Below are 72,089 nucleotides of genomic sequence, written 5' to 3' on the forward strand. Positions count from 1 at the left end.
ACGGAAGGCTGGAAGAAAATAAAATGGGATGGTGCTGGCCCATTTAGGCACACACAGAGGGCAATTTTAAAGGAAAAGACTGGAGAATTCAGTACTCACTGGAACTCACACCTTCTGTTACCCTTGCCTAATATCTGGGGAGGAGATTCAGTGGTGTGAATAAGCACACCCTGACCCTGTTGGTTTTCTGCCTGCCCTGCTGTCCAAAGCCCTGGAATCATGCGGGGAAGGGGGGTGGGTGGGCACCAAGACAGGATCACTTCACATCTGCATCGCGTGACATCTTCTCAGCAGTCGGCCCCACCTAGCCGCATGCGAATAGACCCCGCAGCGCCTGCAATACACCTCGTGGAATCCAGAAACGCGAACGCGTGAACCAGGCGCGGAGACGGAACGGCGCTCTGAGTTGCCAGGAGCGCAGTGCCGTCGGTGCGCGTGTCCCAGAGTGCAACGTCGGTGACACGCGAGATCTATTCAGGGGTGGGGGGCAGGCAGGCAGCCCTGCCTTCGACGGAGCCCTGCCCCTGGGGCCAGAGCGCGCGTCACGACCACGCCTCCGACGGTGCTCTCCGTCGAGGGACGCGGCTGCTTGCGCAGAGGGCTGTAGTAGCGCCGTCGCTGCCTCGAAACTTCCCGGCCGGACCTCGAGCGGATCGTGTGGGGCTGTCGCGTCCCGCCTGCGGCTGAGCCAATGGGCTGGGCTGTGTCGGGGCTCACACTGCCCCCTGCGGAGGCGGACCTCGGCGTCGAGCGGGAGCCGAGCGGACTATGCTAGAGCCCTCGGCGCCGGGGCAGCGGCGGGACCTGCGCGGGGATCGTGCTGGTGGTGGTGGCGGCGGCGGGATCCCAGCCCGGGAGGGGGCGCGCGGCGGGGGTGGCTGGCGCCGAGGCAGAGGGAGAGCTCCCTGCCCGGGCAGGCGGAGCCCCTCGCCGCCGCCGCCAGAGCGCTGGGAGTCGCCGCGGCGGCGCGGAGAGGCGGCCATGCGGGGGGCTGGCTGCTGCTGGCTTGGTGGGCAGCCCTCCTCAATATGGTCCTCGACGTCCACGGCGCCGGCAGCTGCCCGCTCGTCTCCAGCCCGCGGCGCTGCTTCGCGCCCCACGCTCCCCGCCAGCTGGGCTCCGGCGGCGCGGCGGCGGCGGCGATGATTTCGGGCTCGCTGCATCCGCCCCGCTTAGGGATAGGCGGCAAGCTCTTGCAAGGGGTCACGGCCAGCCCCGGGGGAAGCGGCCATGCGGGCAGCGGCAGCGGCGTCGGTAGCGGCGCCGGCAGCGGCAGCAGCAGCCCCAGCCCGGGCTTCGGGGACGTGGGCAACGACACGCAGTGCGGGGAGCAGATCCTGAGCTACGGCAACGTGGAGAAAGTGGTCATCGGGGCCGCGCTGTCGCTCATCACCCTGCTGACCATCGCCGGCAACTGCCTGGTGGTCATCTCCGTCTGCTTCGTCAAGAAGCTCCGGCAGCCCTCCAACTATCTCATCGTGTCGCTGGCGCTGGCCGACCTGTCGGTGGCCGTGGCCGTCATGCCCTTCGTCAGCGTCACCGACCTCATCGGCGGCGAGTGGATCTTCGGCAGCTTCTTCTGCAATGTCTTCATCGCCATGGACGTGATGTGCTGCACCGCCTCCATCATGACCCTCTGCGTGATCAGCATCGACAGGTGAGCGGGCAGCGGGCGGCGCGCCGTCGAGGGAACCGGGGAGGGGGCTTCGCGTCGAAGCAGCTCTGGCTCGGGACGCTGGCTGGGTGGGTGTGTTTGTAAAACTTGCTCGCGGGACGGCCGCGGGTGCGTTCACACGTGCGAGCGCCTCAGAAGGCTGCTGCAGTTTGGGAAGCAGCAGATCAGGTCACCGCTTCAGACGCCGCGTTTTTTTTCTCGCGTGGATCGGCGTGCAGATGGGAAGATGTCCTGAAATTCCGATTCGGAGTAGAGGAGGAATATCATGAGAGGGTTAGAGAGGAGTTTGTTCCTTAATCCACTCGGGAATGTGGATTAAGTTCGGATAATGGCAGGCTTCATCTTTAGGATGAGAGTTCTTTTCTGAAGAACTCAGAAAATTGATCACTATTTTGTGGTACGTTGGTTGGCCTAATTAAAAAAACACGTGTTGCCATACTGAGGATTTTGGGATTTGAAGTAGATTCTTTACTCTGCTTGCTGACCTTCATTCTGATATACATTTCACCAATGTGGTTTTAAGAATGATGAGAGAGAGTGGATTTCTCCCCCGTCTCCCCATGCTTTTATGTCGACTGGTGGCTGGTCTGTTTTAGCAATAGCTGTTCTAAAGATCACTTGACCTTTGTTTTCTGCGTAAGTTGTGAAGAAAATTGCTCAGAAACATTTGAGGTGAGCAACCAAACCCGTAACACATTTGCATTTATCCGTGTGTCTTACGTGGAGAGGTGATTCCAAGCTTTGTTAGGGAGAAACTGAATTGAGAGTAATCATTCTGGAGGAATTTAATCTAGAAGAAAACAAGGCTTGGAACTAGGCTGCTGTGGTACAGTATTTGTTCTGTTTCCAGAAGCAGGAAACCTTCGGTCTAAGGCATCTGTGTGCCTAGTCGCTTTTCTACCTTTTAAATAAAGCCCACCCTTCACATTATGGCTAGAGATTCAGCTTGTGTGCATTTTACGTTTCCCATTTTTAAAAAAGTTGCCCCTATTGAGGCATGAGGACTAATCACAGCTTTGTGATACTGCGTTGCCAAGACTGATGGAGGGACCTTGAGTGAAGTTAACCAGTGCATTACGGCAAGGCTCTAAAAACTGAATGAAGTAGTAAATTGTCTGACTGGAGCAGGTTCTACAACCATTCCAGCAGGGGTCACTTTTGCTTTGTTTATCCTCATACCTGAGAAGTAAAAGAACAGATACACTGTGTAAAAAGTCAGGCCAAACAAATAAACTGCTGTTTAATGTGACTAGCAAGCTTCCCATACCTCCATTAGTTTGCTGTCGCCCATATGATGTTCTCCTGCAAATCTCTGCCCTTTTACACTTTCCCCTCCCTCAATCTGGATTTCCACTTCTTTCTGGAGTATCCCTGGTATGAGAAAATCCAGAATGAGGAAAGGGGGAATTGTGGGCAAAGGCAGTGCTTTGCAGGAGGACCTCATGCAGACAAGGGAGAATTAAGGGAGGTCCTGGAAGCTTAGTAGTCACTTTAGACCGCAGTATGGGTGAGCCTTTAGTTGATTCTACTTGTCTCTGTCTCCTATTGGCCCCCCCAACTTTGCATAATGCTGTAGTAAACAGGGTCTTTCTGTCAGCCCCGTCATGCAATTAGGTGTTCCCAAGCCCGTTAAATCAGTGGGCTTAAGCCTGCCTAATTCTGCACGGGGCTGCAGTCTGTTAGAACTATTTCTCCATTTATACGAAGGCAACATGTGGCACTTCCTAAAGAGCTACTAAATCTTTTGACACCTGCACTTGTTTACAAATCATCCTGGGTGCATTGGGTTACCTTTTAGTACTAGGATGCTGTGTAGGAATGTTTCAAAGCAAAAGTCTCTAGATTATTCCCCTTACACTGATAGTAAATGGCTAATTATTGCAGTTGACTCATGAACTGCTTCCTTTCCAGTGTAAGGATTTGCTTGGTTTTACTCTTGCAACCTTTTGGTGATAGAAAAAGCCCTCACAATAGCTTACAAAAATAAAATATCAGCATCAATTAAAAAGAGCATTTACAGCCCATTTTAAATGAGATAAAGGAGACCATAAGCAAATAATCATTGCAAGTCTGGTGGAAGAAAAATAAAAGTCTTGATCCACTGCCTGAAGGACAACAGAGAAGGGGCCAATTAAACCTCCCCTGAGAAAGAGCTTCATAGTTAGGGTGCCACAACCAAAAAGGCACTGCACTGTGCCCCTGCCAATCACACTTGCCTTGATAGTGGAATGCAATTGATGAGCCAGTTCATGGAGGAAGAAGCGGTCCTTGAAATATCTGGTTCTGGATCCAATGCTATTTTGTACTGTTAAAAATAATAATCCAGATTTATTATTTAGCCTTATACTTACTCCTGGGCCCAATCTAGTACTATTCTGTGCATGCACATGGATTGGAGGGTGGGTATCCATTTGTGCTTGTGCATTAGTCATATTTATTTATTTATTAGAATCAATGTGTATGTTTTTATTTCCTAAGTGAAAGAGATGGATCCTTGCTCCCAAAAGGAGCTGGGTTTAATGTTGGCCATGAGGAAGAAGGCAAAGTCAGGGAGAACAACAGATTAGAAAAACCAGGACAGGTGAAACCCTGGAAGAATTCTATATGCTTGTTCTCTCTGGTATGTGAATGCTCATCTGGACTGAATTCAGTGGAACTGACATCAACATGAATGAGATAAACTTTAAACTCATTCAATATTAGGTTAGCTGTACGCAGATCCTTCTCAGTCCCACGGAGAAGCTTTGAGCACATAAATCTCTACATGAATATTCCCTCTTTCATGCTGAAGCCAAGCTGCTGAGGGTATAGCCACTGGTCAGTGGACACACTGGAAGGTGCTGCTTACGGGTGCAATCCTGCAGCCCCTATCAATTGTCAGAAGAGCTTTTTTGTTTACCTTTTAATCTAACAAAATATATCGGTTGTGCCGAAGCCATGGAGAGCGGTAGTGGGGAAAGTGGCTTTTTAATTTTATTGTGCTGAACTAGAGCTTGGGCTTCAGCTGCGAACCTACAGAACATCTCCTAATTAAGTAGAAAGGAATGAACATGTCATATTGCTGACAGTGCAATTACTTTTCGTCTTGCGTAAATAAAAATTGCTTCCACGAAAGAAGAGTAATTCTGGAGAAACGAATCCCCTGTGGCTTGTTTACTCCAGCGCACAGGTGGTCAAATTTTCCTCCGCTACTTTCAGTGGGGCTTGGGCCTCAGAGCCCTGGGCTAGAGCCAATCTAGGGATTAAGAAAAACCTAAAGGAAATTCCACATGACCTCGAGGCCCCCAGCCTGTTTCAGGTTTTGGAAGATGATGTCCGAAGAATCACAGGCAAAGCAAACAAGCGCCAGAATTGCAGACAGCATGTTGTTGCTTACAGTTCTCTGGAAAATGAGAATGAACTAGAAAGCAGGTCAGTCAGAGTTTTGGGAATAGGGGGCTGTGGGGGGGGGGAGTGGCAGGATCCGGTGAGAATGGAGTATGAGACAGACAGAAAAGAGATTCTGCTGCCAAAGGAGCTTGAGTTTGCTGCATAGCAATAGTCTCCATGGCCAATCAAACTGCAGCTGCTTGACAAACAGCAGGTTGTGCCAATAGCAGCTGCTGTAGTAGGGCAGAGCCTTGGAGCCGCCCTCCCAACATGTGTGCTTCTGCAGCTTCCTTGGATGGGATGAAGTAGGCCAGTTGTGAGGTCAAGGCTGCCGCTGGTGTGTTCGCCCAGCCCTGATCTTACTCCTGTCTTGCTCCAGCCTCATCAAGCTAAGCTATAGCAAGGCTGGTGTTTAGAGGGCAGCTCCCTCCATACCAGCTGCTACTGGGAAGTGCTGCAGAGAGGAAGATTTCCCGCTGCCTAACTTTCCCGCAGAAAATTTCCCATTCCATAGGTTTGTAACAACAAATATATGCCAGTTTCAAATCCAGTCTGAGGCCAGCGTGGCAGTTTCAAAATGTTTACCTTTAAGCATGCTAAATTAGTTTACTCTAGGGCATCAGAATGTTATCCAATGCAAACTGAAAACTCGCCGATGGGAAATAATTCTATGCAAATTTCACTAATTTGCAATTCCAAATTTTCTGGAAACCTCACATTACTAATCAGGCAGAGGGCCTTCTTGGGAATGGCACCCGTCCTGTGGAAGGCCCTCCCATCAGATTTCAAGGAAGTAAACAACTATCTGACTTTTAGAAGACATCTGAAGGTAGCCCTATTTAGGGAGGTTTTTAATGTTTAATGTTTTATTGTGTTTTTAATATTTTGTTGGAAGCCACCCAGAGTGGCTGGGGAAACCCAGCCATATGGATGGGGTATAAATAAATTATTATTATTATTATTATTATTATTATTATTATTATTATTATTATTATGCTCCATAGTCTGATAGGTGAATTTTGTGACCTCCTGGGCCTGTTTCACCAACCCTTAGGTATGCCTCTGCTGACTGAGACACCTTAGTAATTATCAAAAATTGATTGATGGACTAAATGTTGCTTGCCTACTAATTAACTATTTTAATTACATTGATGGATTTAAAAGATTGATTAAAGCACACTTTATAGATGCATGATTTGAATCCAGTGAATGCAAAAGTTGGAAACATTTCACATAACCAGTGAAGGGTTGATGTGGCCCCATAGCACTGCCTGTGCCCTGGGGGTTTTCATAGGGCAGAGCCAAACCATGCTTCCCCTTTGGCACCCCACATTTTTCAGTCTTCAAAGGAAATCTGAATTTACGTACTGACTGGTGGGGGAAAAAATGGAACGTGAAGCTGTTCATTTCAAACCATAGTTATTCTGAAATATGACTCCTGTTCATGGGTATCCTGTTTTCTGTTTTTCTTTATAAAAGCGGCAACAAACGCATATACTTGGACCAAAGGCACCCATGGCCTCTTGTGGCTTATACATCTGCTGGAGTGCAAGAGGCAGCTGTTAGCGAGGCAGGAAGAAGAAAATATAAACAAAGGACATGTTTAATCTGGGGCTTCTCTTCCCTCGCCTGTCATGACCCACAGACGTACTTTGGCGGCTCCATTCACAACATCACTTTGGAGCGTTTTCCTCTGTTTGCTGCTAGGCCTGGCTGCCGCCCATTTCCTTGCACTTCCACTTGACCTGCACCTACCCCCACACCCCAGCAAAGAGATCGCATGTGCATCCACATGAAAAGATCACACTTCTGATTAATTGCGCTTGGAAGTCATAACAAAAAGGGCAGCTGGGAACAGGAGAGAAGAAACTTAACATTTATCCCTCTTACCTCCCCCACTGCCCCCGAAACAAATGGGACATTTGGGGAGGGGAGGTGTATGTGAAATTCAATAGTACATAGCAATTTATGTACATAGCAGATGGATGGTGCTGTATAAATAATCATAGCTTGCTTGCTTACAAAGCTTGTGTCTCACATAAGTGACAACTTTGTGCTAATGCACAGATCAGCCTTTGCCAACCCAGATGCTTTTACAAATTATTTATTAAGTATTAAGTTTGTATGCTGCCCTTCACAGGGTGGTTCACAACATAATACAAAATGTGAAGGCGAAATAAAACATAAAGCAAACCAATAACCCTCTTCCCACAAGCATATTTAAAAGGCCATAAAAGGTTTAATCAGCAAAAGGTCTGGTTATAGAGAAATGTTTTTGCCTGCCTCCTAAGAATGAAGGCGCCAGGTGAGCTTCTCTGGGGAGAGCATACTACAAATGGGGAACCACAGCAGAAAAGGCCCATTCTCGTGTTGCCACCCTCCAGACCTCTCATGAAGGGGCACATGAAAAAGGGCCTCAAATGATGATCGCAGGGTTTGAGTCAGTTCATATGTGGAGAGATGGTCTTTGAGGTATTGAAATTTGTGGATGGGTATAAATGAATCTGTCAGTTTTCATTTCTTTCTCAGGATCCCATTTCCCAGTCTGAAATTCAGTTCTCCACATTTTCACATCAAGTTGAGTTTTTCTTTTAACAAAAGAAGATTCATCAACAGTTTTGGTGTGAATTTCTCCTAATACGTACACATTTTTTTTGTATGCAGTTTGGACCAATATGTACCTTTTTTGCTCCATCAGTTCTCCTCAATTACCACATTTTTTGCTCTGTATGACTCACTTTTCCCCTCCTAAAAAGTAAGGGGAAATGTGTATGTGCCTTATGGAGCGAATGCAGGCTGCACACCTATCCCAGTAGCCAGAATAGCAAGAGGGATTGCTGCTTTCACTGCGCAGCGATCCCTCTTGCTGTTCTGGCTTCTGAGATTCAGAATATTTTTTTTCTTGTTTTCCTCCTCCAAAAACTAGGTGCGTCTTGTGGTCTGGTGCGTCTTATAGAGCGAAAAATACGTGTATTTTATTTTCCAGGAAAATATTTTTATGTACTCTTTCTTCCAACAGAGGCAATCTTTTTTGTACACAATGTTTGATTGGAGAACTGCAACATAAAATATGGAGAAGTGCAAATTTTGGAGGACAGTGGTGCGGTTGTTTTGTGCATTGGTTTGAGAAATGTGACAGCTTGTATTTTCTTATTAAAATGCAAACATAATTGATACCCTCCCATCCCTAGCTACAACTCCCATTAACCCCAGTTGGCACGGCCACCATGCCAGCTGGGGCTGATGGGAGGTATAGTCGAAAACATCTGGAGGGCACCAGGTTGGCAAACCCTGACTTAGAAGTTCAGCCGAATGTTGTGAATCTAGGTTCCCTAACCATGCTGTAGATGCCATTGATCTTGGTAGAGGCTGAGGGCTTACTTCTGAGTAAACATGCACATAGTTAGGTTTTGCAGATTTGGATCTTGACTTTGAGTCTTGCAAAGCTTTTCTTTTTGAAGGACCATAATGCTTCCCATAGGGGGACGCGGGTGGCGCTGTGGGTTAAAGCCTCAGCGCCTAGGACTTGCTGATCGAAAGGTCAGCGGTTCGAATCCCCGCGGCGGGGTGCGCTCCCGTTGCTCGGTCCCAGCGCCTGCCAACCTAGCAGTTCGAAAGCACCCCCGGGTGCAAATAGATAAATAGGGACCGCTTACTAGCGGGAAGGTAAACGGCGTTTCCGTGTGCTGCGCTGGCTCGCCAGATGTGGCTTTGTCACGCTGGCCACGTGACCCGGAAGTGTCTGTGGACAGCGCTGGCCCCCGGCCTCTAGAGTGAGATGAGCGCACAACCCTAGAGTCTGGCAAGACTGGCCCGTACGGGCAGGGGTACCTTTACCTTTACCTTTAATGCTTCCCAAGCAGGTGTGCTGCCTTGCCCCCCGCAACTGTGGCTGCCCGGTGTGTGCTGAGGTCACCGCGACATGCACTTGTGATGTCAGCAGGTCCTGTGGCATAGAACCTTTGGGGGGTTCAAAATTTCGTTCAAAATTTGTAGGTGCCTGGGCACCCAGGGCCCTGCATAGTTAGCACCTATGTTCCCAAGTGAAGCCATTTGCTGATACGTAAAAAGCAAAGGGGCCTTATTTACTAGAGAGGGAAGAATGGCGCCAAATATATTTGCGTAATATGTAGCTTATTGAGGAAGAACTTCAGTGCATAGCAAGTGAAAGAATCCTGAAGGGCTGGTTGGGGGGAAGGGGCAATAGTCTAATGTGGCCGTATATTTTATTAAAGCATCGCTAGGTAATTTGGCTGTCTTGCTAGAGGCATACAAGGCATATATCAGATGCAAGACAGCCTACAATTTGTCTTTTCCACCCCTGGGCTCCGATTTTTCACAATACAGGTCCCTGAATATATACCCACTTCTGGCTCTTTGGATCAGCATGTCAACATTTATGTGCCTGTTTTATCATTCAGATGTGGGATTTAAGATCCCTGTTATTAGAATTATCTTCCCTGGGGTGGCTGAGACGCTAAAAGGAAGTCCATGCTTTGCATATCGTAGCACCATTCCAGCGTTCAGTGAATAGTTTTAAAAGGCCTGTTAGAGATTGCCCTCTAGGTATCTGGAATGGATGCATCAATCATTCTAAGGCTGCACAGATTGCTTGCTTATAGGTTGGCAGGGATATTCTTCTTATTCCTTATCTGGTAGTAACCTCAGAGCCCAGCCCTCCCGGGGTGTGGAGAAGACCCTTGAACTCATATCCCCTTATATTTAGATGCTAGGTACCCAAGAAGCTTTCCACATGTGATTGAAAGGTTTCACATGATAGGTGGGCACACCATGTGAGCATGGTCAATTTAAATATACAGTGAACAAATGCAAAGCCTCTAGGACAGTGTTTCCCAACCTTTTTTGGGCAAAGGCACACTTCTTTCATGAAAAAAATCTCAAGGCACACCACCATTAGAAAATGTTAAAAAATTTAACTCTGTGCCTATATTGACTATATAAAAAGTACAGTGGTGCCTCGCAAGACGAAATTAATTCGTTCCGCAAGTCTCTTCGTCTTGCGAGTTTTTCGTCTTGCGATGCACGGTTTCCCATAGGAATGCATTGAAAATCAATTAATGCGTTCCTAGGGAAACCGCCTTCAGACCAGGTCCGGGGACAGTCTGTCCCCCGACCTCTTCTGAAGGCTGGGGGGGGCGGGACAAGGGCTTTTCTTCCCACTGCCAGCCTTCAGAAGGCTGTTCTGAAGGCTGGCGGTGGGAAGAAAAGCCCTTCTTCCCACCTCCCGCCCCGCAAGCTCCGGGGACAGGAGGGCTTTGCTGCCGACCGCCAGCATTTTAAAAGCCCCTGCTGTCCCGGGGCGATTTTAAAATGCTGGCGGGCGGGAGCGAAGTCTCCGCTGCCCCGAGGAGATTTTAAAATGCTGGGGGTCGGCAGCGAACGCTTCGCTCCCGCCCGCCAGCATTTTAAGATCGCCTGGGGCAGCGGAGAAGTCTCCGCTGTCCCGGGAAGGCAGGCGGGGGGAGCAAAGACTTTTGCCCCCGCCTGCCTTCAGAAGAGGCCCAGGACCTCGTTCCGATGCCCGGCGGCGGGGTGCGAGCTTCCCGCCCCACCGCCCGGCATCGGGGCATCGTTCCGATGCCGGGCGCCGGGGGGAGAGGTTCCCGCCCCACCGCCCGGCATCGGGGCATCGTTCCGATGCCCGGCGGCAGGGGGAGAGGTTCCCGCCCCACCGCCCGGCATCGGGGCATCGTTCCGATGCCCGGCGGCGGGGTGCGAGGTTCCCGCCCCACCGCCCCGCTTCGGAGCAGCGTTCCGAAGCGGGGCGGCTGGGGCAGGTGTTCCCGCCCCCCCGCCCCGCTTCGGAGCACCGGGAGAAGCGATCTCCCTGCAGCCCCTTGCTTCAAAAGAGGTCCGGGGGCAGCGGGGAAGAAGCGCTGCGCTTCCCGCTGCCCCCGGACCTCTTTTGAAGCAAGGGGCTGCGGGGAGATCGCTTCTCCCCGCAAAGCCTTGCTTCAAAAGAGGTCCGGGGGCAGCGCGAAGCGCTTCCCGCTGTCCCCGGACCTCTTTTGAAGCAAGGGGCGGTGGGGAGAAGCGATCTCGGGCGCCGCGGCGCACAGGCGCACTGCTCGCTCCTCTTTCCGCGCAGGCGCCTTCTCTCGCTCTTTCGCCTCCTTTTCTTTCTCTCTCGATGGTCCGCCTACAAAGGAGCGAGGGAGGCGCCCGCCATGTTTGGATTTGCATCCAGCAGGAGATGCCGCCGCCGCCCCGCCTCTCCCGCCTCCCTCCCACGGCACACCAGGCAAGGTCTCACGGCACACCAGTGTGCCGCGGAACACCGGTTGGGAAACACTGCTCTAGGACTTCCAACTCTTGCAGTAAATAAAATCTAATATATCTGTGAGTCCAGAAAAAAGAAAAGCAACAATAGCCTATTGCAGCCTTGTAAGTAAGCCCACAAAACTTACAATGCCTGGAAAAAACCAACAACCAGCAAACAAGCAAGGGAGCAAAAACCTACCACACTGATTTCCCTACCTTATTTTAGTGCTGGGGTTGCCAACGTTGTTCCCATCTAGAAGTTGTTGAACTGCAGCTCCCATCATCCCTGACCACTGGCCTTGCTGGCTAGGGATGATGGGAATTGTAGTCCAACAACATCTGGGGACCTGAGGTTGAGAAAGGCTGTCCTATTGCTTTGGCAAGCTTGATGAAGTCAATACCTAATTAGTTTATGATCTTTACTGGCATGGAAGAACGACATCTAGATTTTATTTTCTAAAGCTTCAGGTACAAAAATGTGTTAGTCCATTTCTGGACCCGGTTCAAAGTAAAGGCTGAACAACAGGTGAGACCAGTGGTTGGTTCTTTTGACCTTTTCCAAGGCTTTTAGCAGATAAGATGAACTATACTCAGAGTCCTGCAGTGATTTCATGCTCTTTATTGCAGCTTGTAAAACAGTGATTGAATTTTCCCCAAACCTCAGGCTTTTATATACAGTGGTACCTCTAGATACGAACGGGATCCGTTCCAGAGCCCTGTTCGCATCTAGAAGCAAACGTAACTAGCGACGGCACTTCTGCGTGCATGCGCGTGACATCATTTTGAGCATCTGTGCGTGTGCAAGCGGCTAAACCCGGAAGTAACATGCTCCGTTACTTCCGGGTTGCCACGGAGCGCAACTCAAACGCACTCAACCCGAAGCGCATTCAACCTGAGGTATGACTGTACATTATTTACACAATGAGTCCCGTCTGATTGGTCTTCTTCTGCAGGCCAATCAGTTGTTGCATTCTACGATCCTACCAGCCTAATAGGCTGATTAACTTCCTCCTGGAGCCTGATTGGTCTTCTCCTGCAAGCCAATCAGTTGTTGCATTCTGGGATCCTACCTGCCTGTTGTTCTAGGATCCAAGCTTAGTACATAACATAAGGGTCGGGTGGTTCTGTGTCCTTCACCCAGAGAATTGTCCTCTGTATTTGTCTGAAGGGTAACTTGGTCCAAATCCAGTTTAGAGATAAAGCACCCTAAGAGGCGAGAGGAGGGGCCTTGATGCTGACCATCACTAGTTTGCACCTGTACCAACAGATAGCAGTCTTCCTTATTATGATGAGGTGGATTATATTTCCATTTGCATTATAGTAGCTGTTTCTAAAATATTGTGTATATGCGTAAATTAGCAGAAGCAAATATCATCCTCTTTTTTCTTTTTTTTTGGCAATTCATAAATGGCCACCCTAAGTAAGACGTGTTTGCATTTGGCTGAGGCCAGGGTGCTGGGGGAGAAGACGTATTATGTTTCACTCTTTCTCACTGTGCCATTTCCTCAATCCAAAATAACTTTCCAGTCTCTGAAGCTGCTAGTTCTCCCTATGGGGAAAATTACAAATAGCAGCCAGGATTGCGGGGGGTGGGGGTGGGGGGTGCAGGGATGAAGCATGGTGGTGTGCGGGGGGGGGGGGGAGGAGAAGAAAAACTTGCCCTACAGCTGTTGCTTTAATCCAGTGGTTTCCAAACGGTGTTGTGCACCACACTGATGTGGCAGGAGAGGATGACAAGTGTGGCAGGAAGATTCAAGGACAATAAAAGAAATGTTTAAACATTTCAGGGTAGTATAGCATCAAAGTTTTTGTGTGTGTAGAATATGGATAAATTTTCAAAACGAGAGCAAGAGCACCAGAGGATATTACAAGCTCACACCTCTCACTGATTTTGCATACCTACTTGAGGTACATATGTAAGAGGTTCATTTGTATTTGGGGAATGATTCATGTTATTATGTAGCTGCATTGTTTTATGCTTTCTGGGTGTCCCTTGATCTTATTATAAAGTAGTTGTGTTCCGTGTTACAAATCAAACACTGCAAGGAGTTGTTTCCTTTTTGTTTTCCAGTGTATCAATTAAAAAATCGGTGAAGTGGGAGCAAATTTTTATTCTGAAAGTGTGGCCCAGAGGGGAAAAAAGCTTGAGAACCACCACTCTAATCAAATGTAGACCTTGACATGTGAAATATGTGCATGGAGGCAGCATCCTGAGAATTGCTTTCACACTCTTTTGTTGGGAAATGCAGACTGGGGCAGTGTGTGAATTGGCCCTTGAAGCAATGCCGTTGCATGCGTACCAGAGCCATAACCTGATTTATTTGTTTGTTGAAGGGACAGGGTGTTTGTCCACCCTCTTCCATCGTGCCCTTGCAGCAGCATGAAAGTGCTGTGCCTGAATAATGTTTCCCTTTCTCCTGAGTCCCTTCTCTTGGGAGTAATTCCGGTCCGGAATTTCCGAGTGTTGACCGAAAAGGCAGCAAGCGCTGAGCATTGTGGGGAGCCAAATCTGGTAAAGGAGCCCTGACAAGTCATAGGCCACTTTATGGGAACTCTTCAGAATGACAAACCATGCAAAATTACAAAACAAACACGGTATTCTCTAATGGCACATGAAAACAGGCCGTACAATACATCCCACTTTCACAGGGCATTAACTCCAGGGAAATGTAGGCCTTGGTCATTGTTTAGGAATCAAATTCCTCCCTCCATCCCTTCCTGTGGGTCGACCTGTTTTGGGTCACCTCTTGAGCTATTTCAGCCCTTCCCAGTTTGAACAGTTTCTGGTTGCTTGTTGGTGACTCCATTTTTGTATTTCTCTCCTGAAGAACGGGCGGTGCCCAGAAGAGGCATATTTCATGCTTAGCGAAGGGCGGCTGTTGATGTTACAACAGTAACTAGCAAAGAATTGCATCAGAGACAACTCAGAGAAAGATGACCCACAACCAAGAGCCCTGTTGGCCTTTTGGGAATGAACTGCCTCCGAAGGAAATGTAGAAATGGCCTCTGCACGAGGTTGCATCCATAATCAGCTTGACTAATTAGTGATTGCCACGGAAATGTCTTATGAGTTTGCATAATCCCTCTATTTTTTTGAAACCATGTACAGTATCTGTCTTTATGTATTAGTTGCTATACAAACAGATTATCAAAAGCTTACTTGATTTTTTTTTCTAATACCACAAAGGGCGTGTGCGCGAGAGAATGAAAATTGCTGCCCAGGTGTCTCTCTCTTTGGTGATCACTCGTAGCCGAGTAAGATTGTCTTTCATAAACACGGTTTGAACAATGAATCCGTAAGTGACTGTGGAGGCCAATTCTGGATCCACACGTCCTTCCACAGCGGGGACATAAGTTTCCGGGCGGGAGTTGATCATGGTGAGGGTTTGCCACAGTAAGCAAAGTACCATTACTTGAAAACAGGTACACACAGTGGTTTTTCAACTCCTGTGAACTGGACATTGTGTCTGAGTGAGACAGTGCACATATTTTTGTTCAGAGATGCTGTCTTCTCAGCAGTTAGAAAGCAAACCTTCCCCAAACCAGAGTCAATATTAGGATGGCAGGAGATGGATAGCTATGAGACCCCTATTCCCCTGCCAGAGCTACAATTCCCAGAGTTTCCTGTGAAGAGGGATTGATTTTTAAACCACTCTGGGAATTGTAGCTCTGGCAGGGGAATAGGAGAATCACATAACAGCTCTCAGCGCCTTTAACAAACTACAGTTCCAAGGATTCTTTGGAGGAAGCCAAAGACTGCTCATAGTGGTATGATACTACAGTGGTACCTCAGGTTAAGTACTTATTTCATTCCGGAGGTCCGTTCTAACCTGAAACTGTTCTTAGCCTGAAGCACCATTTAGCTAATGGGGCCTCCTGCTGCTGCCGCACCGCTGGAGCACGATTTCCGTTCTCATCCTGAAGCAAAGTTCTTAACCTGAGGCAATATTTCTGGGTTAGCAGAGTCTGTAACCCGAAGGAGCAGTTTACTGGTTATTCCAAAATGGGCCATTTATGGCCAGAAAGAAAGCCATTTGGAGGAGGGAGGCAGGAGCGTATCCTTATCGAGAAAGAGAGGCAGCCACAGCAAATATTGCTGTTTTCTGTTTCATGTTGTTCCAAACAGGGCTCCGTGTTATGCAGCTGCCTGAGGTAACTTTACGCAAGCCGTATCTCTTAGTCATGCTTCTCTTAAATCAGGCCACATTTCAGCTACTTTTCGCTGTTGGCCTCAGCAGCGAGAGTCCTAGATAATAAACAGGCCACAACGACTGGGTCAAGGTAACCTTGGGATACGCTTATGTGATACCTTGTTGTTGTAGATAGAAGGGGGACGTGCCATTCTGCTTGATCTCTGAGGGGTTGCAGCAGCAACAATAATTTGTCAGCATCCTACTTTAAATAACTGTGTAGGGGCTGTTCCCTTTCCCTTGGTAGCTTGAAAGTGAGAAAAGAAAACCACTCTTTCCAGATCCGGTGTGTCACATTAGTTTATTCTGCACATGTCCTCTGGTATTAAATTATACCTGTACAAATCTGTATCTCTTCCTCTCCCCTCTTTTTAAATAAATGAAGCCAAAAGAGAGACAACAGTGCTTAAATGTACAGATGTTTAAATGCACTTACTTGCAAGCATTCTAAGAACTAGCATTTCGAACAAGATTTCATTAGGAGGGAGGGAGCTGAAGCATAAAAACTGCAGTTAGCTCTTCAAGAAGAAGAAGAAGAAGAAGAAGAAGAGAGGAGAAGAAGAAGAAGAAGAAGAAGAAGCAGAAGAAGCAGAAGAAGCAGCATAAGCATACACTTCAATGATCATCTTCTGCAATGCCTGGATTCTCCATTCTGAAAGATTGCTGTGAAACTTGAAAGCACTGCAGATTCCTATCCAGCAGTTGGCTCATGAGACTATCACCTTGCTTAATCCTTCTTGCAAGCCACGCAGCGAGAGCACTCACGATAACAAATTGCTAAGTTTCTGCAGTGCTTAAAAATAGTCGCAAACACTTCATAAACCGAGGCCAAGGCATTTCGCTCGGCAGGAAATGCTGCAACCCACGGTTTCACTTATCTCTCCGAAAGGTCATGATATTTCCCAGCAATGATTACTTTATAACAAGTCTCTGCCCTTTGTGTACGTATTGATATGAAGATGTCCCAACTTGTTTGAAAGTTACGGGACCGCTAGGAAAGGGCTTCAGAATTCACACCATTGACAAAACTCCCCACACCCCTTAGATTAAGGTTTATGTTCTTCCAAGATACTCCCAAGAAAAGAGTAAGTTAAATACATCTCACAGGTCGCTGTGCTCGGAGAAGGCTCAGCACAGAGAATACTATATTATTTTATTGTCAAGTTTCAGTTGCTCTGATTAGTTGGTTGAGCTCGTTGCAGAATGTTCTGGAACAAGACCACAGTCCAGCACAATGAAGAGCGCTTTAGCCTAGTTTTCTTCAGCGGTCTTCTCTGTGTTTGTCTGGAGCCATAAACCTCTTGAAAATAAAACTAATTATTTTAGGATGCTGCATGTGGATGTAAGCTTCTGAAAAAGGACTGAGGGTTCATGCACTTAAATTGGCAAAGTTAATCATTCTGAGAATCTAGATCTTTTCTAGCTGTCCTTGGCCAAAATCTCCATCAAGGCTGCGCATAATAGACACTGTATCATCAATATTAAGTGCATTGAAATGTAATTCAATCCATAAATGTAGATGCAGTTGGGAAAAGTCTTTTCTCTCAGATCGGATTGGCTAGTAACCATGAAGTGGAATATGGTGGATGTTGTTGTTGTTGTTTTTTAGGAGGCCAAGGGAAGCTTTTATCCAGAGCTCATTTGAGTTTCCTGGGACTGTCTGTGCCATTTTAGTCCTGCATACTTTGTTCCAGTACATTCTTTGCTTAAATGGCAAACCATAGCATAGTTTGTGTGGAATGATCCTTGGAGGGTCTGGTTATCCTACTACGTACAAGAATTTTCTTTCTTTTTATCAATGGTAAAAGCATGTCAAAGTGCAAGTAGATAAATAGGTACCGCTCTGGCGGGAAGGTAAACAGTATTTCCGTGTGTTGCTCTGGTTTGCCAGAAGCGGCTTAGTCATGCTAGCCACATTGTCTGCAGACAAACGCCGGCTCCCTCGGCCTATGGAGCGAGATGAGCGCGCAACCCTAGAGTCAGTCACGACTGGACCTAATGGTCAGGGGTCCTTTTTAAAATGGAATTGCTGTGCTGCTTCATTTTTGTCTATTGGGTACAGTGAAGGGAGCCTTCAGGCTTGTGAGATCTGTTTTGATGTTTCCTAGAATCCCGAGGTCCACCAACCAGAGCCAAGTACAGAATAGTGGCTGGATAATGAGAGCACAGCTATCAGTGCTTGACTTCTGGTTGAGCCCGTCAGGCCTCTGTAGCACAAGGTTCAACCAACATTAAAAACACCTCACCACTAGATACTGCTGCAGCTTTTCTTCACAGAGTTCATAATACAGGCCTCCTTCCGATCCAAAGGTTGGGCTCACTCAAAAGGCCTGAGACTTGACAGCTTCCTCTCCATTACACTCTTATCCACACACGTTTTGGCCACATTCACAGAGGACATTAAAAGCACTACAATGCCATTTTAAACAGTCATGGCTTCCCCCAAAGAATCCTGGGAGCTGTAGTTTGCTAAGGGTGCTTAGAGTTGTTAGGAGGCTCCTGTTCCCCTCCCAGAGCTACAGTGGTTTAATCACCACAGGGAACTCTGGGAATTGTAGCTCTGGAAGAGGGAAAAGGGGTCTCCTAACTTCTCTCAGCAATGGCTTTATAACACACTACAGCTTCCACAATGGGGATGCTGTTACAGTTTTTAGAATGGCATTTTCAGCAAGACTTATAATGGCTCTTTGTAAACCTTTTGCAAGAGCTTTGACCCTGACTACACCACACCCTTTCACCACCGATGTGGGACTTGGGATACTTGCACCAGTTGAAAGGCACAGCTCAAGTCACCCGCGGTCACGGTGGTCCATGGGTATTTTAAAGCAGCCTAAAAGTTCCTCAGAACTTGCCATTTCACAAGGCCAAGCTTAACTAAGGGTGTTTCTTGGAATGGCCCCACACCTCCCTTGGGAGTCTGCCTAATTCCTGCCACTTTTGTTGTTCTCCTTTGTGGTCAGGCTACGAAACATTGGCCGCAATAAAAGCCCAGCAGCCTTGGGTGTGTCTCCCCCCCCCAAGGGCAGTCTTAGCTCTGCTGCCCATTCAAAATAAAGGAATTTTTTCCTTTCCAAAATCCCTCATAAGTTGCACAGGCAATCTGGCACCTAACTAGACCATAGACTACATTCACCTTTGCATTTGATGTGCATATTTATATATATATACACAGTGGCACCTTGGTTTACAACCATAATCCGTTCCAGAGATCTGGTTGTAAACCAAAACAGGTTGTAACCCAAGGCGCACTTTCACCAGTGGGGCCTCCCCCCCAAAATTGGTTATAATCAAAAAAATGGGTTGTAATCCAAAAAAAGGGGACATGCACTTCCGGGTTTGACGTGGTTGTAATCCAAAGCGGTTGCAAACCAAGGTATCGCTGTATTAAAAAAAAGTGAATTGCAATGACTGGTGTAGAAACGTAATTAATGATATTTCAGTAACTATCAGCCTTCTCCCAGTTTTGCAGTCTGCATTTTTAAAAGCCCGCATGATGCATTTTATGCCCTGTCTAATTTGACCCCCAGGCCATTAGCATTTCTCTTACTCTGATTTTATTTTGTTTCAAAAGACCTGGCTGCTATATTCCTTAGTGCTATGCTGAACGGAAAAACAACAGCACGCCCCTCTCCTGAGATACCCCTTAGCCGGCTTCTTTATGAAAGTATCCAAAAACTCAGTTTATCAACTCCAGGCTGTAACTGTGAAGATCGATTCTAGAAAATCTTTAGGTGATTTAACAGGGAATGATTTTCCCCAGCCCCATTTTCTTTCACTGTTCTTTACACTGAGAAGAAGGGTAACAAAACAGTTTTAACATTTGTGTAGGAGTACAGAAAGCCAAGTTATAGTACAGATGAGAGACTAGTTGTGCCTCTATTTCCAGTCAGCAATTAAATATTTTTAAATTAAACATGTCAGTGGGTTGTTTTAAAAGTAATAAATTATTTCTAGCATGGGAGAAACATCCTGTAAGATTATGGAGATGTATCATTCCACCGGTCTGGGGGATATTATTCATCAGGAAACAAAAACAAATAGATGTGTGTTGAAGTATTGTTGTTTAAAAGAGAAAAATGGTCAAGAGTTAAAGGTTCAACAATTTACTGGGTTGCCAGGCCCAACCCAAAGAAACTACCTGTGACTTTAATAGCTTTTTTTTTTTTTTAGTACTGATGGCTTTGATCTAAAGTTGGTAGCTTAATTTTTATTCCTTCTTTTTCTCTACCCACCTCAGTTCATTCAATTATGGCACTTAAGACATAAGGTTCCGAGGCAGTCTCCAAAGGCCCTGTGTTAGAAATTAGCCAGGCGCCAGGTGCGTTTTGCAACTAGTGCGGGTCCAGTTGCAACCACATGGAGATTTCTAGATGCTAGATTGGCGACTGGGAAAGGTAAAGGTAAAGACAACCAAAGGTAAAGGTAAAGGACCCCTGGACGGTTAAGTCCAGTCAAAGGCGACTATGGGATGTGGTACTCATCTCACTTTTCAGGCTGAGGGAGCCGGCGTTTGTCCACAGACAGCTTTCCGGGTCATGTGGCCAGCAGGACTAAACCGCTTCTGGCACAATGGGACACCATGACGAGTACCAGAGAGCAGGGAAACACCGTTTACCTTCCCGCCGCAGCGGTACCTATTTATCTACCTGCACTGGTGTGTTTTTGAACTACTAGGTTGGCAGGAGCTGGGAAAGAGCAACGGGAGCTCACCCTGTTGTGTGGATTCAAACTGCGGACCTTCTGATCGGCAAGCCTAAGCGGCTCAGTGGTTTAGGCCACAGCGCCACCTGTAACCCAGGTTTAAGGTGCCATTTAGCGATTAGATTATATACCTGAGTTTCTAACACTGTCCACTTCTTTGCTCCCTGCTTACAGTAGCATCTCCCTACATCCCTCCAAAAGTGGCCCCTGTAGTTTGGGCTCTGGGACGGCACCCTGTTAGACAAAGTGGGCCTCTAGATGTGGAAGACCTTTGGCCCTCCAGATGTTGCTGGACTTCATCTCCCATAATTCTCCTGCCATTGGCCATGCTTGTTGGGACTTTGATGGAAGTTGTAGCTCTAGGTAACACCTAGAGATTCAAAGATTCAAAGATTCTCCACACCTGTTTTATTTTTTAATTCCTGCATGTACACTAATGTGTTACTGTGATCCTGTATTTTGTTGCTTCAGCACAGTCTAACTCCAGTAGGGGAGTTTCTGCATAGTTTTGTCTCAAGTTCACTCATTCGTATTGTTTTCTGTGCTATGTATATTTGGAAAATGGCACCATTGTTCGATGCTGGGGTTATATTTCTGGGTTCCTTTCCCTTCCTCCCCATGGTGGAACGAAGCACTCCTGTATCATTAACTTAGTGCTTTCTTGTGTTTTTATTGCCTTTTAATGGGAACATACAGCAATAATTGGCACTTAGAAAAATATTATGCTTTTAAGCAGCATGTATAACAATGGGAAGACATTCCATCCCAAAATATTACCGTCTTTCTCTATTCCTCTTTTGCTAATGAACGTAAAAGCTCTTTCCAAATTTCAAATGGTGACTCTGACTGCATTCCAAATGAGTCTTTGACTTAATTTTAGCTTTTGATATGTTTTAGCACAATTAATATGTTCTGGCCTGGTTTCTAGCTGGGTTTTCAAATGTGGCTATTGGTTACTTTCAGCTGTAGTCACTGAGTAGTTTTGTTGGTGGCTAAGGTGTGCTTGGGGGCATCAGCAGGCACCACATTGGTGACCCCCGAGCTATGGCATATATCTGTGAGCCTCTCTTAAAATGTCCTCTGGTCTTGATTTGGCAGTGGAATGCCTCTGGCTGACATCTCTAGTAAAAGCAGAAAAATCTCAACTCTTAACAGCTGGGCTTTTCCACTTGGAGGATGATTGATGCCAACATATAATTTGTATATTATGCTGGCTGTGTGACTTTCATTGTGAGTTACGGGGATCAAAGTGGATTTGCAGCTGGGTTTCTCACATCTAAATACCAATACTCTATGGTATCATTGGCCCTTAAGTTATGGACTCTGAAGCACCCTTCATTTTCGCAGGACTCAGAAAGTCCCTGGCATCTCCAGGTAGGGCTGAGAGTCCATGCCTGAAACTGTCAGTCCGTGTAGACAGTACTGAGCTTGATGAATCAATGGTCTGACTTGATGAATCAATGGTAAGGCAGTTTCCTTGTATCTGAGCAGGTACAACTGTCCACTAAGGCCTAATTAGTATGTCTGCTTCCTGTGCCATTTTGGTAATATTTGGAAGGAATCAATACAGGGGCAGAATGACCGATCCTGTTAGTTTTGTGCCAGCTTCGTTGAGTGATAAAAGAATTGAGCTTCTATCTGTGATATAATAGAAAGAAGGCACACCGTTTTATTGTAAAGATGGGCCACGCAATTATTCCCACACCCTTTATACCAAGGGTGGGAGCAAGACAGATCTCCAGGCTTCTATAGTCAGAGAAAACCTGGAACTCACCAGAACTGTGTTCCAGCACCTATTTTGTGCGTTGTGGCAGCCCCGTAGTGTTGTGGTGCTGTCCCCACTCAGGGCTGTGCAATGCGGGCAGTGGGCAGGGTGAGCCGGCGAAGAAGAGAAGTCCCGCCCCCCTAAAGAAAGCTCAACAACGTTGGGTGGGCACTCCCTGCAAAGTCCCGACACCCCTTTTTCTATAAAAAAGCCCTTTCTATAGTGTTTGTTTGTTTATATCATTTCCTTATGCCAGAAGGCATCATTGTGACTTACAGCAAACAGCAGAAAAGGTTCAAATCCCCACCCAGCCATGAAGCTCACTGGGTGACCTTGGGCCAGTCACTGCCTCTCAGCCTAACCTACCTCGCAGGGTTGTTGTGGAAATAAATTAGGAGAGGGAGAACCATGTATTCCACCTTGAGCTTCTTGGAGAAAGAGGTGGGTATGAATGCAATAAAGAAGTAAATATGATTACAGTGGTACCTCGGGTTAAGTACTTAATTCGTCCATTCTTAACCTGAAACTGTTCTTAACCTGAAGCACCACTTTAGCTAATGGGGCCTCCTGCTGCTGCCGTGCCGCCGGAGCACAATTTCTGTTCTCATCCTGAAGCAAAGTTCTTAACCTGAAGCACTATTTTTGGGTTAGCGGGATCTGTAACCTGAAGCATATGTAACCCGAGGTACCACTGTAATTAATAAAGATTATTTTTAAACAAATACAACATAACTGTCAGAGAGGCAAACTGCTGAGAACCAAGAATGACCATGCGCTAATTCCAAACAAAGCCCCTACTTTAGGGTTGCCGTACGTCTGGAATTTCCTGGACATAGCCAGGATTTGGCCGTCAGAAACAGTGTCTGGGTAGAAATCGTTCAATGCCTGTGAAAATCCGGATGTATGGCAACCCATGTTGGAAGTGTAGATTTTGGCAAATTTTGCAGCAACTTTTGTGTCTGGATTTTCACCTTTTCAAATATGGCAACTCTACCTAGTCTATCTCATCATGATCACCGTATGAATGAAGAAAGCCGATAAATAGCCCTCACTAGCCCTGTTCCACAACCTCCTTGAGTGCGTTTGGCCCAGCTTGAATGTCTCCTCGAAGTGCTTTTGGTCTGGTTAGACAATGGTGGGGTTTGAGGTGTGGGTGTTGTAGGTGCCTCTGGAATGTAGCCTGTTATACAAAGTTCAGGTCATAGACATAACATTGCCCCCCCCCCCCCGGAAGATTGTCCATTGGGGAAAGTTTCTCCTCCCTGCTTTATTCACTTATTTCATGTCCTGAGTGATTTGCGGCCTTCCACAGTGTTGATTGTGCTTCTATGGATGGCTCTCGAATTACAGGCATAGTTCAAGACTTTATATTTTCTGTGTTTGCTCAGGGAAGAACAAAGGCAAGTAATGGATAAAACAGCGCGCTGAAAATGACTCCACTTCTCCAAAGATAAATATTGTTACAGCTTTATCATCCAAGCTATGAAGTAGGCTGAGAAGGCTGCATTCATCATCTCCTACATCATCTGCATTCTAAGGAGTTTTCTTTTTAAAAGTCTTAGCATATTTCCTCCCCCCTAACCTTTCAGAAACTTAAATATATTGAGGAAAGGAGGAAGTATTGTTGGATATTAAATGCGTTACTACCAACAAAGCGAGGGTCGGGGGGTGGGGGAACCTGGAACTGGTCCGTAGGCCCAGTATCATTATCTTCCCCACCCCACCTGTCAATCACCTGACATTATGTCCGGTGGCCTTTATCTCTGCCTGCAGGGGTCAACAGAAGCCCCTTTCAAAGCACTGTCTAGAGCAGTGCTTTGAAAGCCTTTCCCAGTGGCTGGGGGGCCAGAGGTTCCCCACCCTTGGACTATGAGACAGTGTGTGTGCGTGCGTGCGCAAGAGAGAGAGAGATTTCGAAACCCAGCTTTCATTTCTGGGAGAAAAGGGTTTGTCCCTCCTTTCTATGGTTTCCACCTGCCTCCTTTGCCCCATGAGTGTGAAGGCAAATGGCCTCTGTGTCGTCATTGACATGTTCTGCTTCACAAAGGGGTCGGGAAATGCTTCTGCCTCAACTGAGCCCTAGTTTTCCCCACTGTCTGCTTTACCTGGTGGAGCAGAGTTCGTCCTGGCCAGCTGCATTTAACAGATGGTGCGGCTAGTGCTTAAGATAGTAGGGAGACAGAGCGACAAAATGACGGCAGGTCCCAGAGATCTAAGTTGGTGCATCACACTGTTTATATACTTCACTTACTGCTTTTGGGGCCAGGAATATTCATTGAACACAAGGCATGCTAACTGCAGTGCTGCTGGGGAACCTGATCCAAGCTGGCCAGTAGCCTCTTCATTATTTTCCTGGCGAAACACATGTCTGTCATGTCACCACTGCAGTCATAATCCTCTGTGTATGTGTGTGTGTGTGTGCTGTCTATGCCATTGTTTGTGTGCATATATTTCACAATGAACCATACTGCACTGAAACAATCTACTAAACAAAGGCAGCTGTTCAAACAGCTCAGGACTCGAGGAGTGTGTGCTTGTAGTGTTGGATGTTACTCTTGGCAACTGCATCTTGTTTGACTTGGGCTACAATCCACTCGCTTTCTCCTGATGAATGTCACAAGGCAGAACCCACAGTTGGATCGCCTCTCTCTTGTCACTTAAGGGAAGCCATTCTGTATCACCTGTGTTGAAGGGTGAGCAAGAAATGCCTGGAAAGCAGGTGGAGAATTTTGTGCTTTGAAAGGGAAGGGCCCTAGCTCAGCTTTGGATGGTGAAGGCTCCAGATTCAATCCCTGGCATCTCCAGGCAGGACACACAGAGAAAGAACCCTGTCAGAAACCCGGTCAGTCAGTATGGACAATGCCAGTGGCGTAACATGGGTTGCCTGTGCCCGGGGCTGCGTGGAGGAAGGGTGGGACGGAGTACACATGCACCTTCAACTGCCTAATAGTGTCTGTATCACCCAGAAGATTGCAGCTGCAGAGATAAGAAGAGTCACCTGGAGAAGTCACTTCCTGGTTTGCATAGAGAAGCGTTTTCAGCTTCTCATGCGCCTACCGTATTTTTCGCTCTATAAGACGCACCTAGTTTTGGGAGGAGGAAAACAAGAAAAAAAATATTTTGAATCCCAGAAGCCAGAACAGCAAGAGGGATAGCTGCGCAGCGAAAGTAGTGATCGCTCTTGCTGTTCTGGCTTCTGGCGCAGCCTGTATTCGCTCCATAAGACGCACACACATTTCCCCTTACTTTTTAGGAGGGAAAAAGTGAGTCTTATAGAGCAAAAAATACAGTATGTAAGAATAACAGAGAAATAAGTAGACCAGAGCAGGGGAATCTATGGGCAAAGATGAAGACGTGTCTATTATGAGAGGGTTTTAAAAAAATTTTTTATTCCATTTCATGATAAACATAGATACAAATATATATTCCAAGAAAAATGGTGAAAAACCAATAAGCACCTGCATGAATAAGAGAGGGGTTGGAAAAGCTCACTAGTGCAGAAAACAGAAAAAGGATAAGGAAAGGAGGCACAGCAATTATTTGCAGCAGACGTATTGGGAGTTAGAAGTAAATGGTTTCAAAACTCGGCATCTGAGGAAAGAAAGGGCAAAGGAGAAATCCTGCTGTGAAAGCACCTCCGCTGCCAGATTATAAACGACTTTTGAATGAAAGCGGAATGAAGAAGGATCTCGAAAGGGATGAAACGCTTATTTCTGAAGACGGAAATGAGGAAAATGAATAGCCAAGGAAACATACAGAGAGGTAAAAGGAAAATAGAAAGCCATGAGCAGTAGGGGAGCCAAATGAGAAGCGTGTGGATGACAGATAAATGGAGTAAATATATGTACACACACACAAGGCTTTTAAAAAGCCATTTGCAAGATAGGGGACTCATTAAAAAAGAATTCAAGACAATCACAGGGACAAAGAAAAGAACACAGGAAGTACAAAAAGACATCAACGCGGATCATATTAAAATTAGGAAAGGGAAAAAAACTGATGATGGAGTTGAAGCTAAAACTGAGATTTAGAGAAGAAAAGCTCCCCTATGTGTAATGTTTGCAAGGCCTGCTTTGATACAGCGTTTGGGTTTTATTGCATCACAATCTGGAGGTATTCCAGTCCAGGTTTTATCAGCTGCCTAAACAAAGAGTCTCTCTCCACTGGTTGGACTTCAGAACTAGGCAGTGGTGACAAATTCTGGTATGCCTCACTCTACATTTCCATGTTGAAATGGAAGGTAGTCATGCTTGCACTGACTCTGCACTGTCCTGAGTCCAGGAAGCACACCATCCCATAGAACATACAGTGGTACCTCAGGTTACAGACGCTTCAGGTTACAGACTCCACTAACCCAGAAATAGTACCTTGGGTTAAGAACTTTGCTTCAGGATGAGAACAGAAATCGTGCAGCAGTGGCACGGCGGCAGCAGGAGGCCCCATTAGCTAAAGTGGTGCTTCAGGTTAAGAACAGTTTCAGGTTAAGAACGGACCTCCAGAATGAATTAAGTTCTTAACCCAAGGTACCACTGTAATGTTTGTGATGGTATGGGCAGTAGTCTGGCTTTGGTAAAGAAAAGAAGAAAAAAGGTGCCTCTCAAGCTCATGAAGTAAATACTGTAAATCAATATATACAGTTGTACCTTGGTTTTCGAACAGCTTAGTTCTTGAGCGTTTTGTCTCCCGAACACCGCAGACCTGGAAGTGACTGTTCCGATCTGCAAAATATTTTTGGAAGTCAAATGTCCGATGGGGCTTCTGCGGCTTCCGATTGGCTGCAGGAGCTTCCTGCAGCCAATCAGAAGGTGCACTTGGTTTCTGAATGTTTTGGAAGTTGAACAGACTTCTGGAACGGATTCTGTTCGACTTCCAAGGTACGACTGTATTGCAACTCTGTGAGGGGTAAACTACAGTTCCCATGATTCTTTAGGAGGGGAGAAAATGTGTCAAGTTGCAGATCCTCTCTCAGTGATTTTCTGCACAGGGGCTGGTATATAGGGGTGTACAAATCTGCCAATTTTAGTTCTCTTAACTTGTCATTTTCCAGTCTTAAACACAGTGTTCTACATTTCTGCAACAATCTGTGGTCCAACCACCAAGCCCCTACCCCTAATGAAAATTCAACAGTGTTTCAGTGCAAATTTCTCCCAATACACATATCTTTGTATGCAATTTTGATTAACATAATGTATTTTTGCAAGCAATTTTCTCCAATATATATAATGCATTTTCCTATATTATTTCCACCAATATATGCATTTTTTTTGCACATTTCCCTCTAATATATGCATTTTCTGTACTTTCTGTACGGTAGGAAAACTGCATTGCAAAATTTGGAGAAGTGTGACTTTCAAAGGATAAAGGTGTTTCAGTTCACATATTGGTTCAATAACTGCAAATGAGGTAGATTCTTATTAAAAAGCAAACAAAAATCAAAATTCTTCCTTATGCCTACTGATACATGTATACATTTCTGTTCAGCCATTCTGCACACTTCCTGCAGAGTAGGTAACTGAATTATTTGCTTTGTGTTAAAGAAGAATCTTTAACACTGTGGGAGGCAGTGGAAGACAGGAGTGCCTGGCGTGCTCTGGTCCATGGGGTCACGAAGAGTCGGACACGACTAAACGACTAAACAACAACAACAACAACAAAGAAGAATCTTAATTTTCAAGCTTAATCGAATGTATATATTGAGGCGAATGGTTTGAGGCATACAAGATTGATGCTGTTTTTATCTTGCAGCTGAAATAAAAGTATTAGTGGGACTAGTTTGATGTGTTTTTATGTAGATTAATGTATTTTAATTTCAAATAGCATATTTTGTAGAACCAATATAGTTTTGCACTGACATGTCTTTCTCAATCTAATGCATTTTAATCACGTCGCTCTGTTGCTTGTGCGATTTCTCAAAAATACCTGAATGCATTAACTTTCATTAGTGGGCACTTCAGAAATATATAATATACATATGATTGACCTTAAATGGGACTGTTTTTAACCCTTGGCCACTTATATTAAAAAAATAAAACTCTGTTAGGAAATGGCTAGATGTTCATTAACCTTCCTAAACCTTAAAAAATAAAGGATTGGTGGACATTTTACTACCCCAAGCCAATTTCTAATGTATCTAATGTGCTGCTAGTGTGTGAAAACAGTCAAGATCCCAAGATCCCAAGATTCCCAGGCATGCACCTCCAGATGGTGGAGACATTGGGTGCCATTCTGGTCCCTGGGAATCTTCACTTGGCGTCAAGTGATTGATAAAGCTAAAGGACCCCTGACAGTTAAGTCCAGTCACGAGCGACTCTGGGGTTGTGGCGCTCATCTCGCTTCACTGGCCGAGGGAGCCAACGTTTGTCTGCAGCATGACTAAGCCACTTCTGGCAAAACCAGAGCAGCGCATGGAAACACTGTTTACCTTCCTGCCAGAGCGGTACCTATTTATCTTGCACTTGACGTGCTTTCAAACTGCTAGGTTGGCGGGAGCTGGGACCGAACAACAGGAGCTCTCCCCATTGCGGGGATTCGAACCGCCGACCTTCCGATCGGCAATCCCTAGGCTCAGCCAGGCGCATAATGTGCCTGGCGCCTGGTGATTTTCTAATGCTGTTGGACTCCCAATTTCCATCAATCCTGACCACTGGCTGGGATCGGAACCCAAAAAACATCTAGATGGCATCATATTGGCTTAGCTTATAAAGTGCCACAAGATTCTTGCTTGTTTTTGCAGGGACAGATGGGTGCTGCTTTCCCTCTGAACATAATTCCAAACTGTTGAACTGTCCCATCAGTCTGTCTTGGCAAAACTGTCAAGAAACGTGTGGAACTGCAGGTGAAACATAAGCATTTGTTTTATTCTTACCCTATTCCAAAAGCTGCCTGTTCCTTAACAGCAGGGAAGGGCTTACCTGTGGCTTTTCAGATACTGTTGGACTCCAACTCCCATCAGCGCCAGCCAACATGAACAACAGCCAGAGATTATGGGATTTGTAGTTGTAGATGGAAGACGCCAGGTTACCCACCCAATGCTGAGTAGCATTATAAATGGTGTTAGCTTCATGAATTCTTCCATCTTGTAAAGCTTCTTTTTAATGCTGTGGGTGGGATGGAATCTAAAAACACTTGGACGCATTTTATTTAACATAGAAACCATTGATATGAGAATTAAAGCAAGCGCCCCTTTCATGCAGTGAAATGACCACAGAATGCTCCTTTGTTTCAAGTCATTGTAAGCTAATCAAACCGTGGAAGAAATCTGTGCGTTCCAAAATAGTCCCCGTAAGAAGCGTGACTCAATAATGCTGCGAAATGCCTTTATTCATTTAAGCAGAACGAAAACATTTAACTCTCTTTGAAATTGATTTTGCCGCATTTAGAACATTTATAAATACCAAAGACTAGCATTTTCATTGAAGCTGTTGCTTTATTCTGCTTTGAAGAATCACACCCCAACCCCCGCTCCACCCACATGCAAATTTTTAAAGGCAAGGTTTGAAATGTTGGGGGGGGGGGAGCCCACAGAAGTATTAGGGAGAATGAACTCAAACCAAACATGGAATGAAAACCGGACCCAATCTTTGTTGCTGAATCAGAACCAGTGGAGACTGATCCATCAGGGAGAATCTGGCATTGCCCCACCAGCCTCAGCCAGCCCCCACTTGCCTACCTTCTTACTTTCAACTTTTCTAAGGGGTGGCACTTGGCTGTCCTTCATCTCAGCTTTGTCCTTGTCTATCTTAGCAGGAAGAAGGATGGGAACAAATGTTGCCTGTCAGTCACTCTGGCTCCACCTTCTCTTGGCCTCCCTCCCAGCACCTTACCAGTCCCAATGGCTACTACTGGCCACCACTATCCTGAAGCCCTCTCTGTGTTGTTGTTTAGTCGTTTAGTCATGTCTGACTCTTCGTGACCCCATGGACCAGAGCACGCCAGGCACTCCTGTCTTCCACTGCCTCCTGCAGTTTGGTCAAACTCATGCTGGTAGCTTCGAGAACACTGTCCAGCCATCTTGTCCTCTGTCATCCCCTTCTCCTTGTGCCCTCCATCTTTCCCAACATCAGGGTCTTTTTCAGGGAGTCTTCTCTTCTCATGAGGTGGCCAAAGTATTGGAGCCTCAGCTTCACAATCTGTCCTTCCAGTGAGCACTCAGGGCTGATTTCCTTAAGAATGGATAGGTTTGATCTTCTTGCAGTCCATGGGACTCTCAAGAGTCTCTCTCTGTAGAGCCTAAAATAATAGTTATAGGTGCCAATGCAGATCCTCCCCCCCAAGGCAAAACCAGTTTCAAAGGAGGATTATCCTCGGGACAAAGGAAGGGAAGGAAAGGTCTATATTTTCCCACCCTGCGCTCATGTTTGCTCTGAACCTGGTAATTATCATCCTTCCCAGTGCATGCTATCTGCATTTTTTTTAAAAAAAATACCTACCCATTGAATGTCTAGTTTGGCTCTGACCATGAAGACAATCAGCCTCTGAGTAGAAATGGGAAAAGACAGCATTTATGTATGCTCGCACTTGCTACAGCGTTCAGCCTGTTTTTACATTGTGGAAGCCTTTCTCTCGATCCTTTGACCTAAAGGCCAACCAGTATGGAGCTGTATACAGTACCGGACAATTGCAGTCCTATTTTGGTATTTCCCATCATGCAACTCCCAACTCCCATTAGGCCAAACCCCTGAAGATGGGTTGCTGTAAAGCACACTTAAAAAGCTGTGCAAAAGAAACCAAAAACTGGAATTGTTTCATGCAAGAGAGAGAGAGAATAAAATCTGGTTGGTGCATGCATTACCTTTTACTCTCCTGCTTGCTAGTTACCCTAGAAATTGGGTGTTTTAAAGATCCATGCTGGTATGAAATGCAAACTCCTTGTTTCATCTTTTGTTTGCAGGTCAAATTCTTATTACTAGCTACAGTTTAGCCTGCGGGGCTCCCCACTGCAAGTTACAACAGCAGTGGTTTTGCCCGCAAACTTTGTAACTAACGAAAGGCACACTAACTCTGCTTTCTCTCTGCTTTCTAGGTACCTTGGCATCACCAGGCCCCTCACCTATCCTGTAAGGCAGAATGGGAAGTGTATGGCTAAAATGATCCTGAGCGTGTGGCTGCTGTCGGCTTCAATTACTTTGCCGCCCCTCTTTGGCTGGGCTCAGAATATCAACGACGACAAAGTTTGCCTCATCAGCCAAGACTTTGGTTACACCATTTATTCCACGGCGGTGGCGTTTTACATCCCCATGTCCGTGATGCTTTTCATGTACTACCAGATCTTCAAAGCCGCCAAGAAGAGTGCGGCCAAACATAAGTTCGCCGGTTTCCCCCGCCCTGAAGAAAACGAAGGGATCGTTTCAGCGAACGGCATCGCGAAACTGCACAAGGAATCGGAAGAGTGCACAAATTTTTCGCGGCTGCTTAAGCACGAGCGGAAGAACATCTCCATCTTCAAGAGGGAGCAGAAAGCTGCCACCACCCTGGGGATTGTTGTCGGGGCCTTTACGGTGTGCTGGCTGCCGTTTTTCATACTTTCCACCGCCAGACCCTTTATCTGCGGGACGTCTTGCAGTTGTATCCCGCTGTGGGTCGAGAGGACATTTCTCTGGTTGGGTTATGCAAACTCTCTCATCAACCCCTTTATATATGCCTTCTTCAATCGGGACCTGAGGACAACCTATCGCAATCTGCTGCAATGCAGATATAGGAATATCAACCGTAAGCTATCGGCCGCAGGCATGCACGAGACCCTGAAGCTTGCTGAAAAGCCAGAGTTTGTTCTGTAAGGTCATTTTGCCTTTTATTACACTTATTTGCTGGTTCTTTGTGTAAGCATTCTCTTGCAAGTAACACCAAATACAGATAAGAATGATTGTGTCTGATTGCAGATTATTCTTTTTTAGTTGAAGATTTCTCTCAGTGTTATCCCAGTTTGTTGTGGCTTTCCCCTCAAGAATCTGGAGAGAATGCTAAGAATTAGAGTTCCCTTTTCTACCCAACTACAGTTGCATCAGAAAGACAGAATAACAACTAAATAAGATCATGTGTGAGTGCTTAGCATCATCGTAGTATTTGGATACCCCAGTACCAAAATTCTTTGTATTAAAACAGTTGTATGTGAAGAGGGTGGGTTGTTGTTGTTTTTTTAAAGATAGTGAGCATCTTAATTTAGGATCTCTGTCTGAAGATCTTCTAGTGTGTAGCTATACAAAACTGTGTTACTCCAAACTTGGTAGCTGCTTATACTTTTTTCCCCAGGAGAGCATAACCACAAACTAGCCATCAGGCCTAATAGTTGTGGGCACATAGCTGTTGTTTTTAAAGCTCTACTTTGTGATTGGATGCTGCCATTGATTGGCTCCCATTGTTATTTCCTGCACTCCTCAGATTACCAGCAAAATCTGGTGAATGATCCATGGAGCATTTTGTCCAAATGATTAGGTGCATGCCTGCTTGATGTCTTCTAGGCTTATTTTTCACTGTTTCTTGAAGTTTAGCTTGACAATGCATTTAGAAAGCATAAGACTTTCGTAGGACAGATGGACCCCAAATAAACAATAGTTTTGCTGATCACAGCCTACGAGCAGAATCTCAACATTATTTACTTTGAGTCAGTCCCAAAGACTTTTTATAGAATAATAAGTGGATTTGGGATTGCAGGGTCCACTGAGGCTAACTGTTGCAAAAGATTCATCTTTGAACACTGGGATCTTGACCAAAATCCTTGCTGATCCTGTATTGAAGAAGCAGTGCTCTCTTGAGAGCTTTGGTATGTTACTATTATTTGAAATCATTGGAAAGACAAACATAGACAACAGGGTGAATTGTATAACTGGGGTGAGGAACTTTTGGTCCGCCAGATGGCAATAGACTCCAACTCTCATCAGCCCCAGGCAGCATGGCCAATAGTAACAGGAGGGGCACAGGTTCCACAGTCCCATTGTATATGATGTGATTCAGAGGGCCATTTTAGGCATCTACAAAAACATGCGCACTTGCAGTAGCGCATAGATAGCCAGTGCTGCTGACTACAACTCCCACCATCCCTGATTATTGGCCATACTGCTCAGGGCTGATGGGAGTTGTTGTCCAAAAAATCTGAAGCTATGACGTTGGCTTACCCCTGCACTAGGATATCATTTTCTCTCTCTTTCTTTTCCTTTTGGCAGCAGAACTTGGTACTCTGCTGGGCTATTTCTGGTGCTACCCTGCATTTGGGGGACAATCTGTTCAGTAGCAGAGTGGTCTCAAAAGCCTGACTGCACATACCAACTTCTCTGCATAGCCCTCTGTCCATGTTGCGTAGATAAGGAACAGGATGTCTCCCTCCTCTGCTGTTAGTGGGAATGAGGCCTGTGTGATCTGTTCAGGTGTTTGCTCAGGTGGCCTATTGGCAGGACTTTGCTGAAAGCATCTGCTTCTTTGTAGGAAAATTGGCCCTGTGTGCTCTCTCGCTCAGCCATAATTCTGAAGAAAGGAAGTTATTGTGCTCTCCCTCTCTCCCTTATTGGGGGCATGAAAGCTATCAAGTGAAAGTAATACTAGGCACCAGAACATGATGAACAATGGCAGGAGTGATGTCAGGGTTGTTGCTTTCAGATAATTTTTGTTTTATGTTTTGCCCAGGTAGAGTTTCTTGGGGGTGTGGGGGCAGAGGAATTTGCTTTCGCATTGTGGCATTTTGATATATTTATTTACTGTTGTTTTATTGCATTAGTTTTATTTTATTTTATACTTTTGTGCACTGTTCTGGAATATTTTGATGAAGGGTGGTTAATAAATATTTCAAACACTAATATGTATTTAGAAGGATGTCTGTTTAGAAATACAAGTTGGTTTCCTTAAGACATGCAGTTTCTCTGCATTGCTTTCATGAGTGGTCTTCAGAAAACCTCATTGGCTTTGGACATCCCTAGAAAGTGGGGTGCGGGTGGGGGATCCCGGGAACAATGAGTGGCATGGCTACCATCCAGCAGCATCGCCCGGGCACTCCTGCTGCCTTCTGCCTGGCAATTTCGGCCACTAAACTCAGCCTGCCAACGTCCACAGGTTTCATCTGTTCATGAATATCCACCACTTTCCTTCCACACATCACCTTCGAGCACATACACGCATGATTTGCCTCAACACACACACACACACACACACACACACACACACACACACACACACCAGCTGACTTCATGAAGAATGCCAACGGACTCATGCACTCATCTTTCACGCTCCACTCATTCACATTAGTACTCTGGCTTTGACTCACAAATAACCACTGGCTTCTGTCAACGGACTTCTGAAGATGAGCTTCAACCAAGCTTACATCTGCAAACATCAGCCTGCTTCCGCCTTACGGCACCTAACAGCTTCCGAATGTGAACTCCACTGGCTTCCATCCACCAACACCTGCCAGCTTCTGCTAGGTCCCTCGCCAGACACCGGCCAGCTTGCTACCATGGATATCAGCCACCTTCCCATGATTCCACTCATTTGCAATCCCACTCAGCAAGAAAATTTGCCTTATTATAGCACTCTGTAGCCAGATGACCACCACCTTCCATTTGCCCACTCGCTTCCTCCACATGGAAGAAGATCAGGCAATGAGGCATGCCACAGCGGGGTCCCCGCTGTGTCCTGGTGAGGAAGAGGACTTTAAATCAACAGACCTTTTGCTTGGCTCACCTTTGTATTCACTCACCTGCTTTGTGCTTTTGTGATGTCACCAAAGTCCTGGGTGTGCGCCTCAGCAGTGATCTATTGATGCGCTTATTATTAATAAGGGTTTCTAGCCCACCCTTCGTCTGTAGTGATACCAGGGAGAAGTACACCATAAAACTAGGGTTCTGGGACCTTTTCCAGTGCATTGACCACATTTCCTTGTGGGCAACCATCCGGGCTCTGTATGCGAGTGGCAGGTAGGGTCCGAGGCAGAGAGGAGCGAAGCAATGGATGCGACTCTTACCCTCGCACAGTAGGCTCTAGTCCAGCTGTACAAAAGCCAGAGGTTTCTACACACACACCCCTCCATATTTCCTTCTAGTTAAGCAGGAACCATTATCACAGTTCAGGAAAACATTCCAACCAGGTGAAAGCAATCGAGGAAGGTGTGGAGCAGGGCCAGGAAGTGGGGAATGGCCTTGGGGAGAGTCCTGGGTGCCAGACAGAGGCCCCAATAGGCTGAAGGTTTCCCACCCATGCCATAAAATTGAAGATTAAAAAAACCCCTCCACCCTGCCACTGGGTTATTTGAGACTACCCTAAAACTTAGCATCATGGGGGAAGATCACCTGGAAAGTATGTAGACGTAAGTGGGGATGCTGGTGAAATTCTTCATGTTCATTTTTCAAAGTATCTCCACCTATTTGTTTACATTGCTGTTTAGACCACATGCAAGCATAGCTTTTGATTTTCCACTCCACAGATGGTGTTCCATATTTGTTCAGGGTAAGAGACGTGCCAAATGATTTGAAATAAATCTGCTGCAGGCAGTCGCTGAGCTGAGGATTTGCTTATTAAATGGATGAAGCCGTTGCTTTATCAGAGGCACTTGTTGGCAGGAAAGGGGGAAGACCGCGGTGGTTGTTTTCTTTTTAAAAATGCTAAATGACTCCTATCGAGCTTCAAAATTCATTGTGGGTCCTAAAGGTAGGATTTATCAGGGCCTACTATCCTGCGGAGTTCATGCTTTGGCTCTTTAGGTAAACAAGCCAAACTGTTTATTTCAGAGATAGTTTGGGGAAAGTAGGTAAACTAAACAACCTATGTTGTATGAAAAAGAATCTGTTTCAGCCCACATTGCAGCTCCTTCTATCATTTCTTTTGGAAATGTGGACAGTCCTGGTGTGCAGAAGAACTGCAGCTGAGGGATTCCCCCGCTGCCCATGTAGTTTTGGGAAAGGCCCGTTCTTCCAGATTTGCAGTGGCCTCTTTTTAAATTTCTTAGCCTACATCCAGAATGTTCTGCTTGTAACCTACAGCTGCTGCCTTCCTGAGGCTGTCACAGCCTTGGCTCCTCCTCTGTTTGATTCTGCTGGGTCGCTGACCAGGGCTTTCACAAGGGGACAGCTTCTGTCCTTTGTAAAAGATTGCAGTCATTTGCATGCATTACTTGGGAGTTAGCCCCATTGAACTTGCAGCCCAACCCTATGCAGGTTTTACTTGGAAAATAAGCAAGCCTGCATAAGCTGGCAGCCTCCGTGAGACTTTGCTTCTGAGTAAACATGCATAGAGTTGTAAGAGATCTAGAGTAGGCCAGGAATCCTGTTCCAGCCAGTGGTGCCATCAGGGGAAGACTTGGGGGCAAATTTCCAAGGCTCCCAAGGCAGCAGGGCTGGCTTATACCACATTTTCAGTAGTAAGTAAAATAATGCAAAGTTACCTAACTGCACTGCTTGTTCTTTCTGGAATGATAAGCTTTGTATAAGAACATATTTCAATTTCTAACAGGCAAACACATGGTTCTTACTGATGGTCAGTCATTCTTAACATAAAACGCTTAAAAAAGAGAGTACTTTTTGGTTCATTTTGTCTTGTTTCATTTACTGACCTTTATTATTTATTATTCCTTCCTTCTGAAACTAGTTTTGACCTTGGATAAAACCACGTGGTTAGTTAATTTCATTTCTGATGCCTATTTTCATTTTGATTTCAAAACTTAAGCTTGTCTGTTTTCTAATAAAATGAAAGCCAAACCCTGCGTGCATCGTATTCTGACGTCTGTTGCAAATCTTCACCCTTCAATGTGCTTGGTCGTGTATCACCTCCTGCCCTTCCCCACCAGAATAGGATGCTTAGACTGATGGGGGTACCAAAGAACATACTGTGTGTGTGTAATGGGGGTTTCCCCCTGCTGATATGCCTGCTTGTTTGTGTCCTTTAGGGCAAAACTACACCCTACTACAAAGAACATGGAGCTGCTTCTGAACACACCATCCCTGGGTTGACTCTTGTCCCCACCCCCAATCATTTCACTCAACTTAACCCATATCCCTACATCATTGCAGTGTGCATTTTTCCAGCCCACTCAAAACTTACCCGCTGATGGAAGGAAATGCACTTTGTAATGACTTTGTGGGCATAGCACATGTTAAACCAGATGTTTATGGAGAGAAAAGGAAGCCCCATTTTCTGTGTAGCATGTAGTTCTACCCTTAGGGCTAAATCCTGAATCTCTGTACGTCCAATTGGCTGGGCGTTGGACAGTGAAACACTTACTCTCTATCAGAGAATGCATGCCATCTCCTCTGTTTCCTCAAAAAAGTAAGCAGAGAGAAATGAATTCCACCTTCAAAGGACCATTGGTAGGCTTGAATGACAGAATACTTGGTAGCCTTGAGGACAAATACCCCTCTGTTGCATATGGGGGGGGGGGGGAAGGATTCTGTGTGCAAACTATTGTTGCACATGAAACTGCAAATACTCCTCTATATTGACTCAGCTCAATCTTGGGTTTGTTTTTTAACCAGCGCTGGAGAAAGTGGCAGGATTTGGCCTTTGTCTTCTTTCACTGTTGTGACAGTGTTGCTTTACGTACGTCAGTAAACAGAGCTAGAAAAGTACTTCCAGTTCCTAAGTGCCTTGTAATGCAAGTGAGGGCTTGTCCAAGAGGTGTCCCCCTTGCCCATCTCCTTTCCAAGGGAAAAGCTGCTCTTTCGTGATAGAGCAGAACAACTGGCAATCTGGGGGAAACCTGAATTGCTGTTTGCTCTGACTGAGCAGCAAAGAGCAGTTTTCCCTGGGGGAAAGCAGTGAGACAAGAAGTGTGGATAAGTCCTCAGTGCTCATTTGCTCAGAAGATAGTTTCACTGCGTCTGGTGGGACTTACTCCATCCCTTGCAAACATGTTTTGGACCACAGCCTTAAATGTCTTTTGAGCTCTACCCACAATTGTTGGGCACTCTTTGCATGCTATTATTAGATGAACAAGAATAATTTTCAACACCTCTGTGTTGGCACTTAGTTTCAGTGGGAGGAAGTCTTTCTTCTCGCCAACCTAGCTAGAAATCTTTCCATACGGGAACTTTCCAGAAAGCTGAACTCCATGTTGCCACAAGCAAGCCCATGTTTCCAAATGTGTGACTGTCAAGCTTAGCATAGGAAGAGGGCAATTAGCAAAGAGGAGGTGCTTCCAGGACCACTGTTCTCCCTAAATAAATGCCCATCTTGGGATGTTTATTCCACCCAGAAAATGGTGTATTTCTATTCTTGGAGTACAGTTGGAGGAAAAAACAGGTTTAATGGAAAGTATTAAACATCTCCTGAAGACCCATCTATTTCAGAAGGTTTCTGTGGCTCATAAGATTGATCACATAGCTCTATTTTATTATTTATTGATATTTCACAGAATGTTTTATTCATGTGTTCTTTGGTTTTACTTACGTATTTCTTTGTATTTCTGATTATAATGTTGAATATAGAGGTGGAGAATCCCACTCATTTTACTCAGAAAAGGGTAATGCTTTCATTAGCGTTACAGGGCAAACACACAATTGGGATTCCTGGGTTGCATCTAAAGATACATTTAAGGAAGTTTGTGGAAGGAGAGTGTTTCTAATAAGACACATTGAATAGGTTAAGGCTTAATCTATTGACCATTAATGACATGCTATGAAGCAATGAGAGGTGGGGATCTTAAGGCAAATTAACTTGAAATTCACAGAAGGAAAGTTTCCCAGCTCCTCTCTGAATCTGATTTTGCCCTGCCCCCAGCCACTGGAAAGTCCTTCTGAATAATAACTCTCTCTCTCTCTCTCTCTCTGTCTCTCTCTCTCTCTCTCTGTGTGTGTGTGTGTGTCCTGGGGGAAGGAGGCCTAGGAAACATCTGCAAATTCAATTAAGTCAACATATTTTGGATTGAAGCCTGATTTGGGGAGATTGTTTCTAAGCAATTTTGCTTCCTTTCTCCATAACTTTGTCTCAGTCTGTAGTCTGCTTTCTTGTTTTCGTTTTACAAAAATTCCTAGGAACCACTGTTATCCAAGACACCTACAGAATCCTACCTCATCAGCGTCCTAGCCCCTCAACTAAGTTCTGTGTCTTGGTCACATAAAAATGTGACAAAGAGACCAGAATACACACACACACACACACACACACACACACAGGCAACTCCCCGTTTGCGTGGGGGTTGAGACCATTGATAAGTAGAGGCCTGCAAAATTTCTGAGCTGATGTTTGGCAGGGTGAGTCAGGAGCATCGCAGCTCTATCCTCTGTCCTTCCTCCTCCCTTTTTCCCTTGCAGTCATCACTCAGAAAACCCCTATTGACTGATTATCACCTTAGACAAATAACCCCCACTTGTGTTGTGTTGTGTTGTGATTGTCCCCAGCCTCCCAGAAATCAATCAGGAAGGGACACATCCATCAAGTGGGAACTTCTGATCAGAACCTGCAGTGATAGCTGTGTCCTAAGCACTGGTCTCTCACCTATCCATTTAACCTTTAGATCACTTCACTTGTTCTTGAACAATTCTGAGAAGGCTTCCTGTTGATCCCACCTTGCTTTCTGAACCAGCCAAATTCTGTCTGTATCCTACTTGACCTCCATCTTTCAAAGGGCCGGTTCCTAAAAGTCTCCTATGACCTGTCATGCCCATCCTTGACATGTCACAGGACTCCCCGAAGGGACATGGAATCTTCTTCTGTACGCTATGATTATAAGTTAAAGAACATTCATCTTGATATATTTCTGTGGTTTTTATTTCTTTAAACAGGAGGAGCTCTGATTACTCAAGAAAAAAGAGCCATGACTTATGACTGGATGCAGATGAAACAGTCATATAATGAATAAGGCACTGCTGCGCAAGGAACAGCGTTGAAGATCCAACCTGCAAGGAGAATGTGATGGGCTCAGGAAGCACACAGGGTCTTCTTGAGAAGGAGATACTGTAAAGAAAGTCAATGAGCTTGGTATATTGTATTAAATGTACTTCAGCGGAATCCAGTGACATCTCTTTTGATCGCCTTTTCTTTTTTTCAGCTGAACCGATGATCATTGTGTACAAATAAACCATATTCTTTGTCTGGGGTGGGGGGGAGAGAAGATGACACGATTGCATAGGCAATAGGCAGTTGGATGCATGACTGAAATGGTGAGGGAGGTCCCTCTCAGGTGTGCCTTATTGTGAGGGGCTCGCTCTACTTGTCCTGCCAACCCGATGACTCTGCCAACTGTCCCTTGTTAGTTGTTCTTGCACCCCCTTTTTAAACCTTTCAACAAGAGCAGGCAAAATTTCACCCTGGGTATCAATATTTCCCTCGCAAGGAGAAATAATCGAAAAGCTGTGGCAACAGAAGAAACTGTAGATGGGAACTGGAGGCTGAGGCCTGTATCCAATGCAATGCTAAGTAGCCATCATCCCCATCAGCACCAGGATTTCCATTTGTGTAATTAGACTTCCCCTCCCACCTTCCTCATATCTGCTCTGGAGATTTGAGGGACATCCCAGATCAGATTTAGGGGGTGCACAGGGAGAGGAGAGAGGGGGAAGTCCCATTATGCAAGTGGAACTCCTTGTGGGGATGGGACAGTTGCTTAATGCTGCATTGGATACAAGTCTGTGCAACCTTTCATCTTTATCAATGTAAATTATAAAGATCACTTGGTTACAGTTTTTTAACAACTTGTTTCTGACCAGGAAGACAAAATAGGAAGGGTAACAACACAGCTTTAGTTTATTTTTTTGCACATTCCACCTCAGCCCCCTTTTTTGCTCACTTCCTTTCCAACTTGCTCCTCTTCCTGTTGCTGAGAATCATGGGAAGTGTAGACACCACTAGATTTATATTACATAAGCTTTCTTGGAAGTCTATGCTTTGCCAACCTGTCCATGGTTTGGAGGCACAAATGGGAAATAAACTTGCAGCCGTTTAGATATATCAGCTTCCTAGTGCTATGAATATTCAGGAAGGGACTATGATACAGAATGTGTTTTGCAGGGTTGTTAATGTTTTCCAAGCAAAGGATTATGGTTGTGAAGATGCTTGCCACTGCAAGGTGTGTAATATTCTGGGCTGGCTCCAATGCACAAAAGTTTAGCCAAGCTTGTCTCAGATGAGAAGATGCAGCACAACCCTAACCATGGTTTACTCAAAAGGGTGTCCAGATTTACTCCCAGGTAAGCATGCTTAGGCTTACAACCTTGGTGCGAAAAGAGATCTTAATTGTGTGTAAAGAAATTAAAGTGCGTGCTTCAAAAATTTAATTAGCTGCTGCAGAGGGAACAGAATTAGGACTCACCAACACCACAGGCCTGGAAGAAATTATCCCCAGTGCTTCCCTGGGATGGAAGTTTCCATTTAAAGATTTTTGTCAGAACTGTGGTGGGCCTGGGGTGGAATTGAAACATCCCCCCCCCTTTGCATCCTGGTTCTGACCTAGCTCAATGACCCACCCATCCAAGACATGGCAGCTATTTAAATTGTTTAAAAGATGCACATTAACTCTTTGGATGCAGTTAACATCATATCTAGTTTGACCCTTGGCTAACATGTCCCATTGATTTCCTTTGGGCTTTAGTGCAACTGATATTGAGCTGGTTGACATGTAATGCTAAGAGAACGAAGACATAGCCTGAATGCATACACTCCTTGGGAAGGAGATTGTGGCTGCTTCGCTCTTCCTGAAGTTCTTGCTGCTGTGTTGCTGTGAGCTAAGCCATGGTTAGGCTTAGCATTTTACCACATGGTTTGTCTTGCTCCAGGCAAGGATGAGCTGTGACCAAGGTTTGTTCTTGGGTTTGCAGCTCATGCTTTGTCTGGAGGAGACGTACCATGAGCCTGAATTAGGAAGGCACACCGTAGCTTAGCTGCAAGCTGTGTGGCCAGCAGGAGGACCAAGGGAGGTTCGTGTTCTGTGTGAATCGGTTCATTCCTTGCATTTGGCCAATGTCTGGCTAAAGAAGAAGGGGCAAAAGGATAAAAATGAGATCTACTCAAAAGCAGCCATCAGGTCTAAAATAGGAAAATCATTTCTCTTTGACATAGAAGGTAATTTAAATGGTGATAGTGAATCACTGGACTATATTAGGAAAATATAGGGCTACAATGAATTCGTTGCAGATGATTCAACAAGCAAAACCCAATATATTCAACGCAACCCTTAATTTATGTGTCTGTTATCCTATTTCAATGTCATTTCGGGGTGTGCTAAAATGTGTTAATAAATTATATGAATGGTGGTATGATTTTGGCAGCTTTCTGTGTACTGTATTTCCTGTTCTTATGTGTAGATACCCCTTTTTTCAAAGAGAACCATGTTTGTTGCCTTGAACTTCATGAGACCGAGGGTCACATCTGTCCTTTGTAGTGATAACAATAAATAACATTACCCAGACCACATTCTGTCAAAGCTTGCCAGAAATGCATCCATACTTCATTATCAGCATTCATTGCACTGGTTCCTGCATACATAAATGAATGCCTTTTGCTAATTCAGACTGATTTCCTTAAAGGAATGGGTTACATTGCAGATAGATCTGAATGGAATCCATGATGTGAGAGTGATAGAATGAGTGTCTGTCAGCCTTAATATTTCCATATAGGAGAATGGGAAAGCTCTGATCAGGCAGATTGAGAACAACAGCAGAACAGTCTTCTTGCAATGGGCTCCCACACTCAAGATTAAATGTGGGGACCCTATTGGCGCTGTGGGTAAAACCACAGTGCCTAGGACTTGCCGATCATATGGTCGGCGGTTCGAATCCCCGCGGCAGGGTGAGCTCCCGTCTTTCGGTCCCAGCTCCTGCCCACCTAGCAGTTCGAAAGCACCCCTAAGTGCAAGTAGATAAATAGGTATCGCTTTATAGCGGGAAGGTAAACGGTGTTCCGTGTGCTGCGCTGGTGCAGGCTCGCCAGAGCAGCGATGTCACACTGGCCACGTGACCCGGAAGTGTCTGCGGACGGCGCCGGCTCCCGGCCTCTAGAGTGAGATGAGCGCACAACCCTAGAGTCTGACAAGACTGGCCCGTACGGGCAGGGGTACCTTTACCTTTACCTATTGTATTATGAAAGAGGAAATCAAAAGGCTACACCGCTAGAATGATCTGTGCCATGGTCATTCAGCACAGAGTGGTCCTTGCACAGCTGTCACGGTTATCATTGACCATTCAAAGAGCACCAATAAAAGGAAAGCTATCTGGTTGTTGTTGTTAACTGCATTCTACATCTATATCACAAGGTGATGAAAAAAATATAGTGAAAATGGTCAAATATAGTTAAAAACAACAGAAGTGGAATTTTAAAAGCAATACAAAATGGACACCCACAGCAGAGACCTATTCATTCAACTGAGAAAGCTTATTGGATCAAACAAACACAAATATTCAGTTTGTTTCCAGGAAGTGCAGGTAGTTGCAGAATTTCATCACTCTTGCGTTGTATTTCTACCTCTCATTTCCAAGGCAAAACAGTATCCTTTCAAGAGGTGCAAAATGAACTTGTACTACTTGTTCAAAGCTTGTATTCCTCAATCTGCAGCTTTTGTGAAAGCTTAAAAAAACCCAAAAACTTAACATGGCCATTCCTTTCTCTTTTATTACATGATCCTAAGAATATTGGGCCGCATTAAGTGAACCTGGCGATGCACAAAGTTTCATAGCCAATGGAATTTTACCAGTAAAGGCAAAAAAAAAAAAAAAGGCAACATATTGTCCTAGTTCTTAAGTTGTGATGTAGTTCTAGTTGTTCCAGAATGCACACTAGATGTGTATCAGAATGTCCATTCAAACATAGACCCCACTGAGATCAATGGAGAGACCATAGAGGTGTTCACCAAATTGCCCCCTGCAGTCATTTAATGTGGGGGACTAAGGGGAATGTGCTTACCGGCCATACCACCAGTGGCTGCGCACATTCAGTGTTAATGTGAAATGGGTGTTATGCACACATAGCTCCTCTACCAGTCTAGGGAGTCTAGCTGATCGAGACTTTGTACACAACATGCTGGGAGTAATGCAACAGCACTTGCAATAAGTTACCTGAACCAGTCAGGGGCAATATACAAAAAGAGAACCTATTTTTCCTCCTCACTGATCCCTTCTCTCATAGTAACTACTCTTCTGGCTTTTACTTCCTTCCTGCTTTTTCTCCAAGTCAGTTCCAGCCAGTTCCAGTAGGCGATAGTATGTGCTCATGCCTCCATATCAGCCACAAGCAGAACAAGCCTGTACAGTCGTACCTTGGCTGCCGAACACCTTGGAACTCCTACGTTTCGGCTCCCAAACGACTGGAAACTGGAAGTACCGGTAAGTGTTCTGGTTTTCGAACAATTTTTGGAAGCCAAACATCCGGTGTAGCTTCCGATTGGCTGCAGGAGCTTCCCGCAGCCAATCAAAAGCCACGTTTTGGTTTCCGAATGTTTTGGAAGTTGAACGGACTTCCGGAACAGATTCTGTTCGACTTCCAAGGTACCACTGTACTCAGAATGGCTTTGTTTGCCGATAAACCTCATGTTTCTTTATCCTTCCAACCGGAAGAAGAAGAAGAAGAAGAATAGTAGTAGTAGTAGTAGTAGTAGTAGTAGTAGTAGTAGTAGTTTGGATTTTATATCCCGCTTTATCACTACCCGAAGGGGTCTCAAAGCGGCTAACATTCTCCTTTCCCTTCCTCCCCCACAACAAACACTCTGTGAGGTGAGTGGGGCTGAGAGACTTCAAAGAAGTGTGACTAGCCCAAGGTCACCCAGCAGCTGCATGTGTAGGAGCGGGGAATTGAACCCGGTTCACCAGATTATGAGTCTACTGCTCTTAACCACTACACCACACTGGTTCTTACCAGACTCTTTCTGTACACTGCTGCACTATATTTACCAAACTCTCAATACACCTTACATTTAAAGTACCCAAAGAATCCTGGGAACTGCTAGGAATTGTAACTGTGTGAGTGGAAATGATAGTTCCCCCAATTCTTTGTAGCTGGTGTGTGCCCTCAATATATGCTGTGCATGCAGCCCAACAGTTCTGACTGGGCAAAGGAGGCAGATGCATATACAGCCTTGTGCCACTTTCTTCTGCCAAAGACATGGCTGTCGGGGGTGGCCAGGGTGCAGGATGGCTTGGGAGAGATGTGACTTGTGGGCACATTCCTGCTACCCACTTAAAACATCAGCTCAACCTCTCTGCACTTGAGTGCCCCAAGCTAATACTATTTGCTTTGCTGTATTACCTTCATTTCATTGCCTCGGTTGCCAAGGCAACAGGGCTACTTTCCCCTTCCCCGTCCCTAAACACTTCCCTAACTTTTCGAGCACCCTCTGAAAATTTGCCAAAAATGAGCATTTGAAAGATGCACAAAAAAACGTTCTCAAAACTCAGTGGCCCGGTTTGGCTCCACTCTAGCTTTTTTATAGATTGCCATGGAAACAGGGAATCGGAAAGATTACTCCTTGCCAACCACTTGTGGTGGGTCTTATTAATTTCTCTAATAGAAGTGCTACATCCAGCTCAGGCGTAGCCCTCCAGATGTTGTTGGACTCCAACTCCCATCAGCCTCCCAGCCAGCATGGACAATGGTCAGGAATGATGGGAGTTGGAGTCCAGCAATGCCTTGAGGACCAATCCCCATTCCTGAGCTTGATGTAGCACTTCTATTAAAGAAATGAATAGGGTCTTATTATAAATAAATCACACACAAAAGAGTAGTCCTTCACAAAATTGTTTTAAAACTCTGAAATCTACATCCAGAGAAGGACACCAAATTGTACGAAAGTTTTCAGAGCAGGAAGGAAATCATGAGACTTTGTTGAAAGGAGGAGAAAATTGTGGTTCATATTGTCAGAACCCAATCTAGACTTGACCATAGCTTGGTGATTCCACCTTGCATGGCAAGGACAGCCTACTGCTGGGCTGTGGTCTGGGGATCTGCCCTTGCAGAGTGATGATCAGATGCTGAACAGAAAGGTCCACAGCACCACAGGAGCCTCCTCCACTGAATGAGGGAACATGTCAGGAAGATGCTCGAAGGTGGTGAATAGGATTCCCTTGAGCTTGCTCATAGCAGCCCTCTTGTGCATGGGTGGTGCCATTCTGACTGCAAAAGGATCAGCACTGAGAGAATGAGCTTGCTACCAGTTGGATGAAAATGAAATTGGATAAACAACTGAATTGAAGCAGTTTGCATTCCAGCGTGGGCTTCAACTTGCAGCCACGAAACACTACATTCCAGTAGCACTTAAATTGAATGAGTACATATCCACTTTTTAAACAAAGCAGATACACGAGGAGGGGTTGTAAATTTAAGTGTAAATAATTTTAAATAAATCTGGTTTTCTGTTTTAAAGAGGAAGAGTGAGACTGGCATGCCAGGGACTCTGGGCAGGAAAATGATGTGTGCCTGTTCACATAACTTGAGTAGTAACAATAACTGGTGGTGATCCTTCCGCTTTTACTTCAGTTGGGCAGTTTCACAAACCAATTGATTTATATTTTATTTATTTATTACATTTATATCCTGCCTTTCCTCCAAGGAGCTCAAGGTTTTCCATCTCCCCATTTTATCCTCACAACAACCCTGTGAGGTAGGTCAGGCTGAGAGACCACAACAAGCCCCAGGTCACCTACTGAGCTTCATGGCTGAGTGGGGACCAGAACTCTGCTCTTCCAGGTCTTAGTCCAGCACTCTAACCACTGCGCCACACTAGCTGTCAAAGTTCTCAGCACTGTCTTTCTCACTGTTGCAATGAATTGGCCATATTGCAATGAATGATACCAATAGGCACCTATCAATGCACACCTGATGTAGCAGAGTAGCCTTGGGAACTGATGGTCTTTGCCCTGGTGTGGCTGAAGGAGGCAATTCTGCTTTCTCCTAGGGCTACTTCACACAAGGCATTTCCTTTTCCATGTGAGCAGCCCCACCTAGTAGCGCTTGAGGAATCCGACCTTTGCGAATGTTTTCTGAACAGGCCCATTTAATTTGTAATGAAAACGAAGAAGAAAGCTACATAAAAGTCTCTCTCACACTTGCAATTCAGTCCAGTCTAGATTCTAAATTTGTATGAGCATCTAGCTAATATTTCAGTATCATATTATAGATTGAGGATGGGGGGGGGGGCTTGTCTGAGCTTTATTGCATAGAATGCACACTTCGTCATCACATAAACATTTATTTCCACTCTTCCTTAACATCAGGGTGATTTGTATTTTTCTTATGTTCAGAGCTGAAGAAAAATAAAATATATTTTAAAAAGAGATTATTTCAGCATTATCTGTACATGTTAAGTTCTGGTTGATCAAAGAAAAGAGATTCAATTAGATATAATTTAACTCGGCTCTGGGCAGACATTGATATAATGGAATTCATGATCCATTTTCTTTGGGAGCTGGAGCATTAGGCAATGAGCAGAAACAGAACCGATTTGGGACTTTGCATATGTATGTGTGTTTGTATAAAAAAATTCCTTTTTCCTGACTGAAATTCAAATGAAACATTTAGTTTTATCCCTAATTAGCGCAACAGCTTAATATAATCAGCCTGCAACAGAAAAGAATTGCATTAATTCCCAAATCCTTCAGTAAACGTGGTGAAAAGCGTTAAATGAATGCCCATGGCTACAATACCGAACTCACCATTTGAAGTAGCATATACAAGTGCAGACCCTCAGCAACATTTATTTATTTAGAAAGACTTAAAAACTACATGATATGTGTATGAGAGAGTGAGTACACATGCACAAATAATTAAAACACTGTTAAAAATCAGTATACGTTTTTAAAAACTAATACAGATAACGAAATTATATGCATTGACGAAATGGAAAAGTTTCTAGCTGGCATTTAAAACAATGCAACAAGGCAGGGACTTCCTAAGGTTGATAGGCAGAAAGAGGGAGATGTCTCATAGAGGATGTAAGGCCCCACCTTTGACCACCACCCATGTTTCCCAGTACAGGCAACTCCTAATTTATGCAGGGGTTGCATTCCCTGGCAACACATGTTCAAGTGAAATCACGTATATTTGAAACACTATTGAAAAGGCCTGCAAATACCCTGTTCTGCCTCTGCCCTGTCCCTGCCCCATTCTGTGCCGTTTTGGGGTCACTTCCAGGTTCGGCGCAATGTGTGCGGTCACACTTAAAATGGTCACTGCCTGTACCACAGAGATAGTTCAAGGGACAATCACTTCTTCCCCCAGCCCCCTCCCCCCCCCCCCGAGGAGATCCAGCTCAAGAGAAAAGGCTGCAGTGACACATCTCACAGAATGGATGAGCCCTTCTTGGCTCATTTCCCAGCAGCAGAAAATGCCTTTGGTTATACCAGGCAGTGAAACAAATGGAATTTACCTGGCAATGGTAAGGGCAAGGAGGAGGCTGAATAAGTGACCAGGGAGGGGTAGAGAGTGTGTCAGCAGAGCAGCCATGGCAGTTCTGGGGGTCCCTGGGACCCCCCCCTCAGACCTGGCAGCACTACTAGGCTGCCTGGCTGAGGGCTCATGCCTGTGCATTGTTCTCTGTTGCCATTATGCCAGGCAGCTTGAGGGCCACGAGCAACAACAGCTCTCAGCTGTCTTTGTGGGATGTTGTGCCCCCTGAACAACTGTTCTGCAAACTTCAACCACCTCTGTAAGGACCAAACCTGGCACTCTGTGTCCCATCCATGTTTCCCATATACTGTGGGTCTATCTTACTACTGGGAAAGTGGAGTGATCCTGTGGTGAGGTCGATTGCAGGTGTGATCGTCTGTGTGGTCCTCAGTGATCACTCCTTCCCTAAAAAAAGCTCAACAACTTTGGTCAATCCTCCCCTAAAGAAAGCAAGAAAGCTCAACAACTCCTGGCAATGACAATGGGTAGATCATAGCCAGTTTTTTATATACTGGGAGCAGATTACAGTCTCTTGGAAGTTGGACGTGCCTGATCTAGTCCAACCCCAGATGGGGGATTGAACCTGCAACCTTGGCATTACCAGCACCACGCTCTAACCAACTGAGCTACCCAGAAGTTAGTGCTTCCACTCTTAGCAACTACAGTTAAAAAGGTTACAGGGAGTTGGGCTGGGAAAGGCCTCTGCATAAGACTTTGTTGAAAAAGCCACTCCAATCACAGCAGACAGTAGCCAGGGCCACTGCCAGAGATTGGGTAGCTAGGCTCCTGTTGAGGCCCACGCCCATGGTTGAAAACTCCCTCCCTTTCAGTTGTCAGCATTGGACATGATTTCCAACTAGAGGCGAGGACATTCTTAACATGCATCTAACTGGTTTTCACTTCCCCAGGCAATATGCAAACCAAAATATAGCTATGCACTGAAATACACATTTCTATGGATTTTGCAATAAAGTTCTCCAGGCATGAAAAATGTGTACATTGATCCACTGATCATTATTTCTCACCCGCCCTTACCTTCGGGCTCAGATGGAGCGAGCAAGTGAGCAACAGTACAGTGAAAGGTTGGAGAAGAAACAGGAGTTCCTGCCACCTGCCTGCTCTCTGGCTGCCTCCCTGGCAACAACCGCAAGAAGACAGAGGAGCAACCGGTGGAATGAGGGTTGGGACAGTGAGCCCACTGAGAGAGGCAGGAGGGCTGGCAATGTGAGGGGAAGGACCCCACTGGGAGTGACTTGTCTGTCAAATTCTTTCCTTCCAGGACCTGCACCAAAGGACTAAATTGGCACGGCCCAGCTTCCTATCGCAGGTGGTGGTAAGTTGGTTGGCAATGCAGGCATGGCTAATGTTGAGCTCTACCAGGCATATGCTTACAGGCCTTGAACTCACGGAAAGGCCACGGCATTAATTAGAAAAATGAACAAAAGGTAATTACTTTGGAGACTTGGCAATGCAAACCTATCATTTGATAATTCTCTCCTTGTGGTTGGCACGTGACTTGGAAGTGTGGGGATGCTGGCTTGGGGTGATTTTTAATTTAGATGAACGGGAAAGGCTTCTAATTGGCGAGGCGTTCTGAATGGAGTGCGCTTTGCTTAAAGCTCCCATACTTGCCAGAATCCAAGATACAGGAAATTGTTTTGATCCAGTGAGAATTTGAAAATACTGAGAAAGGTTTCTTTCCCAGCAACTTTGCGCCCACTGATACAGCTTCCCAAGAAGTTCAGTTCAGCAGAGTTCAGATATTTCAACCTTGGCTATAGACTTGCGGTAAATACAAGATACACATGGGCCTCATCAGCTTTGGGGTGCCTGTGTCTACTCTTTCCATCTTATCCCTTTCAAAAGCATGGAAATTGGAACCACAGGAAGAAAGAGCACTTTTGTGGACAATTTACTCCGATATATGCATTTGTTGTTGTTCTTTTTATTCATTTATTAAATTTAGATCCCACTTTTCCTCCCAAAGGGTCCCAGAGCAGCAAACAACGAGAGATAAAACAATAAAAAAGCATTTTAGAAACATCTTCAGGACATCTTTAAATTAACCCTATTACAGATACACACAGTGAAAAATCTCAACTTAGAGAAGAAGAAGAGTTTGGATTTGATATCCCGCCTTTCACTCCCTTTAAGGAGTCTCAAAGCGGCTAACATTCTCCTTTCCCTTCCTCCCCCACAACAAACACTCTGTGAGGTGAGTGAGGCTGAGAGACTTCAAAGAAGTGTGACTGGCCCAAGGTCACCCAGCAGCTGCATGTGGAGGAGCGGAGACACAAACCCAGTTCACCAGATTACGAAACTGACGCTCTTAACCACTACACCACACTGGCTCTCAACTTACAAGATCTATTGAAAGAGGAAAATCTTCAGTGGGTGCTGAAAAGACAGCACCTGCTCATCTTCAAGGGGACGGAACTTCCAAGGGGCAGGTGGAACAATCCTAAAGCCCTGATTCCTACATTGTGCAGAATGGACCTCCTTATAAGATGGTCTCTGCAGGAGGCCTTCACCTACAGAGTGCACTGGTTGATTTGGTATATAAGGGATGAGATGATCTTTCAGATATTCTGGTCCTAAGCTGTGTACATATGGCTTTATACACTGAAACCAGCACTATGAACTTAGACTGATAGGGGGGGGGGGTTGGTACACATTACAAGCTGGAGAACTGCACTGCAAAAATGTGAGAAGTGCAAATTTTGAAGGATGGCTGTGTCTCAGATCCCATATTGTTTCAGAAAGTTCAAATTCAGCAGGTTCACCTTTAAATGCAAACTGAACTGAATTTTCCATCCATCCATTTCTACTAGTCTCCCTGCACACAAATCTGAGCATATGATAACCTACGTCGTCTAATCTCTCCAAACTCATCAAATTTGCATATGCTTATTCACAATAATAGACATAAAGTGAGAAATATATATATATATCTGAAGCTGAATTTCACAGAAAGCAAGCTAATGAACTTCCCATCCAAATCTCCCACCTTCAATAAATATACTTCCCATTCATTACCCACTCAAATATCTTCAGATCTGTTATTCTATTTGCACTCCACCCTGGAAACTCAGATCAGTTTCTTTTTGCGTAGCCTACCCCAAGTGGATTCAAATCAACTGCCCTTCAATTAATCACCCCATTCAGGCCTCATCACCCCTAAATAAATTACATTCATCTTAAACAGAATGACCGCTCCCCACTTAAAATGGGGGGCGCCCTTTGCGTGGACGCGCCCAGCCCTAGATCTGGAGCGGCCCCATCAGCATAGGCTTGGCTTTGCCTTCCCTCAGGTGGGATACCTGGAGGTCTCCGCCTACCTCAGTCAGTTGTCCAATCCCACCTGGGGGAAGCATTGCCAAGGAGACCAGGCCAAGTAGGGGAGGGATTACCTGCCCACACAATAGAGGGAGGATCTTACCTGGGATAAGCATTTGGATGGAATTTATTATGGCTTCAGGTTTCATGGATAGGAGTCCAGTTTGTCAGCTGCAGAAAGGAATGCCCCTTACGATGCATGGAGTTATCTGGGAAGATTGAACTCTGTATGAAATACTAAGCTGCCACAAACAGCCTTGGAGAACAAGCAGGGAGCATGTTTGCTTCAGTGCTTGTTACCCTAACCCCTTAGAAACACACCATCCTTTTATATTATTTTCCAAACAAATCTGCTTGCAGAGGCAATCACTCTTTAGTTTGTTGACCATTTGAAACTGTTCCCAAAGACTGCTGTGCCAAGCAAACCAGCAACTTTGCTTGAACGGATTCCAGTGGCTGTTTTGACCTCCAGCACAACATTTGGAGAAAACTAATTAATTTCAATGGTCACTTGGCCTCATTCTTCTAAATATGAATAACAGTTTATGGGAAATGAGAAAAGGGAGTGGGATCTCATACCCCTCAAATGTCCCGGAAAAACCAGGACATCCCTTTTTTACTCATGAGAGCACGGCAGCCATTTTAGGTGCTGCGATCACACATGATTCCATACCACGATTTCTCCACAAAAAGCACTTTTTTCAGGGGTGTGATCTTATGTGGCGCCCCAAAACACACATTTTTGGATGTCATGCCCGAAGAAAGCCCTTTTTTCAGGGGGAAATTGCGGCATGAAATCACATGGGATCATGGCAACCAAAATGACCTCTGTGCCTTTGTGAGAAAAAAATAGGAAGAAGGTGTCCTGGAAGGGGGTGTCCCAGCTTTCCCCTTCAACGTGTTGGAGGATATGGAATCACTCCTCTGATCCCATGTGTTTTCAGCTCCTGCTACACAACTGCTACTAGCAAATGGATTATGGCTCACAACAAGGCAGCTCTGCCTCATTCAGTCCTGGGCTATCTTCTAGTGGCGCTACCCTGCCTGTTTCTGACATTTTGGTCCCAGGTGGAGGTGCATCACTGAGAGGCTCTTACTAAGAGATGCGGTGGCTGACCAGATGGTCTTCTACTTCTTCTTCATTCAGCCTTGTTCTGAGAAATGATGGTATGATGAACCATTGTTTCTGTTCTCATTTGTATGGGGGGAAGTGGTTGCTCTTAGGACACAGTGTCCCTGGCAAAGAAAACAAGGGTATATGATCATGCCCTTTTGTTTTGCAAGGGCATTTGAGGTTTCGGTGTGCATAGTGCAGAAGGCTGGCAGTGGCAGCTGAGCCTCCAGCTTGCCTTTGGGTTGAAAAAGAAGCAAAATTTAGAAAAACCAGGCACCCCATCTAATAGTAAGAGCAGGCAAGATGTCGTGGGTCTGGTAAAATAAGGTGCTGCATGAACATATGGGGACATGGGAGGCTGGCGAGGACATCACTTGAATACTAGACTGTTCAGTTTTGTAAAGGGCATGCTCCAAAGTGTCCCCTGACCAAATGTGAATAAACAAATCACAAGAGTTTGACCATGACCATATAAAATCAAGTTGCTGCGTCACACAGAAGCCTGACAAGCAAAGCAGTGCTCTCCAACACTCCTTCATTAAGGTTGTGAAATGAGATGACACTTGTGATTTTAATCCAATAGTTATGCTAAAGTTAATATCTATTTATGGCAGCTGGCAGGGAAGTCTGTGTTTGCTGTCATGTCTGGCATCCTGCCTCTGGTGACAGACAAGCTAGACCTTCAACGAAATGTTGCCGTGTATCCAAACATCCTTGTGGGAGTGCATCTGATCAGGGTCCCCGCAAGCCTGCAATGCCTTCTGCTCAGATACTGTTGAGGAGCTTAAGCAAGACATTCCATCCCTTCTCCTTCCCTGGTTTTCCAGATTTCTTTTCCAGGCAATGTTCTGTGGCTACTGTGCATGCTCAGTTCTTTGTAGGCACTTTGGGTTGTGGTAGTTATGCTGGAGTAGTACTTATCCCCCTCCTCCTTTTTGCACTTCTACAGATGTCAACGTTTCCACATAGCACACTTGTATCTTGAATCAGTGGCTCCATTTTGGCTAACATAATCTGCCTTCGCCATTTTTTATTATGTATGACAATCTGAACAACCTCCACCCTGCTCTCTCTCTCTCTCTCTCTCTCTCTCTCTCTCTCTCTCTCCCTCCCTCCCTCCCTCCCCCCTTCTCTTTCTGAATTAGTGCTGAAGAGGAGGGAACAGGTGTTTCTTCAGGTACCCAGATCCCAAGATGTATAGGCCTTCAAAGGCTGGAAAAGGCCCATAGCTCAGTGGTAGAACATCTGCTTCACATGAAAGAAGGACCAAGATCTCCAAGTAGGGTTAGGAGAAACCCCCTCCCTGAAACCCTGCAGAGCCTCTCCCAGCTATGTGGACCAACGGTCTGGCTCAGTATAAAGCAACTCTTTAAAGGCAAGTACCAAGACATTAAAGCAATGATCGCCATAAGAAGTAGTGTTGCCTACCAACTTGTGGAGCTTCAAAAGAGGATTAGGCAAATTCACAGCGAATAAGACTACCAATGGCTGGTAGCCATGATGTCTATGCTGCACCTCCACTGACAGAGGCAATATATGGGCTTCCCATGGGGATCTGGTTGGCTGCTGTGAGAACAAGATGCGGGAACGAGATGGACCTTTGGCCCGATCCAACAGTTCTTTTCTTACGTTCGTTGAATTGTGCTCAGAAAACCGAAGCAGAACTGTGCTCCCAAAGCAACTGGCATGATTCCTTGCTTAGAATGAGAGCCTCCCCCCACCCTCATCTTCACATTTTATACATTTCTACTGATTTGTCAAAAGTAGATTTTTTTTTAAAAAAAACCTCCTAGTCATTTATCAGCAGTGGAGCTTTTGACTTCAAATGTTCCTCCGTGGAAACCAATTGTCTTCTTGTGAAGAGTCTGCTCAAATTAAATCCCAGAGCAGGTCTCCCAATATTTCTTCTGAACCGCTATGTCGTTACAAATTAACATGGTGACCTTTTAAATTGATGAGGCCTATCCACAGGTCCTCATTGAAAGCTCTCCGGTTTTTGGCAGGATGGGGGTATGCCACTTAACTTTTTAAATTACAGCCATATAAGGGGCTCTGTTATAGAAGGACTGAACTGAGCCTTGATTCAGCAACTCGCCCCAGCTAATCAGCCAGTTAATATTTACACAGCAGTCTGCTAGCAGGTACCTTGTGAGGGGCGGGGGATTCTTTCCATTATAACAGGCACAAGTTTCTTCTGTATTGAAGCAGGAAGGGCTATGGCTGAATGGCAGAGCCTTTTCTTTGCATGCAAAAGGTCCCAGGTTCAATCCCTGGCATATATCCAGGTAGGGCTGGAAATGACTACCTGAAACCCCAAAGAGCTGCTGCCAGTCTGTGTAGACAATATTGAGAGAGATGGACCGAGGGTGTGACCTGCATTGTAAATTGTAATTGGGAAATTAAGACATGTAGAGTAGTTCCTCTGGACCACCTTACTATGCATTAGCCAATGATGCAGAGGAGATTGTTATGCTGAGTGTGTGTGTAGCCTAATAGTTGTATAGTAGTTAGAAGAGGTAGATGGGGCTCATCAACCTCCTAGCCCATCTAGGAGAAGGAAAACTCTGATGCTAAACCTCCATTGCTTTGTGGGATATCTTCAGGAGAAAAAAGACGAAGGTTCTCTTCTGGCAACTCAAGCTGGTGCCAAATGTACTGCTCTGCTTTCCTTTGGACCACATCAACAAGGCTGAGGGGGGTGGGTTCTTGTCAACTGGGCAGCACAGGACCTCCATACACACTGCCCAGGCTAGCGACTTTGGCACTGCTAACGCAGTGCTTTAACTTCACACCCAAAGGCGTATTATCTCTCAAGACAGATGGGTGCCAACAACAACAACAGTGTGCCAGACTAGGACTGAGGAGATCCACTCAGTTATTAATCTCACTGGATGACCAGAACTGGGTGATAGAGCAGGGTCCCTAAATGCGAGAAGTAGTACCACATGGACCGTCCTCACATCACATGGAGAAGGTTGGGGACAGAGTGGAGGACAACAACTTTTATAAAGGTGTTGGAGGTTGGGATTGCTTGTGGTTCCCCCACCACCTCGCCCTACACATTTTGACACTTGACTATTCAGGCAAATGTCTGGACATGGCTATAATGACTGGTATCTGAGGAGCTACCTTCTTCCATGTGAACTTGTCAGTTCATGGAGGCCCTTCTTTGAGGCCAGGTACATTTGGAGACTACTGTAGGTTGGTAGCTACCAAATGCGTACATAATGTTCTCAGAGAGATGTTGCCCCTGTCTTTTAGGCATTGAGTCAAACTAATTTTTTGGTCAATAATAACATGGGGTTATATCCAATGAAGTTGTTTTGTTAGTGGAAGGACTTCTGCTTATGCAATGGGACTTCTTCTCCTTCCCCTCTGCTTGTGGGCACCTACCTGCCCCCCCCCCAATAAATCTGTAATGGGTTTTTACTTATGTTTCTGACACACATTGAAGGTGTCCAGGGGCCACATGGGGAGAGGAAAGAAAAAAGTCTATCCACTAAGAGGATGGCTGTATTGGATATAACCCCTGATATTTATGCCTTTTCTTGCCTCCCTGTTTTGCTAGTGGTGGATCTCGTTCCTGGCTTGTGCCTTTGTTTTTAAAACTTGCTTTAGTCTATGACTCCATTTTATTTCAGCTCATAAGCTGCCTTGATCACCTTGCAGTGGAAAGGTAGGTATTATACTGTTTCAAATTAAATATTAAATAAGTACATTAAAATTATGTTCCTCCAATTTTCATGAACCCAGAATTACAAAGCCCTTGTAACACCAGCTCCTAAAATTAGGATACTGCTGCAGAATATTCTTCTCCGATCCCTTTAGCAATTCAGCTTAGCACCCTTGAGGTGCAGCTAAGTCTGGGGAAGAGGGGGCAAAATCAGCCTAAAAGCTTAAGAACCTAATAAACTGGTATTAATTTTTAAAATCCTATAATTTTGGAGTGCCTGCCTCACAATTTACGGGTGCTTGTGGGTAGCAGAACAGTTAATCCCTTCTCTCCCTACTTTCCTTCAACGAATGCTTAAGAGCTAATGAAGTAGAATCAGTTTAATTCCTCAGTTTAATTCCTCTATATCCTGCTGTAAGAGAGGCAGGGACTTAATGAACTAATGGATCTTTGCAACAACTCGAAAGGACAGTGTGATAGCCTGATTCTCATATTTCACTGGTTAGAACTTTTGTTCATTAAACAGGAAAAATAAGCCATTCTACAAAACAGTTAAATCGAGGAACTTGGAATTTAAGACCTTGGATTCAAGACTGTTTTATACCTCTGGTAACACTTGGTTTAAATCAATATAGAACATGCCCAGACTTCAGGCCTGTCTTCTGAATGACCCGCTAAAGAAAATCGCATGAGGATTTGGCACTGCGTACATTGTCACTGTGTTTGTATTGAACTTTCAAGAGCTGTGTGCAAAAAAATGTACTTCATTTATAGGGAGGTGTACATTTCCTCAGATTTCGTCTGAACAAAATATTTCCTCAGATTTTGTCTCTACCTGGCCATTGCATTACTGGAATGGTTGCAGGATGGGTCGTAGTTCAGTTGTAGCGCATCTGTTTTGTACGTATTAAGTCCCAGGTTCAAACCTTGGCCAGGAAAGACTCTTGCCTGAGATCCTAAAGAGCCACTGCCAGTCATTGTAGGTGATAATAAGCTAGTTCACAGAACTGTAGAGTTTAAAGGACCATTAAGAATCATCTAGTCCAACTGTGCTGGTCCCAGGGGGGTTACCGTGAGGCATGGTCAGAGTCCGGTCTTAGGCCAAGGGTCTGGAGACTGTCCACCAAGGGCGAAGCGGGGTCCAAAGCAAGAAGCTGGGCGCGGTCGGGAACTCCGGAAAAACAGGTCTGGGTGCTGGCAGAAACAGGTTTCCAACGTTGTTGCTCCTGCAACCTGGGACTGGGCTGACTGGCCTTTATCTCCTCTGGGACCTAGGGTGGTCCCGGCCCACAGGTGACTCGCCTCTCCTGGCCTTAAGGCGAGCACTCCTCCTGAGAGAACCCAGTTCCCTCCGCCTCTCTGCCCTGAGCCTCTGCAGCTCAGGAGAGGCTGGAGGGTTACTGGACCCAAAGGCAGCCTCACCTTCTCCTGACAGAGCTGGGAGAGGAGCACCTGCAGGCAATGGGTCCTCAATCACCTCCGGAGCCAGAGTGGATTCATCTGGTGTCTGCTCCTGAGGATCCGGCACAGGTGCAGGCCCTTCAGATTCAAGGCACTGCCCCAGCTCAGCTGGCCCTGGAGCGGGGACTCCTGTGCAGGCTGCGATTCCTCCGGTTCAGCCTCTGAATCAGATTCCCAGGCCTCTGCATTGCATAGACCAATAGTCGGTTGCAAATATTTTAAGACCATTATATTCTAGTTAGTGGGAACGATTAAGGAAGTGTTTTGCATGGGTGGAGGTGGCAAATATTTATTCACGACCCCCTCCCTGAAAAAGAAACTTGGTGAGACCTGGATTTGCATAAAACTACCATATGCTAATTTATAGGTATAGATGCAAATTTGGAAATAGCTACTGTTGTTGTTGTTGTTGTTTAGTCGTTTAGTCGTGTCCGACTCTTCGTGACCCCATGGACCAGAGCACGCCAGGCACTCCTGTCTTCCACTGCCTCCCGCAGTTTGGTCAGGCTCATGTTTGTAGCTTCGAGAACATGAGCTACTGTACTGTAATTTAAATAGAAATAAATCACACAGTGGGGCCAGATGCATTTTGTTCCCGCTTAGTCTGCTCTCCTGGCTCTGTTGATGGACAAGCCCCACCTTCTGCTGCTCTGCATTCCTTTGGTTCTTAGTATTTAAACCAGATTTGGACCGGCAGCCCATCAAAGAGAGGGCTGTCTCCTCACAGCTCTATAAATAGAGGACTGTAGTTATCTGCAAAGTAGGACAAAGTAGCCACCCTAGAGACAGGGGAGTGTGTTTTATAGCAAGGAAAGTTCAGGCTCCTTGCTGTAGAAAACAAAGCAATTTTTAGCCGTTGCAATTATTTCCCTCAGCACAATAAATGGCATTTGACTAAAGAGGTCTTCAAAGCAACCAATTAATTTACAACCATGGTGTCATTTTCATAAATGTCTATTAAATCGTGTGCATTCGGCATTATATTATGAACTTGTCATTTTCATTATAACACGAATGAGCGTGAGATTTACTGGCAAATGGGCAGCCAATAATATCAGGCTGCTGCATGCCTTTATTTAACATACACACACACACATACACGGAAATCATTCTGAGGGCTTCTGCTCTTTCAGGGATGTTACATCTCATTTCTTGTAGTCATACTTCTTTATAGCTGCATGCATGATATGGACACATGCGGTCAAACAGAGAGATATATTAACAACATGATGCTTAGGACAAGCCTGAAGGGCAAGGATTGCAGGAATTGTAGGGAAAGATCTGCCAAAAAGCTGAAAAACATCTTCATGTATGTGACAACGGCCGTGAGAGTTCTAATAGCACAAGTATGGAAGACTGAAGAAACCCCAACTAAAGAATCATGGCAAGAACAATTGATGGACTATGGAGAACTGGCAAAACTGACATATAAGCTATGGGACAAGGATAACTGTGACTTTAAAGATGAATGGGAACCCTTTACAAAGTATTTGAAGATGCAACAAAGCAAACTGGACTCCTTGGCTGGCTTTGAATAAACATTCACAAACTTTTTATTGATAATAATCAGCTAAATAGTTTGAGGATCTATATAACTTTGTAACATGCAGAAAACAGCATTTTCAGAGAAACCAAAGACTGGAACTGAGGGAAGCCGGGGGGATGGGGGGGGGGGGTTGTGTGGGAGGAAAAATGGGGGAAAAAATAAGGATGATATGTTTTTGGATAATATGTTTTGTTTTAATTTTGAATAATAATAAAAAAGGATTGGGAACCTGTGCTGGACCCCAACTCTCATCAGCCTTAGCTAGCATTTCCAATAGTTGGGGATGAAGAGAGCTGCACTCCAGCAATTTCTGGATGGCCAGAGTTTTACCATTCTTGCCTTTGGCCATACAAAATAAACTACGCCAAGGTTTTGGATTCTTCCCTCTCTAGCCAATGAGAGGTAAAGGGCTGTGCCCCAGCAGAACTTGATTGGCAATGTAACTGCTGCCCGGTAAACCTGAATCAAGGGCTTCCATCAGTGCTGGTGAGATCTGATAGACTGCTGGACCCTGGAAACTGCCAGAGGATGCTGAGTGCTGCTACTGACCTAGCAAACTCTGCAAAGATCTCCTCCACCGAGCATTAGGAACAAAGATGTCTTTGCATAGAAAGTAATGATTCAGCTGCTAATGCTGTTCTGTGCAACAACCCCACCTATAAGTCAATGATCACGCGCGCACACCTGTTCCTAGCTTGCACCTGCCTGTTCTAGCACTTTTTAAAGGAAATCTGATTAGTTCCCTCTCAGTTCTGAGCCAGGTGAAGTCTTATTTACAAGATTTTATGAGATTCTTCTCCCCCCCAAAAAAAACACACACACCAAGGTGACATTTAACAAGTCATTAAAAGGCATATTAAAAACAATCAATTTCTAAAAGTTAATTAAGGTATTTTAAATCAGTAGCGAAATAGCCCTACAGCAAAAAGCGTTAAAAGCAAAGAGGATCTTTTTTATATAAAAAAAAAAAAGCAAAAAGCTGAAGGTCTGCATTTTAATAAAGTGCTTTTGATAGTACTGCTGTTTTTACTATCTGCACATTAAATTTCTTGCTACATTGTTTTAATTCAATTATAGTTTAGTTGCTTTTTAACTATTCTGTTTGATATGTTTTTAACTTTTTGTGTTTTATCCATGCTTGTCCTAAATTTGGTGAGCCATCTTGAGTCCTGGTTCTGAGAAAACGATGGCAACCGCTGCCATCTCCAAGAAGCACACACTGGCCTCTCAAATTTCAGCTTTCTGCTGTGAGAGCTCTGCAGCTTATATTTCCAGTGATGAGTCATCAGGTAGCTTAACATCAGGTAATGGGAAAGTACCAGCCTTTTCTGACGCTTTTGCCAGAGTGGAACCTCTTGTCTAAGGTAAACTTCTCTTTACAGCATTTTAAATACAATGCATTCAAGCACACATTAAATGTATAATGTTAACACAATGGACTGGGTCAGCCACTGTCAAATGCTGCAATGTACTTGGGAGAACTTGAAGTAACTCCCAGGACGTTCCGAGTGTTGGTGCTGACCTTTAAAGCCCTAAATGGCCTTGGTCCAGTATACCTGAAGGAGCATCTCCACCTCCATCGTTCTGCCCGGACACTGAGGTCCAGCTCCGAGGGCATTCTGCTGGTTCCCTCGCTGCAAGAAGCCAAGTTACAGGGAACCAGGCAGAGGGCCTTCTTGGTAGTGGCGCCCTCCCTGTGGAACACCCTCCCACCAGATGTCAAAGAGAAAAACATCTATTTGACTTTTAGAAGACATCGGAAGGCAGCCCTGTTTAGGGAAGCTTTTAATGTTTAATAGATTATTGTATTTTAATATTCTGTTGAAAGCCGCCCAGAGTGGCTGGGGAAACCCAGCCAGATGGGCAGGGTATAAATAAATAAATAAAATAATAATAATAATAATAATAATAATAATAATAATAATAATAATAATAATAATTACTATTATCTTTCCAGTGCTTTCCATATTGTGCTGTCATCCAGGTCAGTTCAACTCAGGCTGCTGCAGGTACATATCAAGGTATCCATGGATATACCAGCAAGTAGCTTTGGTGCTACATGCAAAGCGAACAGAACTGGGCTGCCTTGAACTGACTGCATCCCTTCTTTCCTGGTGAAGTAGACCAACATGAAGCAACTGAAATGAACTCCACGAGATGAGAAACTAAACACAGGAATATTGAAGTCAGTGATCAGGGCTGAGTTCTATCCTGTTATTCTGCTTCTGGGGATTTCAGATAACTGTTTTATCACTTTAAGCCTCTGCAGTTTCAATTACATTTTAAAGATGCAAAGTTTATTGAGCTTTCCCCCTCCTAATTTGTTATCAACAGGGTACTACAAGTCAATGGTCTCATAATAAGATTGTAGCAGAATTATAGAGCTTCCCATCCTCTTAACCACCTTTCCTTCTACGTGCACAAAAGTGAACAGTCAAACAAGGGCCATTCAATACCCAGGAAGACTCTTAGAACTAAATTGTTCTCATTTAATCAGAATACTTACCCATACACATGAGTGGCATTTCCAGCTGTAGTAGAACTTAAAAGTTTAAAGTACTTGGAGTTCCATTATTCTTTCCTTCATGTTTATTTTAGGGGGCAGCCGACAAGTCAGAGAAGAGGGAGCGCATGCAGAAAGGTGATCTTTAATCCTTTCCTACTAAGTCCTTTTCTTAGTTTAAAATCCACCCTCACATCATCCTGCTTTTCTACCTGCACAGCGAGGAATGAGGGTCCCCATAGTTCCTTCTCCTCTCTGTTAGTGAGAAAAGACATAAGAATGGCCCAGCTGGATCTGACCAGGGGCCCATCTAGTCCAACATCCTGTTCTCACAATGGCCAGCTGGATGCCTATGGAAAGCCCAAAAGTGGGACCCAAGCAGAACAACACTCTCCCCGCTTGAGATTCCCAGCAACTGATATTCAGAGGCACATTCAGTGGGAGTAGAATATAGCCAGTGTGTTGGACAGTTCTGAGCTAAAGAATGGTGGAAGAAGAAAGAATGAATAGGCCTCTCTCCACTTCCCCTAAGCTGATTTTCATTGCCCAGGGGGAACTAACCTTGGAAGAAAAAACTCCAGGAGATGTGTCCTTTGAGCCTTGAGTGGGGTGGGGAAGGAGATGGCAAGACTGGAAGAATGCACCTGTCAGGAGTCCAGGTTCCGGGCTTGATAACACAGTAAGTGTAGGTAATTAAAAAGGAGGATTCATTGCAAAAACAAACAGATAGCTCCAGGTGGCTCTAACGCAGCTGCTGGCATTATCACACCAGATGACCCTTCTGAAGACTCCTTCCGGTGTCCACAGAATATATTGAACCATCGCCCTTTACGTCTCTTGTTTTGCTTCCTGTCTAGCAGCCCTCCCATTTGTTGACCCCTTGGACTTATTGGGTCAGCTCCAGCTTCTTCTTTTTCCGACAGACTGTGTCTTTGTGTGTTCGCTCCTATTGGAGCTTCCTGAGAGCTTTGACTGTGTTCCAGCCCGCTCTCAGTCGTTCCCTTGGTAACTGGCATTCCAAGGGGCGGGGAAGTCTCCCCTGCCTGCTGTTCAGTCTGCGTCAGATCTAAACCTCTCTGTTCTGCAGCCGGCTGTAAAGTTCCACTAGGAGCTGGCTCATTCCTGACAGTACCAGAGCTGTGGTACAGCCTGACACTGGGGGAACATTGCCTTCAGTTCAGGGTCTTTCCATACACCAGCTGGAAGACAACTTTTCAGCACACCTGAAAGCACCAGGAGCACCCACTGTGCTGGAGATGCCCTGGACAATGCATCTCCCTGAAAACATTCACAGGCAGGTGAGGAAGTCAGGCAATCATGTTCCATTGTGGGATGAGAGGAGAGGAACAAACATGTGTGCAGAATAGCAGGCAGAACTGCAATTACGCAAGAAGAGGAGAAATAATACACAAATGGATAAATGTCAGAATCCCCCATGTATATGATGGAATGTCGAACTGTATATTCACAATAATCTCCCCCCTCCAGTAGCACCTTAGAGACCAATTAAGTTTGTTATTGGTATGAGCTTTCGTGTGCACACACACTTCTTCAGATACACTGAAACAGAAGTCACCAGGCCCTTATATATAGTGAGAGGGTGGGGAGGTGTATTACTCAGAAGGGTGGTGGGAATGGGTGATTGGCTGATAGGTGTGGTAAACCTGTTGACGGCTGTTAACGACTGCAATTGGTCTTACAGAAAAAACAAGGGGTGAGATGGCTAAAAATAGCTTTATCATGTATAATGAGATAAGAATCCAATGTCTCTATTCAGACCAGGTCTCTCCATGGTTTTAAGTTTGGTAATAAGTTACAATTCAGCAGCTTCTCTTTCCAGTCTATTTCTGAAATTCTTTTGTAATAAGACAGCTACTTTGAGATCTTGTATAGAATGTCCTGGGAGATTGAAGTGTTCTCCTAGTGGTTTCAAATGTATATTCACAGGAAGAGATGTAGCAATACAAATCTCCAGGAAAATAATGATACTCTGGACTCAGCTACATTAGTGTGTGTACACATACACCGTATTTTTCCATCTATAAGACGCCCCCACGTATAAGACAGCCCCTATTTTTGTGGACTCCAGTTTAAGAAAATGGGGAAAGATCTATCCATGTATAAGATGCCCTCAAATTTTGGACATTATTTTTTAGGGGGGGACGACCTAGTCTTATACTCGGAAAAATCTCTCTCTCTCTCTCTCTCTCTCTCTCTCTCTCTCTCTCTCTCACACACACACACACACACACACACACACACACACATTATAAATGCGTTACAACACTATGACACCAGATGGTGCTGTAGAGTTCCATCTTTCGGCAATATAATTTCCCATTATGATGTTTACAACGCATTTTCCTGAATTATTATTTTTTATGTCTGGATCCAGCCTCTGTTAACATTAGGGATCACCAGCTCAGTCTATTTCCAGAGCACTGCGGTTTTACATATGTTCATGCTTTCCCTTTTTCATTTCCCCCCCAAATTTACATGAAATAACAACCCCCTCCAGCCAACATTACCCCCTTCCCAAACCCCACCCTCCAAATGCAGGTTCCTTAAGGGAAAACATTGTTCCAGAGTGTCAGGTGGGAGTCCAGTGGGTGCCATTGTGTGTTCAGGGACGCGGACTTATAAAAAATATTGGGGGGGCCCGGGAAAGCTCATGAATAATAAATAAGCTCATGAATATGCAAATAAAGTGGCGCCGCCTCCTCGTGAGCGAATAGGGGAGAGCGTGCTGCGCCTATTAATCAGCTCCAAAGGAAATTGGGTGGAGCTTTTGCTCGGGAGGGAGGGCAGGAGGCATGCAGCCCGCCCCTCCCTGTGCATTTTGGGCTGGGGGAGGGGCGGCGATGGCGCTCTGCTGGAGGGGCGCCGGAGATTATTGGGGGGCGGAGCCCCCCCAAACGAATTTTTGAGGGGGCTCGGGCCCCCTCAAGCCCCATGGAGTCGGCGCCTATGTGTGTGTTATATAAGGCTGTTGTGTCCCATTCCCACATCAATATAATTTTTTGAAATACACACACACACAAAAATTCACATTATTTGCACTGCATTCCATCCTTAAATACAAATTTTCTCGTATGCATTTTATCGTAAAATATGCAGGGGGGAGGAGCTTGGAAATACACCACAAAATTCAGACAAGTGCAGAAACTGTAGGATAACTGTATTTCAAACCTTCTACTTACTGCAAATCATGTCTGTTCATATAAAACTGCATGCTGAACAAAATATTCAAGCTTCCCTATTTAACATACCAGCAAATCTGCCCTTAAAGGGTAAAGGGACCCCTGACCATCAGGTCCAGTCGTGGCCGACTCTGGGGTTGCAGCGCTCATCTCGCTTTATTGGCCGAGGGAGCCAGTGTACAGCTTCTGGGTCATGTGGCCAGCATGACTAAGCCGCTTCTGGTGAACCAGAGCAGCGCACGGAAACGCCGTTTACCTTCCCGCCGGAGCGGTACCTATTTATCTACTTGCACTTTGACGTGCTTTTGAACTGCTAGGTGGGCAGGAGAAGGGACCGAGCAATGGGAGCTCACCCTGTTGCGGGGATTCGAACTGCCGACCTTCTGATTGGCAAGTCCTAGGCTCTGTGGTTTAACCCACAGCGCCACCCGCGTCCCTTAGAGCTGGACAATAGCCTTTGGGTCATCTAATCAACCCTTAAATGGGATGCTTGATGTATGATTAGCATCCCCAAGAGATACCTGCTCGTTCTGTTCTGCTTCATCAATATACAGCTATAGGCCAAGGTATGCAGACAGTAGTAACACAAGCTAGGAGCAGGGATGAGCAAGGTACGTGGGGGAATTCCTTTCACATGTCAAATGTGGTGTTGCAAGAGTGAAAAAGAAGCCACCCCCTAAAACTGTCACAATAAACTGTTTGTTAGAGTTGTAGAGCATCTGTTGGATCGAGACTGTGGTCCTCTCAGTTTGTTTGTGAGTATAACCATTTCTTTGTTTCATTTAGATAATGTTTACTCATACCAACAGACCACGCCTGAGGCACCAGACTAATAAAAGAAACAAGGGGGTACATTAATATTCCTGGTTTGTGATATTATACACACATATTTTATACATGCATATGATTGAATTTCCCCAGTAATGGACCCAAATTTCAGACACAGAAGGTTATTTCTGGCACATTCAGTGTCCTTGCAAAATGGCTGTCATTGAATTGTCTTGTGTAAATCATAGCTGCGTTAATGGGCCAAATGCTTCACAGTGACCTACAACATGAAATTAGAGATCTCCGAGCAATAAATCACTCAACTTATTCATTACCCTTGACATGATGATGATGATTCTAATAAAAAGCCCTGTTCTACGGCATTTCAGTATCTGGAATCTATTCAGAACAAGCACATCATTTGTAATTTATCTATAGTACAAATTGCTTGACGTTGTCACGTTACGAACCTTTGACCATACCTGGACAACATCCATCCAATTAAACTTTAAGCTCCACACCAAATGGAATGGCAAAATGTGGGCATGGTGGGCTTTCATACCAGGAATGGCAAACTGGGAACTTGGTCCTGGGTGCTGCTGCCAATTGAACGCCCAGATGCACCTGCACATAACTAGCTCCCAGCGCTTTGCCCCTCCTGCTCCAGTAAGTGCCAGTGACCCACTGTGTTTGGGAAGCCGGAAGAGCAGTGGTGCCACATTTACACTGCTTCTAATGTATTGCACTCAGACCCTGCTTGTGGGGTTCCCACAGGCATCTGGTTGGCCACTGAGAGAACAGGATGCTGCTGCTCTGAACCAACAGGCTCTTATTATTTCCTTATGTAAAACTGCTCTCTTGCTCCTCACAGCGCTGGGACGAAGCTCTCCTCCCAGCCCAGCACTGTCACAGGAAAACACCATCTCAACTCTTCAGAGACCAGTCGCTGGAGAGAAGATGCAGTCCTCGCCCTTCCCATTGCTTTGCTGGGATACGACAAGAGGGGTTTTTTAAAAATAAAATAAAATACAGATTGCTAGGAATCGAGCTCCATAAAACAAAAACAACAAAAACGGGAGGGCAAGACAGGAAATACTGTGGAAAAAATGTCAATGATTTGTGCAGGCTTCTCTATAAAAAGACAAAGGGTGACGGTTGTAGATTAACCTGCTAGTGCAGAAGCAACCTCAGAGTGGTTAAAAGGAGAGGCCGTTCTAGTCTTTCAGGTAGCCTTTCAATGTTCTCCATCTGTGTGAGTCACTTCTATCTAAATGTCCTAGTCACATGGATGGTGCTTGGTTGAATAGGTCTTTCTGCAGTGTTGGCACCACACAAGTGGTTGCTGGCCAGTTCCTGTGCAGCTGTGAGAATCTGTACATGACCCAGTCATGTGCTTGGACCTTAAGTACATGGGTCTGTTCCACATCTGGGCCACCGCTGATTCCATGGGACAGGCCCATGCAGTCCACTGGGTTGGTCATGTCAGTGTTTTGTGTAGGATATGATCCTGACTAAGTAGCTGGGAGATCCTATAAAGGGTAGCTCTGTCAATGATGTCATTGGCTCTTAAATAAAATTTAATATATCATATAAAGCTGCCTTATACTATGTTAGGGATGGATGGAGCTGCCAATTTCAGTTTCTCTCAGTTTCTCATTTTTTACTGTCTTTTGTTAATTATGAAAATTTGCATGAAAATCTTATTCAGTTTTGTGCACATGTCTCCTAATACACACATCTTTGTATGCTATTGTGCCTAGTATTAGAATTAGCTTCTGTATGCTTATGAATATACCCACTGTTGTATGTACTTTTTACTAATATACACATGTGTATATGCACTTATTGGCTGGAGAACCACATAGTAAAAATGCAAAGAAGAGAGCTCAAAGGAGAGCTATGTTTTGACTCAAAGGAGAGCTGGGTTTTGACTCACATATTGACTTGGAAAAGACAAATTTTGTCAATTCTCATTCAAATGAGAATGAACTTCTCTCTCAACTCTATGGTCTGAACCAGGGCTGGGGAACCTGTGGCTCTCCAGATGTCATTGGACTTCAACTCCCATAATGCCTGGCATTTGGACCTGCTGGCTGGTGCTAATGGGATGTAGAGTCCAAACCAAGTGGAGAGCCACATGTTCTTCAACGTTGGCCTGGACAGTTCTAGGTGGATGTTGGTCCTTCCAACCAAGTACACTCTATACTGACATATTAGGTCACACCACCTACTCATAATCCTGAGCTATGCCTCATCTGTCAAATATTTTAGTTTTACAACTCCAGAGCCCCCTTAGCATAATTAGATGTTATGCTTCAGATCTGAAATCCACCTTGAAAGTTTTAAATGCAGTCACGCAGTACCCCTGCTATTAAATCTCCAATTTATTTTCAGCGTAACATTTCGAAGCTTTGAATCTCACAGGGACTGTAGAGATTACATTACTGCTGAACAAGTGTGTATTTCAGATGAACAAGTGCTCCTGAAGCAAGCGATTGGGCTGCTCAGTCTCAAGTCTGTGTCCCCAGGATTACACGGGAGGTTATTTGGGGTCAGCTTCAAGACCCAGATATTTCCATTTCCCTCCAACACCAAGTTCACAACTGAGATAACAAAAGATGTGAGGCTGCATGCCGCCAGAACTCTCTTTACTGCAATGCAAAGCTGTTTTATGATGCTCCTATAACGAGACAATAAAGAGATCTACTTTACAGAACAAAGGAGTTCAACCTTGTGGAAATGCACAAAGCACTCAGGATATACAGTCCCAAATTCCATTTAATAACTTACCGTAATGGCTGTTTTGGCTCAAGCTTCACAATGTTAAATCATCTATATGTTAGCTCCTAGATGTCCCCCATTTCCAGGCGCCACCTGGACGGCCTTTCTTATTTAGCCACACCTGACCTCTCGCTCATGTGTGATTTTTGCCTCTATAGAGCTGAGGAACAGGCAATCTGTACAATAGGGATGGCTGGATTCTTTGTGACTTCTAGTTCCTCAGCTGGTAATGGTGAGCTACCTTGGGATGGTGGAACTGGCTATACAATTTGTGAGGTGGAAATTAAGGCAAAAACGATCAACCAGAGGAGGAATGGGTGAAGTAATTCTGAAAACTATGGAATGCCAAGAACAGAAGACAGTGGGAAGACAGGAGTTTTCGGGGGGGGGGGGGATGAGGGCCTAACTCAGGAATGGACAACCTTTCTCTCTTTTTTTAAAAAACATATTTATTGAAATTTTCAAAAAATCCAGAAAAAAGAAAGAAAAAGAAAAAACAGAGAAAAAAAATTAAAAACATTCACCGTTTAAACCTTATTTTCAATAACATATTTCCAAGACTTCCCCACACCTCCCCTTCTTGTATTCCAATTCCATTTATTTGGTTCAACAAGTTCTTGTCCCCAATTTTTAACCTTATTGTATTTAGTTCATTGTTATATTTAGTTCATTTTATATAACCAATTTCAACTTATAATCATCAGTCTTTATACATCAGTTCCCATTCTTAGAATCTTTTTCTAAGGTCGACCCCAATTCCCTTCCACGAATTCCCCATTTTTATACTCATAACAAAACAAAATAAAAAAAATCAGAATATAATTATACACCCTTTGGGTTCCCAAACTCCACCCCCCCTTTCCCGGTTTCGATCCCCAATGTCCATCAGTCTATCTACTATCAGCCTGGAGACCTCACGTCCGATGCTCTTAATTCTCTCTCAGTTCCTCTCTGCCGGTTTTTTTGATAGTCCTTTATATCAAACACCAAATCTCGGATAAGCTCTGTCTCGATAATGTCCATTTTTCTTCCAGCCAGACCTCCATATTTAAAAGTGGAGCTCAAATCTTGTTTCTTAATCCTTTTGGACAACCTTTCTCAGCTTCAGGGCCACATTTCCTTTGAGTCAACAACCAGTGGTGTGCAGGACCAGAGGCAAAAGTGAACAGAGCAATGAATACAAATGGTGTATTTATACAACAGGCTAGTTTCCAAACACACTGCTCTCTGTGCTTCATCGAGGCAAGCAAGAAATGTGATCAGCGTTTCCACTTTCCAGCCATCCAAAAACACTCAAAGAGAGTGTGAAGCAGTTTCAGTAGGGGGTGTGCCTGGGGAGGGGGTGAGCCTTGTGAAAAATTGCAAGGGGCCATTTGAAAGGCCTGGAGGGCCACATTTGGCCCTTGGTCCTGAATTGCCCCATGTCCTGGCTTGGTGAAATAAAGTAAACGAGGAATCCCACCTTTAACCACTACGACACACTGGTGTATAACGGAGTTAAAATAAAATAAAATTTTGTTGTTGTTGTTTAGTCGTTTAGTCGTGTCTGACTCTTCGTGACCCCATGGATCAGGTAGATTTAAAAAATAAGGTAAAGGTAAAGGGACCCCTGACCATTAGGTCCAGTCGTGGCCGACTCTGGGGTTGCGGCGCTCATCTCGCTTTATTGGCCGAGGGAGCCGGCGTACAGCTTCCGGGTCATGCAGCCAACATGACTAAGCCACTTCTGGTGAAACCAGAGCAGCGCATGGAAACGACCTTTACTTTCCCGCCAGAGCGGTACCTATTTATCTACCTGCACTTTGACGTGCTTTCGAACTGCTAGATGGGCAGGAGCAAAGGGAGCTCACCCCGTCGCGGGGATTCGAACCGCCAACCTTCTGGCAAGTCCTAGGCTCTGTGGTTTAACCCACAGCGCCACCCGGGTCCCAGATTTAAAAAATAACTTAGAGTAAAATGAAATGGGCACTGATAATTTAAAATATGTCTTTTCTGCGGTGGCTCCCCATTTGTGGCATGCTGGGGGGTGGGATGACGACGAAAACCCCCCAAAAACCAAGGAATCCCACCTTCCTGTCTGTCAGATAGAAAGAAAGAAAGAAAGAAAGAAAGAAAGAAAGAAAGAAAGAAAGAAAGAAAGAAAGAAAGAGACCATGCACAGAACCTCCTTTCTGCACATATTTTGCCACAGCTGTTTGGGGGAATGAGTCATAGAATGTATACCTTTTGGGTTTTTTTAAGAGTTTGCTCTTCTTTACCTGATTGGAATGAATGACACTATGTTTATGTAGCTCTGCTGATCCTCTGTTGAGAGGAGCCCAGAGCAGCTTACATCTGCTTCGCTGACAGCCGACAACTCTTTAGGTCAGACCATTCTCCAGGCACTTGCTTGCTTCTATATATGTGGACAAGGCAAGACTGCGTGTGTTGCTTTTGTTCTTCACACAATGAAGCTTTCTCCCTGGAAGAAAAGGAATAAAATGCAGTTGCTCCCCCCCTTCCTTTTAATGGATTTATTATGTGAAGTGACAAGACAATGAGAACTCGCAGAAAGCCAGAAGTGGATATTTCAAAATGCAAATCCAGTTGTTCAATCTGCTATGAGCTCGGCTATATTGATTGCAGTGAGCAGGCCTTTTGCTGTCATTTTGCCCTTGACATATGATGATAGGCAGAAGAGCCTCACAGGCCTTAATTCTGGATGATCTCACTTCAGCCTTTAGAATGTCATACCCATCAAAGTTGAGGGCAGGGGAAGGGAGACAGCTTGGAGAAGTAGCTTTGTGTCTGAGGAGGGCATTTAATTGGAGTCGCCAAAAATGGAAACAGCCCAGGAGGGCTGTGGGGATGCAGAGTGTGAGTTTTTGGAGATCGAATGCTATTTTCTTTCAGCATTTGTTTTCTTCTAATGGGCTGAAAGAGTGCTTCACAAGTATTCCCATAAATCCCCTTCAGGTGATTTCTTTTTGGGGAAAGGCAAAGGGAGACGCGGGTGGCGCTGTGGGTTAAACCACAGAGCATAGGACTTGCTGATCAGAAGGTCGGCGGTTCGAATCCCCGTGACAGGGTGAGCTCCCGTTGTTCGGTCCCTGCTCCTGCCAACCTAGCAGTTCGTAAGCACGTCAAAGTGCAAGTAGATAAATAGGTACCGCTCCGGCGGGAAGGTAAATGGCATTTCCGTGCGCTGCTCTGGTTCTCCAGAAGCGGCTTAGTCATGCTGGCCACATGACCTGGAAGCTGTACGCCAGCTCCCTCGGCCAATAAAGCAAGATGAGCACCGCAGTCCCAGAGTCGGCCACGACTGGACCTAATGATCAGGGGTCCCTTTACCTTTTAAAGGGAGATACCATCACACACATTCAGCTGGCAAGTCCACTGCCTCTTTCCTCTAACTCATATTAAAACTTCTAGCACTTCCAGAACTTGGCACCCAGCTGATGGTGTC

At 45.2% G+C, this 72,089-nt stretch overlaps 1 protein-coding gene across 1 annotated transcript; it reads left to right on the forward strand.

The window, feature by feature from the left end:
* Positions 1-394: 394 nt before the first annotated feature.
* HTR7 (5-hydroxytryptamine receptor 7) lies at positions 395-42,961 on the forward strand. Its single transcript, XM_028728543.2, has 3 exons — positions 395-1,657; positions 31,005-31,754; positions 39,679-42,961. Exons 1-3 carry the CDS (start codon positions 1,029-1,031, stop codon positions 39,719-39,721), a joined length of 1,422 nt encoding a protein of 473 aa, XP_028584376.2. The 5' UTR covers positions 395-1,028; the 3' UTR covers positions 39,722-42,961.
* Positions 42,962-72,089: the final 29,128 nt, after the last annotated feature.

This window comes from Podarcis muralis, chromosome 6, assembly GCF_964188315.1.
Source record: "Podarcis muralis chromosome 6, rPodMur119.hap1.1, whole genome shotgun sequence".
NCBI lineage: Eukaryota > Metazoa > Chordata > Lepidosauria > Squamata > Lacertidae > Podarcis > Podarcis muralis.

Excerpts from the sequence above, each read along its gene's own strand:
- HTR7 (XM_028728543.2), top strand. The coding sequence starts at position 1,029 with ATGGTCCTCGACGTCCACGGCGCCGGCAGCTGCCCGCTCGTCTCCAGC. Across the intron at positions 1,658-31,004 it reads TGCGTGATCAGCATCGACAG|GTACCTTGGCATCACCAGGC; the intron begins GTGAGCGGGCAG and ends TCTGCTTTCTAG. Across the intron at positions 31,755-39,678 it reads GAAAAGCCAGAGTTTGTTCT|GAGGAGCTCTGATTACTCAA; the intron begins GTAAGGTCATTT and ends TTCTTTAAACAG.